The sequence below is a fragment of the Gigantopelta aegis genome, chromosome 6, assembly GCF_016097555.1.
Source record: "Gigantopelta aegis isolate Gae_Host chromosome 6, Gae_host_genome, whole genome shotgun sequence".
In the NCBI taxonomy this organism is placed as follows: domain Eukaryota; kingdom Metazoa; phylum Mollusca; class Gastropoda; order Neomphalida; family Peltospiridae; genus Gigantopelta; species Gigantopelta aegis.
This window is the reverse complement of record NC_054704.1, coordinates 44,915,397-44,987,485: the sequence shown is the minus strand read 5'-3', so window position 1 is coordinate 44,987,485 and position 72,089 is coordinate 44,915,397. Positions and strand designations below refer to the sequence as shown.

Genomic DNA, 72,089 nt, shown 5'->3' with positions numbered 1-72,089 from the left:
ACATTTGATCATTCTTACATAGTCTTATGAAACCTTTTAAATTTTATCATTAGTAGCAAAGCATTTTTTTTTATGTGTACTATCAGATGGGACAGCACATAAAAATTACCTATGATATACCAGTTGCAGACACTGGTTTGGATGGGAAAAAAGCAACGATCAGAGAATAGGTCTACTGAGAGGATTTGATCCTATGACCCAAGCGCTGTACTGATTCAACAACATCTTGTCCCTGTGTAGGATTAAACCCACAGCACTAAATGACAAATGTGTGTTGTCTTACAACACTGAAGGATATTTCTGGCTAAAACATATATAGTTCTTGCTTGAAACATAATTCAGCACATCTGGTAACATGAAACATGTATTTCTGAATTCACTTTCCCAAACTCCAAATTTTTAGAGTTTATCAGGGAAATAAATGAAGGCTTATGTTCATGATTCACTGAACAGTCGTGACTGGCCAAAGATCTTGCCGTGTTAATAGGGTATATTTCATAAACGTATCTTCAAAAACCTTCAGTATTGTGAAAATTTACAAAAATGCCAAATGATCAAACTGAAATGCTGTCATGAGCTTTCCTTATAACCACCAGACAACCAAGATGTACACAAAATTAAGCAAGAAATGTGTGTCTTATTCAGAAGTATAGTACAGGGTTGTAACAGGAATTGGTACCTTTAACATGTCATATCACAGCCGTTACGTAATAAATTTTAATACCAGAATTCCTCTCAAAAAGAAATACAATTTGACAATTCAGTAAAAGTAACAGTAGCAAGTAGTTTTTAATAAAATTCCACCAATTAAAATCAATTCGCATAAACCAATTTAAAAATAAAAAGTTGTCTAAAACATCACTTTGCATAATCCTCGAAATCCATGGAGTATCAATTTTTATGTATGGCATGATTAAAAACACTTGAGAAATGTACAAAACAGTCTTATTTTTCACCAAGACAAGTCCCATTTTAAACAGCCACAACCAAAAAAAAAGCTGTTTGCGAAAAGCTACAAAAATCGATACCCACACAACACATCGAATGACAGTGTGCAAACAACGAAACGCACCACTTACTTTGTTGTGTTGATGACTACTAAAACAAGGTCCACTCATACAAAGATTCAACCACCAAACACACACAGGCACACAACTTGAGTGTAAATGAATTAAAATGCAAGGGAAAGCCCCTTTCTCCTTAAACACAAATGATGAAATGTCAACCATTGTCAACAACACAGGGTATCTCCTACAACTCTCTTTAAAAAAACTTGAGATATTTTGTTTACATTTATGTTTTGCTTTAGTTAAATGCAGCCAAATATGTTTAGTTTATAAAATTGACAAGTTCTTTTTAACTGTCTGGAAAGGCTTGCTTAATATGGGTGATTATATAATCCAATAAATGGCTGCACAATAAAACAAATGTCATTATGGGTCCACTGTATTGAAATGATAAATATATCTTTAAACATTAAGATTTGTTCCCCCCGCTGTTGTTTGCATTCTGCATTACAAATATTAACTGTCAATGTTCTAAATACAGAAACTAGTGCAAAATGTCAAAATCCTGCGTCTTATCTGTAATGACTGATTGTCCCAAAAGTTATCACAAACAACCAATTAATTTATATTTTAGTATTTATCTTTTACAATAACCTACCAAGTTATTTTCAATGTTAACACATTTATTAGTATTAGATACCACTTACTCAACAAAGACCACACATGTTTAAAGAGATCTCTTTTTTTTTTAAATATACAATTATATGAATTGGACCCTGAAATCTCAATAAATATTTTATGTATCACGATGCCATTAATAATATCTTAATATATATCAGTCACAGAAATTTCAGTCTTCATCTGTTGTAATAATGTTAAATCATTTTTCAATGGCTAAAAGTATATAAGAAAAGGGTGAAAGTGTTAAACTAAAATAATTAAGCGACCCTTTTTTAAAATCTCTTGGGATGATTTATGATCGAACTTCGTGTGATAAACATTCCAAAAACAATGAAAGGCTGCCTTGTTAAATTCAGTGATATCCTGAGAGTAAGTTAATGGTAGTACATAGTCAGGATCTCCTGGGCTGTAAAATATAATGTCGGGATACTGATATCCTGGCCAGTCCTTCCTCACTGGCTACTTTCTGCCGGAATCACTGAGCTACAAACCACGTGCTGCATTCACTGCCATGGACAAAAGGCTTCAATACATGTGTAATTTAAAAAACACCCAATAAGTTCCCCAAATCAATATCGATTAATTATGTTGGCTTTATAAGCATGATACAGAACTGTTAACTGTTATTATACAGTGACGGTTCAAGTTTAAATTCACAAAAACTCTATACAAACTGAGTCTACTGTGTAAAAAAAAAAAATCAATCGTACATTTCTTGGTTTGGAGATCAAAATGACAAGAATAACAAAGTGGTTGCCAAGTGCAATGTTAGCTTGTTAAACTGAACCAATGTAACAAAACATTAGTCACCTAAATAACAAATCACCAGACTTCTGAATATTTACAAATGTGATTTTCTTTTCATATTGTTACAAATCATAGTCTGAAACACACTTTAGTAAAAACCGAATTATGTATTACAGTATTAGTATTTACTTGGCACAACAGAAGACAAACGAATCATTAAAAAAGTTAGTTAACAAAATTAGAAAATGATAACCAAATATAACATTTGCTTTAAATATGTGATTCCCAAACCTAATGACAAATTAAAAAATTTAATTACATTTCTTGTCCGATCCATTTTAAATTAATGATAATTGTCAATAACATTAACTCCCATATAATGAAGCCTATGGCCAAGGCAGCCACCCCTTCAAGAGGACATCCGTAAAATATTTACAATATGTGGTCGCTGCTTGATGTTTGGTATATACAACACCACACACATACAGATGGACCGTGACACAAACGAGGAAAAATTATATTTTCCCCCCCACCAAAGTGAAAGGTCAGACAACATCACGCAACGTTGTCAGATTAAGACTGGTATTGCAATAATCCAAAAAATTTCACAAAGCAAGTTTTTATATTATTCCTACTGTAGTGCAAAACATGTTTTCGGGTATGTCTCAAGATTTATTTGTTTTACTTTCACTCTATAAATATACAGATAAATTTGGATACATTTTTTAATCATTTTAAATAACGGATTTATCAATAAAGCACTAATATTGATTAGTTTCATTTTAATACATGATGCAACCATGTCTTGATGGACATAATCCAATTCAGGTTTTGCCACACTATTTAACATACTATACAGTAAAATGCATTTGAAAATTTATTTGCACAGGCATGGATCCAGGAAAAAGGAATGGGGGTTCGAGGCGGTCTGGGACCCACTGTTCACAATGAAAAAACCCATTCCATTAATTTTAAGTTGTTGCATGCAGATCCCAACCCACCTGCAAAAAAAAATCCTTCATTCATGTCTGTAGCAGCAGTTTTCATTATAATGCAGTATTACTGTGAAGTATGGCTTATAACACAAACTTGTTACAATTTTTTTTAATTTTTTTTATGAACCCTAATAATTTTGCTTTTCTAAGTTTTCTTTAATTAAATATTTTACCTTCAAACGTTTTCTTTATTTGTATTTGAGAAAAAGGGAGGATCTTGCAATTAATGAGTCTTAATTTGACAACTAACAGTCAAATTATCCGTCTAAAAACAGAAGACATATTCTGGGACATGCCTAATTACAATGAAACTATGATAACCATATGATAATCACATGACCTTCAACTTAGGTCACATGATTAGCAAACAACAACCCATCAGTGACAGGCCAAATTCAGAAATCTACATCAGTAAAACCGTAATAAAACCCTACTAGCCCATGTTTTTCATTAAGCTAATAAAACAAATTACTTACATAGTTCTTTGAAATGCTTTAAAAATTCATTTCTAAACTCAAAATCTATACCTATATTTACTTTAGAGCATTTCAAAAGCAATCACAATCCAAAGTTTGAAACCATATGCAACATTATCTACATACAATAAACTCTCAGTGTCTATTATTGTATTATTTTAGTTTTTAACACACTTATCTTACTATTATTGGTCTATTCACTGCTTAACATAGTCCTATCACTGAGGATCTGAAAATCTTGAAAGACGTTTTTACTTCATTGAAGAAATGATTGCAAAGAGCTAAATCTGCTGCTAAAAAGTCTGCCACTGATGACCGTATTCCATGATGAACAAGAAGAGATGGACGAGATATGTTTCCGTCTTCACGTCGGCGGTGTAGATGATGTTCCAGTTTCGTCAGTATTCGCTGAATTCGAAGTGGTAGAATGAGAGTTCTGCGAGAAACACGTGTTCTCGTAGTTTGAAGATGATCCATTCTGGGCGTACGACATCCCAACTCCGTATAGATGACCGCAGTATTTCGCATCATCGATGTTGTCTTCAAAAAACATCTGAAATAAAGAGAAAAACCCAGAAAGTTACATAGGTTGTATGAATAACATTTATAAGTAAAAATCATTAAGTAACCAGGTTACATTACAGAGTTATTTTAGTAATTTGGGGATTACTATAATGTTGTATCAGACTTCTTCAGATGTTAATGCTTGTTTTACTGAGATTTATTGGTAATGCGTAGCGTAGACAATAGCATGGATATCTGTGATTGTAAAAGCAGCATTTAATTAACGTGCAAATGGTGAAATATAACATAGTTATAGCCATTCTAATTCAATAGACACTTTTATTTAAAAAATTGTGGACGTATTAATTTTTATCATATTTTAAATCATCTACTTATAAAATAATTATCCTGCAAGCAAACAAAAAAATGTTTTATCATGCGTGTATTACTTCTAATTTTAGTTTTGTATTTTATAGGTTTAATAACATCAACCACAATGAGATGATTAATAATTCAGCTTAGTACCCATTATTTATTTTGGAAATTCTGTCAGTGTCACCAAAACCAAATGTAATAACAGCATTTAGGTCATAACTTTGAGAGGAACAAGCATTTTGCTTCTTAAAATTTTGAAAATTAACATTTTAAAAAGTATATCAAACTAAACAGCGAGAAGTAGCACATAAATATATAAAGAAGCTCTTGGGGAATTCCCTTAATGTCCAATATGTTAATGCTGGTCTTAGTGTAGCAAACAAATTTATTTTGCTAATCATATTTTGCACTATATACAAACCAAATTAGACATGTTATTACTTTTACAATAAAATCAAAAGTATCATATAATTTCTTTTTACCTCTCTCATCTTGAAAAATGCTGCACCTGTCAGTAAGCTATCACTACCAGCCTGATGCTGTGGTCCAACTCGCACAATCTGCACAAGAAAACAGAATGATATAGTTGAGTGGCAAACATCACCTAATGTATCGACTTAACTACATTCTCTAGACCCAAGTGAGCGGCAAACATCGAGCAGCAAACACCACCTAATGTATCGACTTAACAACACTCTCTAGCCCAGGTGAGCGGTAAACACCACCTAATGTATCGACTTAACAACATTCTCTAGACCCAGGTGAGCAGCAAAAATCGAGCGGCAAACATCACCTAATGTATCGACTTAACAACATGCTCTAGTGACTAGTCCAGGTGAGTGGCAAACACCACCTAATGTATCGACTTAACAACATTCTCTAGCCCAGGTGAGTGGCAAATACCACCTGATGTATCATATTAACAACATTCTCTAGCCCAGGTGAGTGGCAAATACCACCTAATGTATCGACTTAACAACATGCTCTAGTGACTAGTCCAGGTGAGCGGCAAATACCACCTAATGTATCGACTTAACACTCTCTAGCCCAGGTGAGCAGCAAATACCACATAATGTATCGACTTAACAACATGCTCTAGTGACTAGTCCAGGTGAGCGGCAAATACCACCTAATGTATCGACTTAACACTCTCTAGCCCAGGTGAGCGGCAAACACCACCTAATGTATCGACTTAACAACATTCTCTAGCCTATGATGCATGGTCAGTCAAAGACATATTTCCGTCGGTGGACCCATTGTGCAATTTCTCATTCCAACCTCTGCACAAAACAAACTTTAATGACACTCTCCATATGCTACACCACATATCATTTGAATGCATAATGGTGTCTTAAGCACCAACATTAGGCATGGCACAGAGATGATATAACAATTGGGTGGAGGTGGGGGTGGTCAAAGGTCAATGAGTGAAAATAATTTCCTTCAACAGGTGTGGAGTTTCCAGGAGACAGTTAATGCTACAGGTTCCATATTTTGCATGATTATTACACTACATACACATGTATGTCGACCTTGATCTAAGTCCAGGACATAAATTTATAGGTCAAACTAAAATATTAATGTCCAACTGTGCATATAACAAATCACTAAATCTCTTTGTCTAACAACCAAATTTGTAACATTTAAGTACACATTCACTTACATAATTCTTATTTTTTAATAGAAAGCATATACTTCATTTGTTATTAGAATGAAATTATATTCCATTATATTCCTCTTTGTAAATTTCCTAATATTACCTGTACTTGTTGAGAATAGAGGTCACTCATTTAACTTTGGTTACAATTATCAGAACTGGTAATAAGATTTTTTATTTTTTTACTAAACACTCAAAAGTCGAATGCTGTTAGTTTATTACAATCATCAAATACAGTGAAGCCCTCAAAACTGGACCCTCAGTAATCCTGAATTTGCTCAAAACCTGTCCCATGATTTACACATCTTTTAATATTAAAATTTACTTTCTAACTCGGAAACCCCTGTAAATTGAACACAGCATGAATTTTATCTAGTCTCGATACATTGGAACATATATATTCTTCGTTGTTCATATTCTCCCAATGTTGGCACACCAACAGGAACCATGTCTACATCAGACCTGTCAACCTTTAGTCAAGAGAAAGCAGGAGGTGTGTGTTGAAAAAGCAGGAGATTTTGTCAAAAAGTAGGAGATTTTTTAAATTCACACAATTTAACCCAAAATCGCAAGATTTAAAAAAAACATTATTACAATAAGTTATATGAATACTTTATAATGTCATATATACTTCTTAACCTTAGATCTTGGCATTAAAAAAAAAAAAAAAATATTAAATTTGTTTTTGTTTTTTTGTACATTTTTTTTTAAAGTTTAAATATTATTATGATTTAATACATATTTAAAAAAAATTAAAATATTTTATCCAAAAATGTTAAGAACATGAACAAGAAATAAAAAAATTAATTAGTACATTTACGGTATTACACTTACAGCCTTACAGGTTGCGTTACATTATCATTTGTGGTTAGTGTACCTAAGTACCAAAGACAAATTTATATAAATCTTATAAATTAAAAGTCAGTTTTTACTATAATGAGGAACGGTGGCGTGGTACTTATTTAAAATCATTATAATGATGCAATAAACATTGTATTTTCATTAATCATAAGTAAAACCTCATTACGGACATCGTGTGAAATATACCGGAATTATACCCATTTCCGTGAGTAACTTTATGTCAATGTCAAACACATTTTTTAATTGTACAAAAATTATTTCTTGAAGTGTACCCTTATAACCAACATTTTACTGCACAAACATACAAAATTAACTGACACAAGTATGTTTATACAGCTAATTGGTCTTTTCGTTGTCTTGCTGTGACATGTGATTTTAACATGCATCGTGTGTATAGCTGTCAACTCGGAGTCTGGCAGTTCAGATTCGTCATAGTTGCATTGTAATCCAGTGGGAAGACAATTTACAATTCAGAGGTGTTATTAGAACTAAATTGGATAGTTTTTTTTTTTTATATGGCAACACTGAATGTCAATACACAGCCTGTTGAATTAGCGGCAACACGCTTCGTAGCCATTACGATGACAACAAACATTATAATAACAGTGTTAACACGTCATTTTATAAAGTCCATGTACTTTTTTAACAATATAAATAGGCTATCCCACAATTCTCACTTCGGCAAAGGTTAAACAGTCGGGACAATGCGGCCTGTTACATTCTCAGAAACCGAAAGTAGTCGACATTTTCCGAATGAGAAAAAAACGAGTTACTTCCCTTCTGTTATTTTGACAAAAGAGGATGATTTTTTTTATGCTTACAAAAATGTCATTTAACAGGAGAAACTGTCTCCCGCACAGGTGAAAGGAGATTTGATCAAATACCGGGAGACTCCCGCGGAATCCGGGAGGGTTGACAGGTCTGGTCTACATACACTTTATGGGAGGCAGGACAGAACATAAAACTATTTCTGGAAGATAGAATGTTTTGTTCAATGAGCATCGTTCCAAATGTACTGAGCCGCATAATCATTACGAGGTCGATACGATCCGAGATCAGATTGCTACATCATAAAAATTGTGTCATTTTTTTTTTTTAATTTCCCAACCCCCCACCCCACATTGTAAGTTTTTTTTATAACATTTTAATGCTAAAAATGCAACTTATAGGTCTATATATGGTATGCCATGCCCTTTGATATATTAGACATGAGGCACTGGTTGAAGAGGACCAAAAAAACCCACCAAAACATCTATGGGCAAACAATCTGGCAAAATGCTATACACCAGGCTCCATATTCATAAACGTACTTAAATGAATGTATGATACTTATCTATGTACTTTAAGTATGTATTTAGGTATCATACATTGACTTAAGTACGTTTATGAATACGGAGCCAGGGGCCTAATTCACAAAGGTCTCTTAGGCTCTGTTAGACAACAAAGCATCCTCTTTGTAAGTCTTTTAGCATTGCACTGCGACATCGCAAAGTTGTGAGAGTTTGGTGAATTAGGCCCCAGGACAATCACTCAGCTGTATCTCCCCCTCAACCCCACTCAAGTCTCAAGAGCCATGGCTATAAATAAAGCAGACTAACCTCAAGCTGTTCCGACACCTCTTGCAGACCACCCTTCAGGTTCTTACAGCTCTTCATGAGATACTTCACATCGTAGATGTTACAGAAAAACAGCCGCAACAAATCAAAGAACTCAGACTCTTCCTTCGGGAGGTCGTTACACGTCAGGAACTTCAACATGTAACCAAAGTCAAATCCACTAAAAACGAGCAAACAATATAATATATGTAATATAATGTAATTAATACATTTAAAAAAAAAAATACTTAGTAACACAGTTTCTTATTTGGTAACAGCAGTTTGGATGGTGTAGTTGGTTTACCATTACATGATATATGCAGGGATGTGATAGGCATTTAAAAATAAAAGCTGAACTGATTTTAAAAAGCTGAAACCTCTGTACCATACCTATATAAAGGTCATTTGTTAGCATTTCAGAACAAATCCAGTGAAAATAATTTTACACAAAAAAGCTAAAATCGGATAAGCTGAACAATCACATCCTTGTATATGAAGTTAAATATATTCCACAAATGGATGTAAACAATTGTAAAAGAAAGAAATGTTTTATTTAATGATGCACTCAACACATTTTATTTACGGTTATATGGCTTCAGACATATGGTTACGGACCACACAGATTTTGAGAGGAAACCCGCTGTCGCCACTACATGGGCTACTCTTTCCGATTAGCAGCAAGGGATCTTTTATTTGCGCTTCCCACAGGCAGAATAGCACAAACCATGGCCTTTGTTGAACCAGTTATGGATCACTGGTCGGTTCAAGTGGTTTACACCTACCCATTGCGCCTTGCGGAGCACTCACTCAGGGTTTGGAGTCGGTATCTGGATTAAAAATCCCATGCCTCGACTGGGATCCGAACCCAGTACCTACCATACTGTAGACCGATGACCTAACCACTACGCCACCAAGGCCGGTGTAAACAATTGTAATGCATAATTATAGATAAATTTAAAGCAGATAAATTTAACACACCACTATTCTAAAGCTAATAAAATCTCCAGGCTCACAATGGAACAAATTTTGTTTTATCCAATTTTGAGATACGAAGATTTCCTTGAAAAAGTTAATTAAAATAATAATCTTAATTTGGCAATGATTTTTTATCTTTTAGCATCATTCTGCTGCCATAAAGCAATATTTCGACAAATACATGGGGTGAGATGTAGCCCAGTGGTAAAACGCTCGCTTGGTGCATGATCGGTTTGGGATCGATCCCCGTCAGTGGGCCCATTGGGCTATTTCTCGGTCCAGCCAGTGCACCACGACTGGTACATCAAAGGCTGTGGTATGTGCTATCCTGTCTAAGAGATGGTGCATATAAAAGATCCCTTGCTGCCAATCGAAAAGAGTAGTTCATGAAGTGGCGACAGTGGGTTTCCTCCTTCAATATCTGTGTGGTCCTTAACCATATGTCTGATGCCATATAACCATAAATAAAATGTGTTGAGTGCGTCATTAAATAAAACATTTCCTTCCTTCCACAAATACATATGCAACAATCTTAAAACAATGTTACATTTCTTGCCCAAATGTCTGTTTAATGCCAATGCATGGAAGCAATTATTAAACAGGAGCAAAAAAACCCAACCACAACAACTATCCATGTATTCTAATTACCTATTTTCTGGAAAGAATACTTAAAAACCCCAAAACAAAGTTTAAATTACCTGTGAAATGACAGCCATTTGACATTATCATTTAGCACTATTCCGGAGGTCATCATAAGTTCAGCAAAGTCATTAACCTCAATTCCATCTTTTTCATGCTTGTCAAACTGGATTCCCGACTTGCGCAGCAGGTCTATTGACTCTTGCGCATACATGTCCTCCCTGGATTCACATAAATAACACACGGCCAAATTAGACAAGAGGAGCAAAATCACTGTAACTGCTTTGTGACAAAAAGACATACAACTACCCATCAACATGGTTTGGTCCTAAATACCTCTTGACCTCACTTCCAAAACATTATTAAAACAAAACAAGCATTCTGAGAGTACTACTAAAGCAATACATGTCCCCAAGCAGGCTCAACATATTTTCTTATCATTCAAAAGCCAAAACTGAAAAAATATGTAAATTGCCATTAAAATCAAATTTGATCTGTAACAGAACATGATAACGCTATACATATCATTCCAACTCAATATCTAGAGGCATTGCAAAAACAAAAGCCAAGAAAACTAAATTTTATCTCCTAAGTTCAAGGGCCATAACTCTGTCAAAAATTGGTAAATTGCCCTAAAAGTCACACTTGATTTGTAACGGTACATGATGAACATAATGTTTCAGCTACACATCACAAGGAGTTGTGAAAAACCCCAAAAAACATCTGGAAAACTATATGTGGGACAGACGGATAGACAGATGGACAGAGATAAAATCTGTAGTCCCCTCCAGTTAGACCGATAGGGAACTAATAATTTAAGAGGGGTTTGGAGTGGTTGATGGAATTGACTTTTTCCGTATAAAACTTACGTAAGATTAAACTTGAAGTTGAACTGCCACGTGGTAACAGGAGATGGGCTGTTTCCATTTTCGTCCATGAATGTGAAACCAATCTGAATGATCTTCAGAAGATTGACGTTGCATGTCAGCATCTGATACTGATACTCAGTGGTACTGCGGAATTCTCCAATAGGCCGCGCCACTACACCTGGAAACTCGGTATCCTAAAAACAAAACAAATCTCCTTATTAAAAGTGAACACATTTCTAAAACACAAATAAGATTGAAATTTTAGAAAGACAAATATTACTTTTTACCAGTTTAAATTAGGAATAATTAGAAATTTTGAAATTCAATGCTAAATACACAGCAAAATGAAGATAAATTACACCAATAATACCAACAATTTCAACCTTAAGTAATAAGGAGGATAATAAAGTTTAATCCATTCACATGCGAGTGTAATAATTTCTTTATTACCACAGTATTATTTTTATGAATAACAAGGACCATGTCAAAATGTTTCAAACATAACTAGAAGTGACGTCAATTTGTTAAGCCATCACACAGAGCTAAGACTGGGGAAGCTACATTATATTATGATGCTGCTTTCCAAAATTACGTCATTTGTTGTACTCTGGTTATATTTCCCTGTATCTCTTGAACTATGTGGATAATATATAATATATATACCATGGCAATGTAGCTGTACTTCTGTACAATTTGTCTGACATTCCGGAATTCTTCTTCCAGGTTGTGTGCCCAAACATCTCGAATGCTAGCAATATTTGTTTGTGCCACAGACGGCATTCTTCCAACATAACGTGCAGTCTCACCAATAAGCACACCTCTTTGATATCAATATGATACCATACAATACAGATTTCTCCAAGTTGATCTGACAAAAACAAAAGAAGAGTAAAACTGTGAAAATGTTCAATTAATTAATAAAATGTATGTAGCAAATCTACCTAATGTTCAGAAATCCAGGGTGTATACTACCAAATCAAATCCCATAGACGACAATAGTAACATATTTTTGCTAAAACTCCTACCTGCAGTGTATGAATATATATACTACCACCCCTCACCCTTAAAGTGAATCAGAAAAATTGGGGGTTAAGCTGCTCATTTCTGAGATAACGGGTAGTGTCTATGACTACCCTAGTTCCACACAAAATTTGAGTACTTTTTTTTACAGGTACCCCATACATGTTCCAAGTACTTGACACAGTGGTACTAGATGAAATAAAATTTCATACATTTTTAGCCCAGGTGAAACCTTTTTTTTTCACAACCAACACACTCACATTTATCAGCAATCACAGGATTTGTGGTGTTCAATTCTCTATCAAAAGTTGGATGCACCTCGAACTTTGACCCAGCTGGAAGTTATTTGGATTAGTACTACCTCCATACATTATTACACTATAAACATTTCATTATTGATTTTCTGTACGACATCAGTACTTATCATTCAGCAGCCATCTATGTTAATCAAATGCATTAGGCAATGCATCAAGTGGTAACAGAGGGACATTTGAGCCATTTTTATATATAAAACAGCTCATATTAAATGTAGTTTTTGTCTATGTAGCAATTTACTTTTGGATTGGCTTTGTACCGATAAGTTATAGGTTCCTTTACACTGCTACATAAAAATAATTAATGCAACTATGTTTTAAGTATCATAAATGTTTGTTTTTTAATTTGTTAACAGTGGGACATAAAATTAAAAGGTAAATGGCATAAAATGACTTGCCATTTTTTAATTTATATTTGCTGTACTAGGTATCCAATAATGGAAATAGTACAACAGAAATCAAGCTAAGATAAGTATAAAACAATAATATAAACATATTTTTAATAAAAATAAATTCAGGGTTATGGAGGGAAGGAAGAAGGGTCTTATTTAATGACTCACTCAACACATAGGATGATAGAGGAACACATTTAAAAAGTAACAGACCGCACATTTAGTGACATTACATATTCATTCTTAAAAAGTCCATTTCATAGTCCAAATGGAATTTATATGTCAATAAACAGATAGTAAAATTAAAATTTAACATTGATCAGTGGTTTGTTGATATATTGATTTGGATCAACTGAACACTGTATATCCAAGTATATATACATATATATATATATATATATATATATATATATATATATATATATATATATATATATATATATACACACACACAATGACAATTACTTACAAGATCATGCGGTAATGGAGAGACATGTTAGCCACTTTTATACAATTGTTTATATTGAATTAAGTTTTTATCATATATATCAACTTACTTTTGGTTGGGTATTGTAGCTGATGGGTTCCTTTACACTGTTGCATAAAAATATTTAATGTAACTCCATATCAATTGTCTAATATATGCTTTTAAAATGACTCCATTTAAAAAAAAAAAAAATTGTGCTAGGTATCCAATATTGGAACTAGTGTTACTGAATCAAGCTAAGATACATATAAATAAATAAATAACATAAATATCAAATGCATCATTCAGAAATTATGTTTTTAATAAAAAATAAATTCACAGGTCATTGTTATATATTTTTTTTATCTTGATATTCAAACTTGTACATATTTTGCCTGTATTGAAGCATTAACAGCTTTACAAGTGCTGTATGAATGTTTATAAATATATAATCAAGGTGAAATTATCCAAACAATTTTTGAACACCTATAATATATATTACTTTAAATGTTCTGGTTTAGTATTCACTGTATCTCATACATCAACACCAATAACAGTGTGCCAAATTTTATTTTTATCTAGTGTGAAAAAATCTCTAAATTTCTCTGATCCAACTGGATTATGTTTAGAATGTAATCCAAACTTTCAAGTTTCATGTATTTGTATGTGCATGTTGAGGACACTGGAGTTGGATGATGAACATGAATCAACACATCAGTTTCATTGATATGTTCAGTATCATGAACTACCAATACTATGTACATTTGGAGATAACTGGTGGATGAATGAAAACATCCATATTGTGTTCTTTTTTTTAACATGATGACCATATCTATTTTTCTTTTGGTGTTCTCTGTAGCATCTTTTAGTTTTCTGAACAAACAAGAGGCATTTTGACTGTAGAACAGTTTAATATAAATGATATTGAACAGGCAATGAATTGGGCTTATAAAAAGGAATAAGGAATATGTGTATTAAGCAAATACAAAGTTAAAAAATATATTTCTTGTTGCTATTTAAAATTTCACAGTTATTACAACTGCCCCCACTGCCCCTGGGTTTTAAGTAACACTAACATGTGAAGTAAATTAATTACTCTTAGTCTGCCATTTGATAAGACAATTACAAAGTGATCAGGCTATAACACCTCTCATTCTCCTATAGACATTTTATTGGTCCAATTAGTAGCTGTAATTCCTTTGATTTGCAGATGTTCATGTTACATAAACGATTTTAGCTTATTTAATTAAAATATACATATGCATATGACATTTTTCAAGTGGGTTTTATCACACAAACTATTTGGATGTACAATGGCACAAATTTATGTTCCTCTGAACATTACTAGATTTATACAATAATAATTTAAAAAAAATGAAAAACATTTATAAGCTATTAATACTTCCAAACTTTTAGTTGATCATATGGATTGAAAAAAAGAAAACACTTGCTTCGGCATAAAAAAATTGAAAAATAATATTTTCGGTAACAGCGGGAATTACAAGTTCATTTTTTATTTAGTTACTACTAATTACTTTTAATATTTAAAAGTGAAAAATTTAGCAAAATATATTAAGTACGTTTTGCTATTTAAAGTTGTTTAATATATCTTCTAAATACTTTTTTTTTACGGTCTAGTAAGTTACAAGGTGTATGAAGGTATCTATGTCTATAGTAAAGATTTTTTTCATTGTGGATTTTTAATAAAGATATTGAAAAAAACCCTAAATGTCACATCTTGTCACAATTTTTTTTTTATGTTTTGGCAAAAAATCCTTACAGTCTCCCTGGTGTAGTGTACCTGCCTAAATTTTACATATATTCAAGACCCTTATGACGTTTACTTTCATATGATGTAAAGTTTCCATGTAATGTCATACTTTTTATTTTCATAGTTATGGACCAAATACCATGAAATGCCCCATCTTTCTAAAAAGGTATTTATTTTTGACAAAAAAGTTACTCAAGATTGTTGAAGTAAAAATAACTAACTAAAATAGGCATAACTTTTGAATGGCTAAGAACTGTAAACAGTTTTGGAAACTAGACATAAGTAGCTTTCTCATCATACCACCAGTTACTGAATTCACAAATAATTTATTTTCTCCAAAGTCCAATGTTGCATTTTGTTCGATCTTGCCATTTAGAAAGTAACTACTACCACCCACAAAATAAAATATTATTTAAACTAAATGTGCACTTAAACAACACTGCAGCAGACTCGCTGAGCATTAAATATTAATGACAGTGCCTCCTGCATCTTCTAAGTGATAAAGTTTAGCACAACGTTAACAAACTGAACTCTTAAAATATTTAAGATGTTGATATTTAAGTGATTTAACCTAGCCAAGTAGGTCTAGCATTGTCTGTTCTTGAGGTGGCAAAATAATATAAAAAGTATGGAATCTTCAACATCATGGCCTCAGGAACAACATTGATTTTTCACAATAAAACAGATGAATTTGTGGCCATTCAGGTCACAGGTTCCTAAATGAAGTCTGCAAATGTAGAATTTGTTGCTTTCTTTCACAAATCATAAAAATAAGCTGCTGAGGATTTTTTTTTTTATATATTCCTAAACGTAGTTTGATGTTTAAAAAAAAGAAGGAGAGACTGAATGATAGTTTAAACTCAAATGGTAGAGTAAACTCAAACAAGAGATTTATGTTTTGGAAAGATGCATACCCAGACCACCAACACATACTGACACTTTAACAAATGAAAAACGCGTAATTTTAGAGTTAATAAAAAAACATGATTATTCCTGCTAACTGGGGGCAGCCATTTTGTTTCGTTTTTGTAACGTCCAGTGGTATAGCTTGGGGCGAAGTGACGTCAGCTCAGTCCGTCTGCTCTATGCAGTGTAAACAAATGCTCTAATTTATAACAAGGCGCTTCGCTTTCATCAACCTGACTTGTAAAACAACATAAATGACTTGATAGTATAATAAACTATTTAACTAAATATATTTCAATTTGTATCAATAGAACGAAATGGAGTTATAATATTTTTCTTTTTTAAAAAATCCAAAGAAAAAAATGCATATTATTAAGCCTATTGGTATGCTACGTTCGAGCAAAAACGACCACTCACGATACCCAAGTGATAATTTTCTTTTCTTTGGGACTACGTAATTGGTCAGTTTTGTGATTTTAGATGGGAAAGTCTACTTAATCAAGGGTTTTACAGAATTACTTACAATAATGAAGCAAGACGGCTGATCGATTACTACGATTAGAGGGGGTGTCCGTGCGGTTAACACATAATACCCTGTGATCTTAATAAAAGCAACACGTCTTTTTAGTATGTCTAGACACAGTGTCTGGGGACCGTCTAAATATACATCTGCAATCAGGAACTACAGGTACAGGCCACGGAAAGAAATGACCAATTAACTAAGAAAACACTCTGATTATTATTTCAGTACATGGGTTAATTTATGTACAAACCATAATACAGTTATTTCAACACTTTGACAATGGTGGTTTATTTTGTATTAAATATAATATATAATTGTTGCTGGCTTACTGGGATGACTATTATTACAGAATATTGCGATGCATCCGCAAAAATCAGGTATGTTTTGTTTCTTCAGTTCGAAGGCCAATTCCTGACGTGACATGTTAGGCATTATGTAACCACCAGCTTGCCAGAGGGCGTATTCACTGGGATGGTACAAAATGGCTGTGCCCGTTATATACAATAGCCGTCACATTTAACCGTTTTATTAACTATACGATTATATTTGTTGATATTAAGCAATAATGTGCATTATATATCGTTGAATACGCATACCAGGTCAAATGTCTTGATTGTCCCCTCCTTTAAATGAATGACATGATATGATTAAAGGGACACACCCTAGTTATGGCTATTTGTTAACCATTACGGCGTTGTTTTTCGCTATTAAACCCCATTTTTCACAAATAAAATTGCACTTTACTTACATTTTATTATTTAGAATACACATTTCCATTCACCTGAAGTGCTTTTTGGTAATCCTGATGTTTGTAAAACCACGAAATGCATTTTTTCATAAGACGTGTTGTCGAGAAAAAACCGTTAAGCAAGCGAGGTCCAATCTATTTTTAGAGGGGCTATTTCCATTTCAATGTCACAGACGTTGGTATATCACGTGACCGTTATCATTTTCGTTCGGTTTGTTTTCTCGTGCACGGTTCGCACAATCAACATCCGATTTGTTGTTGTTCATTTGTGAGATTTTTCTTCACAGTTCGTGAACATTTTCAGTAACAATAAAGTTCAGACAAGTAAGTGTCTCAATACAAAACGTTACAAACCCTTAAAACCAATAATTTTGCTAAGTCTTACGATATCTGGAGAGGGGATACAACCAGGACAGAACAGTTGGAACATGTCCAGGAGAGGTAAACGAACGCACCTCCAAGTCTGTGAAATTTGTCATGACGTAGGCATTGTTGTGCTTCGAGCGACATCTACCGGTGACATCAGAATACTAACTTTCAAAATTATTTCAAGCAATTGGGACATGGGGATTCCCATGGTATTTATCGATATAAAATGTGCTTTTTCACTCCATTTGATAAAAACGTGATCCAAGTGTGTTACAGGTTTGTAGATTAACCAAATTATAATTTATTTTCGCTGGATGGAACTAGGGTGTGCAGATTTAAAATTGTTCTGCAATGCAATTTTGCAATGAAAGTTTCTTTGGCTAAAAGTTGCAGGTAATTGGATTGATAAATATATAGGGAAAAGACTGTTACACCCTCTGTACATTATCTCAGGTGTAGAAATCCTGTTTCACTGTACAGCAATAGGTGACATATTCTTTGAAGGATTATTTCAGCATCTACATAGTAACATAACTTGAATAAAGTTAAAAGACATTTGTTGTGTTTAATGACACCACTAGAACCCATTGATCCATTAAATATTTAGTTGTTATGACACAATGGAAACCCACTATGTTTCAATTAGCAGAAAGGGATCTTTTAAATTCACTTTCACAGAGAGGGTAGCACTAGTTCATCAAGATAAACGTCTCCGGCACTATATTTATTATTGTGATGTTTATTGCTGTGCCGTAACGTTTATCCATTGGATCGAATTTTCCATTTGCAATCACGATTTAATAAAATCAGCCATATGTGCTTTATTTAAGAGCCTCAACACGTACAACAACATATTTTAATAAATTTCAGACAAAAATATTAAGTACAATACCTTTGGTAACCTTTCCAGGATTAGATGTTTGAAGATGACACATTTAAACATTTGAAAGCTATTTTTATCCTGGCACATCGAAAATGCGGAATGAAAATATTGCGGAACGAGAATTATTCGTATCAAGCAATAAAAAGAAATATTGTTGAACTGAATGGAATTGATTATTTATTTTGTTATTTATGTTTCTATATATGTGCTTTGTGTGGGTTGCATTATATGCATTATTAATAATAATATCACATTCAAGTTTTGGGGTGTATTATTCTTTTTTATTATTATTAGAAAAATAATGATTGTCAGTACAGGTCATTACTTATTTTAAGGCCTTCATTTATTTACTTTTTTAAAAATTATTAGTATTTTTGTTAAATATTATTATTACAGGCCATTGCTTACATGTGTTTCAAAGGTTTTTCTCTTCTTTTTTTTCTTTAAAAAAAATCTTAGTTTAATTATCATTGTAGGTCATTAGTTATTTTAAGGGTTTTATTTATTTATTTATTTATTCATTATTAATTTTTACTCTTCTTTTTGTTTTAATTTTTTTTTTTTTTTTAGCTATAATTACTGGTTATTAGTTATTTTAGGACTTTTATTTAATTAAAAAAAAAAAAAAATATAATATAAATGTCTTGTAATTAACATGCCCAACCCCACAACCTAAAAAATCATTGATTATAATAGTTTCATTAATCTTTCATAATATTTATATTAATCTTTTATAGCAAGTTCTGGGGAAAGGTGAATAGACACACAAAGAAATGGGGAAAAACAATTTGAAAGTTAAACCGGCTGTTGAAAATATTTTATACATGTAAATCTAAAATGTTATAATGATTGTCAGCTCCATCTAATTTATTCCTTGAAACATTAATTTAACTACTTTCAAAAATTGTACTATAAGTCATATGTAGTTACATAACAAATCTGCACAGCATTGTAATTACAAAACATGTTCATATGGTTGTGAGGCAATTGTCAACAACACAGTTAATGTTCAAACGGTTAAGTAGGAATCAAAGTACACATCGGTTTAGGCAATGTGCAGACAGGTACAAGGCAGTTATCACAAGCAGTAATTGTCATCAAGTCACACTTATGCATTAATTACAAAACATTGTCATATGGTTGCGAGGTTATCCTCAACAACAGTTGTATTGCACTGATGTGTTTCATTCATACTGTTGATGACAACTGCTGTTCGTGATAATTTATTCCTACTTGACTAATTTAACATGAACTGTGTTGTTGAGGATTGCCTAGTAACCAGATGAACATTTATTGTAATAATTAATGTATAACTGTGACTGCTTGTGATAACTGCCTTGTGCCTGTCTGCACATTGGCTAAACTGATGTGTATTTTGATTCCTACGTAACCATTTGAATATTAACTGTGTTGTTGAATGTAATTAATTCATAAGTGTGACTTGGTGACAATTGCTGCTTGAGACAACTGCCTCATACCAGTGTGTGTTAAACATGGGTAAGCACACTAAATTACGAATAAAGCACATTAATTACGAATAATGCACATTAACAAGAAAACAACAAGAAACAAGCAAATGTGTGATCTCTTGCTACCCCGTTTCATCTCTCTATGTCTGTCTCCCCCAACCCCCCTCTGTCTTGTGTGTGTATAAGTGTGTGTGCGTGTGTGTAATGGAAACATTTATAAATGAAAAAAACACGTTTTCATTTAGTTAATAATTAAATTAATTAATTTATTATTATTAAATCAATAATTAATTTATTATTATTAAATCAATAATTTATTTGTTATGTTATTTATTATAATTACTAACATTATTCAGTAATTTACTATTATATTATTATTTATTAAGTATTAATTAATTATTTATTATATTATTTAGTTGTTATTATTAATTAATTTATTATTTATTAACTGATTTAAAAAAAATATTATTCATTAATTAGTTTATTTATTATTATTATTATTATTATTATTATCGTGGAAGAAACTCGTGAACCAGAGACGAATAATAAAAATAATCCGATTCCGCCAACAGTTTTCAATCACATTTTAAATATGCTCATAATGGCCGGCGGGAATATTCGAGATTTTGTTCGTAACTGACAATTGGATTAATGCAGGATTACTATTTGGACAAACTGTCTATTTATACGTAAAACGTAAGTCGGGAGGTTTTCTTTATACAGTAAGTGTTTATATTTGTTAGTACATCTCATATTTCGCCAAGAAATAATTAATTCCATGGTTGTATCGATTCCGCCTGAAATCTGGGCGGAAATCGCACGCTTGTTTTTGCTATTAACATTGTAAACATCGGGTCCAATAAATGTCAAAATGTTAAAAAACGGACCGTAGATGTTTACCTTGGTGAACTAGGGTAGCACATACCGTAGCCTTTGATATATAAGTTGTACCAGTAGGACATTTATTGGGGCAGGAATAAACAGTTTAGGTTAGCTCTAAAGATAAAGAAACTAATCCTAAATACTGGAATGGTCGGATGTCTTCCCACCAAAAAAATCAAATCAATAAATAAAAGTAAAATAAATTTTAACACAAAATCAAATAAATAAATAACCCTAACCCAGTCTCAGTTTAGACAAACATTTGGTTACAATTTCATTAAAAACCAGTCATTTAATTAAACAACCACATATCATGGGATGTATAGAAACAATACACGTATAGGCATACTTTTCTACGAGTGTGAAATAGACTTTACTGCAAAAACAGCTGGGGTTTTTTCTTCTTTTATCACCACAAAAAGTTGCATCTCTTCTTTTCTTCTGGTGTTATTTCCTGTTTGTTAATGCGCAGTCGCAAAATATAGTACTAGATTAATACCCTAATAAGCTACGCTTTAGTTTAATAAGACAGAAAGGTACCAGTATAAAATAAAGGTGAACAGTAAAACTACTTTCTAAAAGCCGCTATGTAAATTTGTTTTGTTCAACGACACCACTAGAGAACATTGATTTATTATTCTTCGGCTATTGGATGTCAAACATTTAATAATTTGACATATAGTATTAGAGAGAAAATTCCCTACATTTCTCTATTAGTAGCAAGGAATCCATCCATCCATCCATCCATCCATCACGACCTATCGTAGTACACTGGCTAGATCGACAAGTAGCTCTTGAAATGGCCCGCCGACGGGGATCGATCCCAGGCTGACAGCGCATACGTGCCGATCCACAAAATATCCCTTGCTAGTAATAATAAAAAAATGTAGTGGCTTTCAAAAATTACCAAAGGTTTGACATCCAGTAGCCAGTGATTAATAAATCAATGTACTCTAGTAGTGTCGTTAAACAAAAACAAAACTTTCATTTTGAGCCGTTGTTGCCAATTTGTAAACCGTCATTAATTAGTGGGTTTTTTTTCTTGTTTTTCTTCTTTCTTTCTTCTGTGCGTGCGTGACACTGTGCGTGTGCGTGCGCGCGTGCGTGTGCCAGTGTCTCAGTAACTACGACTTGTAATATAGCATATAGTAGTATTTATTTTAATGTCACATAGACCGGAAACAACATATTTTGATGACGTAGTTAGACTTCCCGTAGAAGTGAAAGTGCACTTCTCTGAAATGTGAAATTTCATTTATGTATTCGTAATAGTTAATTATCAGGATCACGATGCACCGATTACTTTTTGGCGGAGGCAAGACGAAAAACCCAACTGCTACAAATTTACAAACTCAAAAAACAAAACAAATTGAAAGCTTGCGGAAGACAAATTTTGGGTAATCTACTGAATCTCAATGAATCTGATCTTAAAGTTAAAAGAATCGAGACAACAGATTTGATATGACTATGAGTCATTACGATATTTCTAAATCACTATTTCTTAGTTCTAGTTTATTGTGATTGTTAAAAAAGACAATCAAGCGATAAGTGCTTGGTTATCTGCTGTGTCTTGACATAGTATATTCGGGTTATAGCTAAAACGGAACCGTGCCAAAACGACACCAAGCGAAAACGGAACCAAATTGGACAAAACGGAACCTGCGTTGGCTAAAACGGCACCGAAATTTATGGCTAAAAGGGAACCTACGATGGCTAAAACGGCACCATAATTGAATTTTATTTGAAGAATAGTAAATAAGACCAAAAAACCCAACAAAACGACTTAACTCAAATGAAAAGTTATTTATTAAAAGAAAAAAATAAATGTTTTTGTGTCACTTCTGATAGTAACCATAGTTGCACAAACAATCTTCAGGTCAGGTAAATTTATTTACGTGCTTCCATCAGATAACTGTTCAAGCACGCTCCCATTGGGAGCCGCCTCTGACAAGAGCTAGGCGCCAATCTTGCTGAGGAGAGCTCTTGTGAACTTTTATTTTTCTCAATAAAATAAGTCAAAACAAAGAGACCACCGGAAGTTGGAAGAAAACGTGAGCTGTGTATGCATTTCTTAATTTTTACACATTCAATAAAGACAACACTTTTCCTTGTTGTATTGTTCCTGTATTGTTGTTATAATTAACCCCACCATACAGATCCGTCTTAATGCTTACTACTACAAAAACTAATCTGTTTGACCAGTGTGGCCAGTCTACATCATCAAAATGGAAAGACTTCCGAATTCACACCCCCCCCCCCCCCAACCCCTATTCATCGCTCTGAACCCTAACCCTAATCCTGAAATTAAAAATAAGATAAGTTATATATATTTATATATGGTGCCGTTTTAGCCATGATAGGTTCCGTTTTCGCCAAAGAAAATGGTTCCGTTTTGGCACGGTTCCGTTTTAGCCTGTACCCGTATATTAAGTTCATAGAACGTCAGCATATGTTGTATTTGGTCTCAGTATCTGTTTCCCAGTTTCGGTTAGGGACCTGTCTCAGTGGTTGCATTGATTGTGTGCAGCAGTATGAACATTTGAAGATTTTTGACATCTTTGACTTTTGCGTGGGCAAAGTAAAAAAAAAATTGTCATGTTCACAGATGTGTTCGTAACAATAAGGTTAAAACAAGCAAAGAAAGACGATTAAACTTAACCCACTAAGTCTTGTAAACATGGCACATTTCTTAATACCTTTTTTCTATGATTTTCAAAGACTAATTTAAAAGAAAACTTAATTTTAAAAACTATTTTACATAGATGGATGGTACATGCCAACAATATGTGGTCCTTTTATTTTTTAACACATTTTTTTTGGATATCTGTTTATATATTTATTAAAACTCAGAATGCATCTTTATTTTTTAACCAAACAACTTTTTCATTATAACCATTCATTTGTTCAACTTATAACACGATCGCAAGATATCAGAGTTGTTAGATTCTTTTTTGAAAAATGTTGCCTTTTAACATTGTTTCTCAAGGACTTCATTTTGTAATTTGCTGTAAACTATTTAAACAATTTTTTATAGATTATTATAAGTACATGTTTTGTGAACAACATTACATATTTTGTGAACAACATTACATGTTTTGTGAACAACATTACATGTTTTGTGAACAACATTACATATTTTGTGAACAACATTACATATTTTGATAAAATACTGAACAATTTTGCAGGGCTTCTAGAATTTAATAAAAATCCACTAGCCATGGGATCACTAATTTTAAAAATGTACTAGCCATGATTAAAAATTCACTAGCCCTACTTTAAAAAAAAATACTTTTACTAATAATAATCAGATATGTCACCTAAAGAGGGAGATTGAGCTTAAAAATGCTTAGATTGGGGTGGAAAGAGGGAGCAGGATATTCATATTTACAAAATATGTAAATGCAGCATTTGACAATGGGGTTTTTCACTAGCTGTCGGGCTAGTTATAGTAATTGTTTACTAGCCCAACACTGAATATCACTAGCCATGGGAGTGGGGCTACCATAATCTAGAAGCCCTGATTTTGTTTGGGAAAGTTATGGCTGAAAAAGTGTAAGCAATACAGGGGTGCAGAAAGTACTTGCCCAATCACGAAATGTGAGTACCAATTGTGACAGAAGAGTTTTAAAAAATGCAATTACCAGTCCAATGGGCAATCTCTGTTTTTCTGACTGACTAATAGACAACAGAAACAGCCCGTCAAAGGTCAATACGTCCTAGAAATTGCTTGTTTACGTTGAAAGTATGTTGCCAGTGTGTTTTGAATAGATTGTTCTATTAGATACTTGTAAGATTTCATTTGAATTTTATAAATCTATATGAAAAACATAAGAAAACATATATTAGAATAATGATTTGTCAGTCACGGTATGGGGCTTGACTTTTTTCGTTTGCCATGTGAGGTTGATTATGTACCAAGGGTCCTTAATAATATATCAATTGAAGTGGAGACAATGTATATTATAATATTGTTAAACAGTAATAATGTAGTTAACAATATCTACGGCTGATGCATGTAGCAGTTCTTGAGGCACATGCTGGAAACTTTGCTACATAGCAGCCAGTTTAGTGCTCATTTGAAGCATAGAAAATTATTACTAATAAAAAGGTAGCTATTTGGATAATAAGTTGTCTGTTTATAAATATTGACATGCTGCAGAACTGAATGCTTATGCTCATTGAGACTGGTCTTCCTATGGTATAACAATAAAGAACATTTTGCTAAAGTGCCACATTTTCAACGATTTTGGAACAGATTCACAATAAATGCATGTTCACTACAGTTCACTTTGTCAGAGTGCTTTGATCATGGTCCACTATAATTCCTAACATGTGTATTCCATTCTAGTAATACAGCCCTGTTATAACAAATGAAGAAAAACCCATAGATGTCTACATGTATACGTGTACTTCATGTACCATGCAGTCATTTGTATTTATTTATTTGTTTCACAGGACTGTTGAAGTGGTACGAGATGAAGAATACAGGGTTACAGTTCCAAGTGGTTCTACAAACATCACACTTATTATGTAAGTTAAAACATCTGTTCATGTGTACACTTTATTGAATGCAGCATATGAGTATATATATAAAGTTTGAAATTCAATTTGTGGAGTGGGAAGCAATGCTGATTTCATGATGGAAGCAAATTCTAGAAAATGAGAAGTGTTTCTAGAAATTAATCTCAAACTTAAGACATATAGTTTTAACTTTTTGACAAAGCTGAAAAAACTGGATAAGATTCTAAAAATGGAGAATCTCGATATATCTGAAGTACAGACATACATGTATTGTCAAAAAGCCAGGACTAGCTCTGGCACTTGACAAATTTGCCAATTGTGAATTTGAAAAACAACTGGCAAATTTTATTTTAATTTTTGCAAAAGAATTTCATTTATTAATTAATATTTTGTTACCAAATAACTGAGTATCTACAAAATGTGGATGTTTAATTGATAATCTGGCGAAGTTTTCTGCTGGCCCACAGCTAGCCCTGAAAAGCTGCATGTAAAACTGGTTATTAGGAAGCATATTGCTGCCTGCCTCCTATCCATTCTGAGCCTTAATATACATGTTTATTATCCATATGGTTCAACATAACCAAGTTAATAATAATCATATGAAGCACACGTGTAATAACAAGTGTAATGACGTAATTTTGGGAAGCAACATGACTTTGCTTCCCCCAGTCCTAGCTCAGACTGCATGTGAAATATGACGTCATTTTGTCGTCTTCTTCTAGTTGTGGCTCAAACCTTTTTGAGTTGAGTTTTGTTATTATAAAGAAAACAACAATAATAATATGGATAATAAAGAAATTATTACACTCGCGTGTGAGTCGTACTAATTTTATGAAACTTGTGTCAGGATTCATATATTGCTCTCGATGGGCAATACAAAAATCATGACACTCGTTTCATAAAATCAGTACGACACACAAGCTCGTTTAATAATCTCTATATAACGATGTAACATTTTCTGTGATCAGTGTGCATGCACAACCCTGTATGCAAGTGTAATGTTGTGCATTGATTTTTATCAATTTCACAATTATGTTTGACACTTAATACAGTAATAGTCACCAATTAACCCTAGATGTTTTCAGTTCACTATTTATTCTATTAAGATTGTCTATTCCAAAGTAGTTAATCATGTCGTTAAATGTCATCAGCAAACATTCCTTTTGTGTTTCTCACTGATTTTCTCGTTCCAGCCAGTGCACCATGGCTGGTATATCAAAAGCTGTGGCATGTGCTATCCTGTTTGTGGGATGGTGCATGTAAAATATCCCTTGCTACTAATGGAAAAAGGTTGCAATTTTACTCTTGAAGCTGTATGTCAAAATTACTATCCAATAGCCGATGATTAATAAATCTAAATGTATGTGTTCTAGTAGTGTCGTTAAACAAAACAAATTTTAATTTGTTTTCCGTCTCACTGATTTCTGTTGTTGTATTTCAGCACCCTGCCAGTGTCATTCCCTCAGGAAAAACCTACCGTTACAGTTCAACCGCACCTTACACATCCATGGGTTGATGTGCAGATGAAAGTCGTGGGCTGCTCCAATATTAACACTGTAATTATTTCTCAGATTGTCATAATGACCAGGGCCCGCATTGGAACATATTTTGTTTTAGCCAATTTTCAGATATATAGAATATGTCTGTGAAAATGATTAAAATATGGTTAATTTAAGGAATATTTTATTAGCCAAAAAAATAAATGTTGTAGCCACTTTGCCAAATTAGCAATTTGTTCATTTCTATACAGTGTACAGGGTGAGCCCTGAATGACAGATTAATCCATCTTTAGCAACCAAGGTGGCATCAGTGAAAATAGACAGAATGTCTTCTTATGTTATCGGTGTTGTGATATACTGAATTCTATTGGCTTTTTTGGAAATGATATGAATTAGTACTTCCTTTGCATCCAATATACATGTAGTATTCATTTCAGCAATTAAAATATAGCAGATATATAACTAAGCACAAGGGCCCATTATAGGTTTTGAGTAATGTTAAGTTCCAAAATGCATGTATTGAAATTGCAATTTTCTGTTTTCTGTCTCTTTTGCTTTCATATATCTGTATCAGCAACATTGGGTCTGTTTTATCACTGCTTACAGCTTTAAATATCATTGTAATTATTTTTGTTTTAATAAAGAATGTTAAGATATATGACTTATCATAAGATCCCTTTCTTCTACTTTACAGTTTTCCATGCATTCAGATTTAGGTCAAGCCATACAAGCCATTGTTGAGGAATTTAGAAGAAACCCACCAAGAATTCTACCCCATATGTAATTATTTCCATATTTCATAATAATAATAATAATAATGTTTATGGTGTTATTGGCTGCTTTAATATGTTTGGAACATTTGATTGCTTAAACATTTTTGGTCAGAATTGGTCATTTGAGAGCTTAGTCATTGTTACTTCTAAAGGAATGGTTGGACACCACTTGACCACATGGTATTGGTATTTTAGTATATAAATGAATTATGGTTATAGCCATATATAGGTGGTGGGTCTGGGATTGTTTTGTTTTTTAAGCTATTGTTAACTATTTGAAATGTTTAGAAAATAGTTTATGATGTTGACCATTAGCTGCACTTACCAGAGGTGTTTGGATTGTAGGATCAAATCTTGGTGGACCCTTTGGACTTTTTCACATCCCAACCAGTACCCATGACTGGTATATCAAAGATCGTGTTATTTGCTATTCTATCTGTGGGACAGTGTATATGAAAAATTCCTTGTAGCTAATGGAAAAATGTAGCAGGTTTTCTGTAAAGACTGTGTGTCAGAATTATGAAATGTTTGACATCCAATAACTTTTTGACCAGTGTATATAAATGTCAAGTCAAGTAATCTGTACAACTCTGCCTTCAGTTTGTCATCTGTAATGTAACTCGGCCACTAAATTTGCTATCTCAAATTTAGTTAAAGGCGGCTTCCCACCAAAATTATTTATTTATTTTTGCTTTAAAATGTAAACATACCTTCAATTATATTACCGTAATAAATTTTTAAAGCCAAATAATTTAAGTAGAACACAAATGTACAAGACGACCAGTGGAAATGGGCACATTCATTTGAGGTGAAAATGTCCATAACATTCCAAGCAGATGTTGTCAACAAGTTTGCTGTCTTTGTGACAGCCCCATCTAGCTGCCAACAATCCATGTGCCAGATTTGGTGGATTGTCTGATTTCATAAGATTTTAAAAAACCCCAGGAAATCTGTTGGACTGAGTGCGACTGTTTACATAACATGCAACCACGTTACAATTTCAATATTCCCAAGTTATTTATGCAGAGATTATGTGTGAGATTGATTAATGTAGTAATTATTTAATCAGAAAGGAATGTAAAAATAATGAAATATGCACTGTGTCTTTGAGACATTACCTTTAAGTCATTCAAAATCAAGTATGGCCTCACATATCAGAAATGTTTTTAATGTTCAGACAACAAGATTGATTATTCAGTCCTGTTTTGTAGCATTGTATTCATCTTCAATTACTGGTGAACCAAGGATAAAATATTTAAATTATATGCAAATGAACTCTTTTTAGTACTGACCTTTCTTTGAGTGTTCACTGTTCTCAGAACCTGTGATTTTTATTGTCATGCAGGCTAGACCAGACTCCCTCTGCAATGTATCCTGGAATTCCACCATCTTCTGCCATGATGCCACAGGGCTATCCTAACTACACACCGAGAAGTAACTTTGGCATTGTCTCCAGTTCAAATCCCCCCACCATTCCCCCCAGAGTGCCTTATAATGGCATGGCAGCTGGGTTGGATTCAGCGCCTTCAATACCAGTACGTGTATATTTAGACATTTGAACAAATGAGTCTTGTACAGCCAGAAAAGTTTTAATTTTAGGGTATGTAGGTATTCTGTGCATTTGTTTTCTCTGTCCTGTCTGTCTATCTGTCCATCCATCTGTCTGTCCCACATATAGTTTTCAGGATGGTTTTCTTTACACGTCCTTGAGACACTGAGCAGAAATTTTGTGTATAGTTTTATCATGTACTGTTACAGATCAAGATTGACTTTCATGGTGATTTATCCATTTTTGACAGAGTTATGCCTTATGGCCTTTGCATTTAGTTCTCCCAGACTTTTTTTTGCAGTGTCTGAAGATATTGAGATGAAATTTTGTATAACTTTATCATATACTGTTACAAATCCAAGTTTAACGTTCATGGCGATTTACCCATTATTCACAGAGTCATGGCACTTGAATTTATGAGATACGGAAATATGTTGGTGGTCGGTAAGGGACATATATTGCTTTAACACTATTGTACTCTATTAATTAACAACTAATTATTACATGTGTGAATATTGTTATGTTTGATTATATAAAACTTTCTTAAAGATTTAAAAATATATAATTTCAGAATTGTAATTTGAGTAATACTAACAGAGACCACGAACTGCCTGATGTATTACAAGCATTTCCATCTCTAAAAGATAAAAAGTAAGTATTTTCTTCAGTCGTTTAATTTAATTTTAACTTATTTTCGTGCATGTATCCAATTACGGTGCAAGCACGCTGTCCTGGGCAAACACACAAACTATCTGGGCTGTCTGTGCAGGACAGAGGGTTAGTTGTTATTGGTTAGTGAGAGAGAAGAGGGTGTAATGGTTTTACACCTACCCACTGAGTCGTTAAAACTCGCTTTGGTTTGGAGCCAGTACTGGGCTGCGAACCCAATACCTACCAGCCTTATGTCCGATGGCTTAATCACGACACTACCAAGGCCGGTCAGTCATTTAAGAATAATTTGCAGATATGTAACCAGTCCATATACACTTTACCTAAATTATGAATTAATAGAACCATGTTGTAATTTTTACCTTGATTGATCCTACATATTGCTAATTTTAACTTTAATACCTAATATTCACTATCTGTTTTCTTTATGTTTCATGAAAACAAATGAAAACCCCGGCATATTTGTTTATTAATTGCATCATATAAACAATTACAGCACACAGTTTCAGGTTGTTTGAGCTGATTATAATCACTGACTGAAACATCACTGCTATCTGGACAGTGTATCTTTGGTTATGGATGATTGTGATTTAAAATTTTGACACTGTTCTCTATTACAGGTTTACCGGCCTCGGTGGCATTGTGGTTAGGCCATCGGTCTACAGGCTGGTAGGTACTGGGTTCGGATCCCAGTCGAGGCATGGGATTTTTAATCCAGGTACCGACTCCAAACCCTGAGTGAGTGCTCCGCAAGGCTCAATGGGTAGGTGTAAACCACTTGCACCGACCAGTGATCCATAACTGGTTCAACAAAGGCCATGGTTTGTGCTATCCTGCCTGTGGGAAGCGCAAATAAAAGATCCCTTGCTGCTAATCGGAAAGAGTAGCCCATGAAGTGGCAACAGCGGGTTTCCTCTCCAGATCTGTGTGGTCCTTAACCATATGTCTGACGCCATATAACCATAACTAAAATGTGTTGAGTGCGTCGTTAAATAAAATATTTCTTTCTTTCTTTCTATTACAGGCTGTTTGAACTGCAGGAGCTCGTGGATAATGAAGAAAAAATATTAGAACTAATACGAGAGCTTCCCCAGTTATCACAGATTGCCCAAGAAAGAGAAGATTTGTCGGCCCAGTGTGTGGAACTTGCAAGTGAGTGCTACACACCACTTCTCAGTCATGTGTTAACATTAATAATATATAAGATGTGAAACAGAGTCTTCTTAACTGAAGTGATATAAGATGCTTCTGTAACATAAGCATACAAGATGGGGGGTGGGGAGGAGCAGTGGGGACAATTACCTCTGCACCCCAGTGTTGGAGCAAATCCTTAAATTTGGGCACAAATTATAGACTGAGATATTTGATCAAAATGAGCTGAGCTGAATGTAATAGGTCATCAATAGCTTCTTCCACTCATATATAATAAAAAATTTAATAATTTTGGGGTATCTATGATTAAACATACCTTGCTTGTGGACCCATTGGGCTGTTTCTCATTCCAGTCAGTGCACCATATCTGGTATATCAAGACCATGGTATGTGCTATCTTGTCTGTGGGATGGTGCATACAAAAGATCTCTTGCTTCTAATGGAAAAATGTAGCAGGTTTCCTCTCTTAAAACTGGGTGTCAAAATTTCAAATGTTTGGCATCCGATGATTAATAATCAATGTGCTCTAGTGGTGTCATTAAACAAAACAAACTTTAAATGATGTTGTGTTTTTCATTGATTATTCTTAGTATATTATAGGCCAGTAACATCAATTATAAAATCAGGGCCCATGAAAGTTTTATAAGCACCAGGCCAGGTAACTGTTATTCACATTTTGCCCCGCTGTTGCTTGTAGGGGAGAACTTACAGCAGCGACCGAACCTCGAGGAACTGAAGAATGCCATTCTCCAGAAAGTAAGATTAGAAATATAGTGAAACCTGTCTAAAGTATAATTTACTTTTTCAACAGCTCAGTGTTTAAAATTTCACATTTAGCTCAAATTCTCACACACTATAAGTCATACATCAATGAAATTTATGTAACAGTTGCACCTATGGATGCTTGTCACAATGCATGTGAAAAAAACGTTTTGAAATTAATTGGTAGAGAAGACACTTAGTTCTGCAGAATTCTTGTTTAACTTAGGTTTTTTTCCAATGGGGATTACATGGATATAATTATAATTTGAGTAAATACATAAATAAAATTGCATTATTCTTGGATTTTTCAGATTTTGTTTTTAAATGTTAAAATTTCATTTCATAAGAACATGACATTGGACACAACTTGTTCTGGTTGTCAGGCCTGTTTATTCCTAATATGTGTTGATTAACCCCAGGGCTAGCTCTGCTACTCACCAGATTTGCCTATTACGAATTTTAGGAACAAATGGCGAATTTTATTTTGATTTGACAAACAAATTTCATGTACTAATTGATGGGTTTTTTGGGTGGAAATAACAGTGATTTAGCATTTTTTAAGATGATTTGGCGAAATGTTTTACTCATCCAGAGCTATCCCTGAATCCACATTATCATGATATAACGAGAACATGTAGCTTTAAAGATTCCTGTTAATGTGCTCTAGTGGTGTCATTAAAGAAAAACAAACTTTTAACTTTAACTTGGGCAGTGTCAGGAGCTGGATGAGGTGAAGGAATCTCTGGAGATGAACTGTGAACGTCACATGACGCTGGCAGACGAGTTCGATCCAACCCACATCCAGACAAACCTCAAAGTGGCCGTTCTCGAAGCAGAGGAAGAAACAGAACAAATAGCAGAAGATTTGTTGAATAGTAGGTTTTTAGTATGTGGGCGGTATGGAAGTTGATCTGTCTGTGTGTAAATATGCCGTTAATATTTTGTCAATGAGTGAATGGTTCAGGTGCATTTAGATTCAATTGCTGGAACACACTGCGTTATGTTTATCCATCGATATATACATCCATCTGTCTTTCTTTTGTCCATCTGGCTATCCATCCATCCTTCTATTCATCCATCCATCCATCCACATCCATCCATCCATCCATCCATCCATAGGATTTAGCTCAGTTGGTAGAGTGCTTGCCTGAAGCACTTGTGTCGCAGTATCGGACCATTTCGGTGCATCCATTCAACTGTTTGGGTCCAACTGGTCAAAGGCTGTGGTATGTGCTTTCCTGTCCCTTACTACTAATGAAAAGGTAGCAGGTTTACTTTCTAAGACTATATGTCAGAATTGCCAGATGTTTGACATCAAATAGCCGATGATTAATTAATTAATGTGCTCTAGTAGTGTCATTAAACAAAACAAACCTTTCCATCCATCCATCCATCCATCCATCCATCCATAAAACCATCCAAAACCATCCACCTACCATGCGATCCACTTACCCATTTATCTCATGACACAAGACTTTCCATGTTGTTTAACATATCTTTACACATTTATATTGTTCTCAACCTAATGGCCCTTTGTTTTATTTCTATTTTCATGTTTTATTACTTTTATCCTCCACAAAGAAATGCTTTAAAATTTTAGAATTTAATAAACTCCAATATTATTCATACTGTAATTCAATATATGTTGCATTTTCAGAAAAAATTGACATTGAAACGTTTATCCAGTCATTCCTTCAAAAAAGAACAGTAAGTATAATTATTACTAATAACTATTATTAGAAGTGGGGAAAGAAAAGTGATATTTTCCTATGGAAAGAAAACCCCCATTTCTTCCCCTAGATACATTTTGACTCCATAATCAGAGCTTAATGATAGGATTTGACATCACAACTGTTGGGCAACAACAAACAACTGTAACTATTTTGTATCCATGTCAACAACTAACTTACGTCATCAGCGATACGTACATCACAGCTATGACGCAATGCAAACTTGCTTTCAATAACAGTATCGTTTGAAAATCTTTCATAAAATGATCAAGATTGATAATGGGTAATAAATAGAATACCCAACTCGCTACTTGGCAATACTGTTTATCTTGCACTCGTGAATTGATGTTGTCATCAAATCACTCGTGCAAGATAAGCGGTATTGCCTCGGACACGTAGCTCGTTGAGTATTCTCTAATTTCAACCTGCAGGTACATATTATTGTGACTCTTAACAATATCTAGTACTGAGTGGATAGTGTGCTCTCGTTAAAATAAAAATCAAAGCTTACGAGATATTAAATATTTATGTTTTTCTAAATTTATTCTGCTTTAGTATCCACGTTTTTACAAACTATATTTTTATAAGACATATTTTCAGTAGGAGATATTCAGTCTTATTTAATCAGTGTCTTTATTTAATATCAATAAACAATGTTTAAATAAATATTCATGTATAACAAAGCCTGCATTAAACAGTTTTTCATGAGCAGTGCAGATGGTACGACCGATGGCCATACCACTTTTCAAAGAGGTACAGCATGGCCGTACCACTTTTTCTTTTATGGGTTATATTTGTTGTATCTGTCTTCATAGGTGAATTTGAAAGGAGAGTCTGGCAACCTCAAGCCGTACCACTATTTTTACCACTGTGCTGCCCCTGGGTTTTACTCTAGCTTGATATAAATTTGCAAATGTGTACAGCTTTCTTATTTTTGTTTCTTTTAATTTTAGTTATGCCACAAACGGAAAGCAAAAGAAGAAAAATTGAACCAGATTGTAATGGCTCAGGATCTATATTTTAATTGATTAGAGGGTGATATTGTGGGACAGATGCTGAGATAATGAACCCGGGCATTTTGGATGAAATAGAAATGAAAACGAATAGAAGAATGACACAGTATAAAGTGATGTTTGGCTAGGGGGACAAGTCTCCAGTTTCATTTACTGAATGCTTTTCTGTTGAGATGAACGAATGCTATTTTATTGTTTGTGATTTTGTATATTGATGCAATCATATTGCTTTGTTATGATGTAGAATACAGCATATTGGCAAATAATATTGTTATAATTATTAATATTTTTGCATCAACATTATGTGCTTTTAAACATCTAAACTGGAATTTTCTAATGAAAAAAACCCTGACAGTTTATTTGTCTGTTTGAAGAAATAACAGAGAAATAAACTGAGTAACATGTTTATGTGTAGTGTACATTAAGCGTTCCAATAATATGAAACTATTTTCATGTCCGTGTAGTATTAATAAGAACCAGGGTCCAATTTCACTAAACATCGTAAACCTGGTTTTGTACCTAAATGTAAATCTACGACTAAACCACAATTCCTATTACTGTTATAGCACAACAAATATAGTTAGAAATACACATATTTCATTTACTTTTTTCCTTAAAATGCACCATTTTCCTTAATGCTGTAATTTTCTTAGTGCAATAGATGTCAAACACTTGTAAATGTATGCCTGGTATAACTGCTAGTCGCAGACATAAACTTACAAAGCTTTGTGAAATTGTCCGAAGGCGCCTCTCTATCAGACACGAGCAGTCGCTCACCCTTGTCTCATACTCGCCCAAAGATGGAAAGTGGGAGGTGTTTCTACACTCGCCTTCCATCATATAACTTTATTATTTGGTATTTTATGTTGCTTGTTGTTGAGACATGTTGAATAACCATCCTTATTTGAAGTCTCACCTGGAATTATTATCAGGAGAGCAAAAGATTGCTTTGCTATGTTTTGTAGATGGAGAGACGTAAAAAAACCTACTACGCATTGTGGTGCAATATAAAACAGGCATTGAAATAAACAACCTGTGGTAACCCCTGTAATGGTTACCATAAATAACAGGGCTGGTAACGTCTAGGTTACTCTTTAGGTTACATTTAGGTTACTTTTTAGGTTACCTATAGGTTATTCTTTGGGTTACCTATAGGCTATTCTTTGGGTTACCTATAGGGTACTCTTTAGGTTACCTATAGGTTATTCTTCAGGTTACCTATAGGTTATTCTTTGGGTTACCTATAGGGTACTCTTTAGGTTACCTATAGGTTATTCTTTGGGTTACCTATAGGGTACTCTTTAGGTTACCTATAGGTTATTCTTCAGGTTACCTATAGGTTATTCTTTGAGTTACCTATAGGTTATTCTTTGAGTTACCTATAGGGTACTCTTTAGGTTACCTATAGGTTATTCTTTGGGTTACCTATAGGTTATTCTTTAGGTTACCTATAGGTTATTCTTTAGGTTACCTATAGGTTACTCTTTAGGTTACCTATAGGTTACTGTTTAGGTTACCTGTAGGTTATTATTCTTTAGGATAGGCCTATCTATAGATTATTCTTTAGGTTACCTCTAGGTTATTTCACAGGTTACCTATAGATTACCATACATTTATGAAGTTTACAGTTCCTAATAGAATCTTTTCACAAATACGCTAGTACTTTCTTATTCATATCACTGGTCTCGTTGCAATGATATCTCTGTGTGTAATTTATAATTAAACAGCACACAATTGATCAGAATTTAGATTGTGGTGCTTTTGGTTTGATAAAAAACAAATTTGTTAAGAATAAAGTAAGGTTCCTTGACGTTTAGTTACTTGGTCTAAAAACAAGGGGTGCGGTTTATACACCAGTGTATAATAGGCCGGAAAATATGGTACCTCTTGGTAACCTGATCAACCATTCTTGACTTATTTCGATGCTTGTAAAACATACATTTTAATGACAATAGAAATCAAGTAATAACTTTGTTTTCATTTACATGTGTGTGGATAAATAAAGATGGATTTTTCTCTTTGTACTGATGTGATACAGATGTTTAGCAAAGCCTTTCAATAAGTTAAATGAGTTTTTCTTGCTTTTGTTTGTTATTAAAGGGACATACCCTAGTTTTTAAATCACTAAGGCATATTTTTTCTATTATAGAGCCGTTTTTGATAACTAAAATCATACTTTACTTAGATATTATTGTTTAGATTATCCATTTAATTACATTTGAAGTGTTTTTGGTCATCACAAAATGCATTTCTCATATTTTTAAAAATGCACATGCGTCTGACAGGTAACAGTTATGGAGTTGAGTTTTAGACTAATTGTAGAGGGTATTTCACCATTTCAAAGTCACAGACTCTTGTTTCACTCAATTGTAACTTTATCCAAATGTGTTACAGGTTTGTAGATTAACAAAACTTAGTGTTAATTTTCATGGACTGAAACTAGGGTCTGTTCCTTTAAAAGTAATTACATGTGTATATTGTTTACAAGCTGTGTGTGACTTTAGACTTTCAAAAGAAACAAACATTGATTCTGTATATCGTTTGTATGAACTATGGCCGTTAAATAGGATTTGTAAAGAGTATTGACATGGACTTAACATTTCTGGCTGATGTTTCAATATTCTTTTATTTTAATTTACATTTGGTTTTAGTCTAAACTGTTGTTAGCAGTATCCTGGTTTTAACTCGGTGATTCATTTACATGTGCCAAAAATGCAAACAACAAAATCACTTTTTTAAATATAGCCTGTTGTACAATTTAAGGAATCTAAAAATTGTGATGTACTGTGGAAATGGCAGTATTGAAGAATGGAAGAATAATGATGTATTGTTTCTAAGTAACTGAAAATATTTTTCATAATTATGGTTACCTAGTAACATATATGCCATAAAAACATTTGTGTTCTTTAAATTGTTTTGTGTAGTAAGCGAAAAATTGTACGATTACTAACAGGTATAGTATTGATTAATCATAATAAATTTAAAAATCTAGGACTGAGTTTACAAAATATATAATATCGCTTTGTCTCAGTTTCAAGAATGATAAAACAAATATTTGTGAAAAACATTGTTTTGTGTAGAAAATATTTTATGTTTTGGAATATAATAGCACATTTTATAATTTTATAAATGATTGTTATTAATGTGTGGTTTTTAAAAATATTTATTTTGCTGACCAGGTGCTTGCATAATATTTTTAATCCAAACTTATTCCTCATGAATGATAATCACTAATAGTGAAATTGTCTCCCTGTATTCTGTTTGACACCCAATAGCCGATGTATTTTTTGTGCTATGGTGTCATTAAACATTCATTCATTCATTCCCTGTATTCTGCATCCTGATACAGATGTACTGAAATATATTATGATTATTTCAACACGTTAATGAAATGCAATTGTTTAAAAATAACTTAGTTTCAGTCTCAAGTATAGTGTATTATACTGATGTCGGAAAGTAACTTTACAAGGCTTGAAATTGTATTATAGAAAACCAATAAATGGTACAGTGGAATATGAAAGTATATTTTAATTTAATTGGTACATATTTGAAATTTATCAAATCTACGCTCTTTGTAATACATGTACATGCAAAGTGTTTGTAAGGTTTTTTCTAAATTGGTTCTTTTCAATTAGCAACAATATTTATAAAATTATTATGCATTTGTAATATTTCAACAGCTTTTTTTTCTTCCTACAATATGTCGTTTTATTTCCTTTAAATATTATTTACAATCTAGGTCACATCTTGACACAGTTTTAGTAAAATTGACACTTCACTTCCCATGTAAGAAAAAAGTGAGAAAAAATAGTCTTAGGCTTTAGTATCATCTTGTTTAGGTCACATAATATTTATAGCACATGGTAATAGCCATCTATAATTTCATTGTCACGTGAAACCCCTCAAGACTGGACCCTCTCTAAACAGGAATTCTCTCAAAACCAGACATTTTCCATGGTCCCGTGATTTTCGCATCTTTTAACACTAAAGTTTACCTCTCTAAACCGGAAACCTCTTTAAACTGAACACCGGACAGATAATTCAGTCCCAAACTCTTTATTTAGTGCAGTTTGTACCTCTGAAAACCAGACAATCGGATTACCTGACTGCGAACATAGCCGGTGCAATATACTCATGCCCAGGGTAGCTACTAGATGTTACGTTACATATAACTGGCTATAGTTGGTAAATAACAATTAAGCAATTAATGATCAAGTGACAGCTTTGATATCCATAACAAACATATTTGTAGTTTGCTTCAAGGATAGATAAAAGAACAATGAATTTAATCCACTGTCTTTCTATATTAGAATTTGAATTTGATTTTGTTTTAAAACCGTTATTTAGCAAAATAAAGTGTAAGTAAAAGTAATGTGGGTTTTTTGGTATCAAACAGATGTTAGCATTTCGTTGCCATATCGATTTACAAATATGGAATGTCCAGATATACTTCACCGTATTGAACTATCATTCGGTGATAAGGTTAAAATCATAAAACGGTTCTTTATTGGATTTTTAACAGTTGGATTCATCTTCAATACATACAAATGTATATAAAGCCGAATGTGAATAGGACAGCAGCGGAAACATACGAAAGAGTTTTGCATCAATGCAAACCCCTATAAACCTGACAACGTATTGGTCCCTTGGATGTCTGGTTTAGAGAAGTTTCACTGTATATTATTTGTATGTTTAATTGCATCATTTCTCTATTATCATATTTGCATGGCTGCTGTGTATTATTTTTATTTTGATACCAATCCTCATCCTTTTTTTCACATTGATGACATATTGAAATACTGATTTTTTGGGGATTTTTTTTTCAAATTATACCATGTATTGTAATACAGTGAGATCTCAATCATTTGGACTCCAATAGTCTGAAAGCCCCACCTTATGGACAGCCGAAATACAAAATGAACTCTACATTCTGTAAATGTGTTCGTTTATCTGGATATTCAGTTTCCGGTACCGGATGGTCACTATTCAAAACACCGGTCTCGGTGGCGTCGTGGTTAGGCCATCGGTCTACAGGCTGGTAGGTACTGGGTTCGGATTCCAGTTGAGGCATGGGATTTTTAATCCAGATACCGACTCCATACTCTGAGTGAGTGCTCCGCAAGGCTCAATAGGTAGGTGTAAACCACTTGCACCGATCAGTGATCCATAACTGGTTCAACAAGGGCCACGGTTTGTGCTATTCTGCCTGTGGGAAGCGCAAATAAAATATCCCTTGCTGCCTGTCGTAAAAGAGTAGCCTATGTGGTGACAGCAGGTTTCATCTAAAAAAAAACCAGTGTCAGAATGACCATATGTTTGACATCCAATAGCCGATAAGATAAAAAATCAATGTGCTCTAGTGGCATCGTTAAATAAAACAAACTTTACTTTACTTTTTACTATTCAAAACAAAGTGTAAAAAATAAAGACAGTTTGCTTCATTTGACCAGATGTAATTTCTTTTAACAGATTATTTAATTTGAAAAAAACAGTACAACTTGCTCCAAGTTCATTCAACCATAGCCAGTAGGCTAAACACCAGTAAACAACTAACACAGACTTTAAATTGAAAGAAAAATGTTGGTAAAAATAAATTTAAAAATTCAAGAAATAACTTCAAAAATTTAATTGCTGTCTTGAAATCTAAATAGAAAGAAAGAAAGAAATGTTTTATTTAACGACGCACTCAACACATTTTATTTACGGTTATATGGCGTCAGACATATGGTTAAGGACCACACAGATTTGGAGAGGGAACCCGCTGTCGCCACTACATGGGCTACTCTTCCGATTAGCAGCAAGGGATCTTTTATTTGCGCTTCCCACAGGCAGGATAGCACAAACCATGGCCTTTGTTGAACCAGTTATGGATCACTGGTCGGTGCAAGTGGTTTACACCTACCCATTGAGCCTTGCGGAGCATAAAATCTAAATAGAGAATTATTTTTCTTTAACAGATCTGATCAATATTTGCTTCATTATTTTTATTGATTTGCCAAATAAGTATTCAGGTATGATTCAGTACCATGGAAATTCGTTACTCTGGACACTTGTAGGAAAAAGACATACTGTCCAAATTAATGTGGTTCCACTGTATATGATGTCATTTTAAAAATCAAAATATGGTTAGGGAGGTACATGTACCTAGCCTAACCTAAATAAATATATATTTTAAAATTAAAACATTCAGGTTACAGTGGATACAGATTACAGATGAAATTCTGTAAAGTAACTGAAAATGTGAATAGAAAATTCATGTTTTGAATATGATCTTGAAGGTTGTGATTTTTGTTTTCCATAACAACATGTATATATTATAAAGCCAATGATGTGGAAAACAATTGAATATAAAACTCATGTTCGTAATACCCAGCTGTATTGTTATGCACTGTCAAAACATGTACAAGTACTGTAAATAGAAAGGTAGCTCAATGAATCCACAGAACTTATTCTTGTGCTAGTTAAGCTTGTCCATGTTTGCCAGTATTTTTCACTGTTTGAATTCAGGCAGTTGTATTTATATTTTATAATAGAATGTCTTTATCTATGTCTCTCTGTCTCTGTCGCTCTCTATCTGTCTGTCTGTCTCTTTCTCTGTCTCTCTCTATTTCTATGTATGCCTCTCTGTCTGGCTTTTTATGTTATCATATCTATCTATGTATAAATCTATGTAAATGTCTGTCTATCAAAGACAATTAATTAGTCAGTTCATGTAAATCAAAGTATATAAAATACAAAGAAATCATTGAAGTATTGAGTAATACATTGCTGGATTCCATGCACTTCCCCATTTTTTTGGTCATGTTTATATTTGTAATGATCCAGGCCTGTTTCCATCTAAGAATCTCATGTGTCGTGAAATGACCTACCAAAAACATGCGGTGTTGAAGGCACCAGTCAGCTATTTCTATTGTAGCCATAAATGCAGGATGGCTAATGCAATCATGATGGCCTGATCCAAATCCAGGAATCCCATTGGCCAAATAAAAGAGTGTGCATCATGAAACTTACCAGAAAGTTGGGTTTTTTCACATTCAAAACATTTTATGTTGTGTTGCAGTATGTATATTTTTAACACTTTGCTCTAGTGGAAACTTTATCATTATAACTACAGTGCCATAGCTAGCGGGGAAAGTGGGGAGGGCAGGGGGGGGGTAAAATTATAGAAACTTAAATAAAATTATTTTCTTAACCATTCAAGGAGATTTGGACTATTAACTACTAAGTTGCCCCCCCCCCTCCCCCCAACAAAAAATCCTAGCTACGGCCCTGAACTATTATAACAAATGTAATGTTTTTTGTTAGCAAGTTTTATGTGTGTAAAAATGAAACATTTAAGTGGAAACAGGCCATGATATTATTTATCATCTTTTTAATACAATTTTGCTGAAAAGTAATTAGTTATTTCCCCCCATACATCTCTAGATGTAGTCCTGTGGCCTAATTAACAAAGGTCTCTTAGGCTCTGCTAGACAACAAAGTATCCTCTTTGTAAGTCTTTTAGCATTACACTGCGAGATCGCAAAGTTGCGAGAGTTTAGTGAATTAGGCCCCTGGATCTGTTTATAACATACATTGTAGTCATAGTCAAATTCTTTGACTTGCTAAAAAATTTTTTTAAATGTTTTAATTGTTGTTAGATTCATAGGCATATTGACTGCCATTTTTGTAAAGAGGGCGGGGTTGGGGTGGGGGGGGGGGGAGAGTGGCTGATTTTTGCCCCAATGAAACGAAAATGCATGAATCTGAATAATAACATTTATTCATATTAGCATTACTGCCAAACAGCTATATAAGGTTGCAACCAAGACACGACACATTTTGTACATGGATTACAACTAATACTGTGCATAGAATGATAGAAATCTATTGAACAAGTATCTTCAGTGGAAGTATGTATAAAGTACATTAATAATTTAATATACAATATTTTATGTTAATGTGTAATGTGATGGGTATCTATATATAATTTTTAAAAAGACAGCTGTGTTATTAGGCCTTAAAAAAATATACGTATGTTTCAGGTTTCATCCTTGAAAAAAATAGGGTAGGTACATGTAGGTACTTTTTTCTTTTTTTTAATCAAATCAAAGCGAGAAACTAATCAGTGGAGGTGTTCTGAATCTAGTTTGCTCATTGCAAAAAATCAAGGATCATGATTTAAAAAAAGAAAAAAAAAAAGAAGTTTTTTGTTATTTTTGCTTCAAAACATTTCAAGGTCGCTACATAAAATTAGTGTACATGTAGGTCTGGAAACCAGAAATGGACATATTTTTTTTTTTAGGCCTTGTTATATTTAATTGAGACATGACGTTGTGTATAATACATTATAGTTTGAAAGTAAATATGGGTTGTCTTTCAGAGATCTAAAATTTAGTTATTATTATTATTTAAATATGAGTATTGTGTGTGTATATATGTGCAAGCCTAGTCACATTTCCAGTATGTCTTAACTGCTTACCAGTAAAATATAAACCAATAAATTAAACATGCATTGAAAATACTTTGCTTTTGTTTTTATGTTAAAACCAGTTTGACACAATTTATTAATATTAGAACACTGATGGGGAAAAAAAAGGGAACACATGACACTGCTGTCAGAGGTGTTGTGATTAAGCCATCAGACTTCAGGCTGGTAGGTATCAGGTTCGCAGCCCTGTACCGGCTCCCAGGTAGAGCGAGTTTTAACGACTCAATGGGTAGGTGTAAGACCACTACACCCAGAGGTGAATCTAGGGGGGCCTGGGCCCTCTCCTCTAAATTTTGCGATGGTTATAATTTTATTATATATTAATTTACATTTTTTTTACAATCCCCTTCCAAATCTCCCCCAAAGTTCCTTTGGCATTTCACCTCATGTCACTGGCCCCCCCCCCCCCCCCCCCCCCCCAAATGGATTTTCTGGATCTGCCACTGACACCCTCTTCTCTCACTAACCACTAACAATTAACAACTAGCTCACTGTCCTGGACAGATAGCTGTGTGTGTGCCCAGGACAGCGTGCTTGAACCTTAATTGGATATAAGCATGAAAATAAATGAAATGAATGAAGGAACACATACCATTTTAGATCTACCGATAATTTAATTCACATCTAACAGTTCTGTATAAAATACAAAAATATTGTGTGGGATTAAAAGTCACTAATAAAGGGTTGAATGTTGGTATCATTGTTAGCTTCCTGACATTATGGATGGGGGGAGGGGGCAAGACGTAGCCCAGTGGTAAAGGGCTTGCTTGATGTGCAGTCGGTTTGGGATCAATCCCCGTCAGTGGACCCATTGGACCATTTCTCACTCCAGCCACGACTGGTGCATCAAAGGCTGTGGTATGTGCTATCCTGTCTATGGGATGGTGCGTATAAAAGATCCCTTGCTACTAATAGAACAATGTAGCGGGCTTTTTCTCTAAGAATATATGTTAAAATTAGCAAATATTTGACATCTAATAGCTAATGATTAATAAATCAATGTGCTCTAGTGGTGTCGTTAAACAAAAATAAATTAAATTTAGCACAATACTCGCATTTTTAGTAGTATGCAACCCATCACTTCGAAATGGAATATAGAGTATCGTCCCCTTTTGTTTTGTTTATTACGCGAGTGGAGTTTGGACTGTCACGAGGTTTCCTGCTCAACGTAAAATGGCCAAGAAATCTCTTATCTGTTCGATAGTCTGCGGAGTCCTAGGCGTCATTCTTGTTGTAATTGGCTGTGTGCTGATTCATGTCTTCAAGCAAATGATCCATACGCAGATAAAAGAGGTTATTGGGCTTTATCAGTCAACCGAGAAAGAATAAAACGTCAAAAGCCGAGCTCAAGTCGATAACGATGTAGCGTAAGAATAGGCCAAGCTGCGAGAAACATTCTGCGCAGAAACGCCAGTGGCTTCCTGTTGGAAGTCTCCTCTCACGCGTATGACAGTATTATAATGCAGTTAGAGTCAAACATTTGGACCCACTATAGTTATTTAAAAATCAGTGCTGATTATTAAACATGCTTTTTCTTTCTTTCTTTTTTTAAAGCACACTAGATCGAGACACCTATAGCCCTCCCCTTATTGCTATTGATATGTTTATTAGTTTATTATTTTGATTTCGTTATGACTAACAGGTTTAGATAAAAAAAAAATATTAGGACAGTAAATAAATAAATTAGATGTTAAGTTTAGTATTTCCAGGGCGGGACGTAGCTCAGTGGTACAGCGTCGCTTGATGCACGGTCGGTCTGGGATCGATCCCTGTCGGTGGGCCCATTGGGCTATTTCTCATCACAGCCAGTGCACCACGACTGGTATATCAAAGGCTGTGGTATGTGCTATCCTGTCTGTGGGATGATGCATATAAAAGATCCCTTGCTGCTAATCGGAAAGCGTAGTCCATGAAGTGGCGACAGCAGGTTTCCTTTATCAATATATGTGTGGTCCTTAACCATATGTCTGACGCCATATAACTGTAAATAAAATGTGTTGAGTGTGTCGTTAAATAAAACATTTCTTTCTAGTACTTCCAGTTTAGATGATAATTTATTTTGAAAGATACATAATTTGATAAATTATAGGACCTATTAAGTTTTATGGATTTTGAGGAGATTTTTATTTAATTTAATGTTAGTGTAAACATTACCACACTATACAAGTAGATTCCATTCCTGACAAGTATAGACCTTTAGATGTATTTTCCTAAGCAGTAAACACATTGGGGTAATTTTTTAGTGCAAAAATGTAAATACATATAACTAGTGGGCATGTTGGTTTCAGAATTGCAAAATTGGAGGTCTTCATAAATGCATTTTGAATTATTTTAGTAGTTTATATTTTATCATTAATTTGGGTATACTTTCGTTTTTAATGTTTTTCAACATTATGACTGATGTGATTCTAAAGCCCTGTAGAAACATTAATTTTCTTCAAGTTACAATTGTTATTCAGTGGTGATTAAAGTTTTTGTCTCCTTTAGCATATACCACTGAAAAATGGATCTGATACTTACGAAGACTGGGTTGTTCCCCCTGCACCAATTTACTTCCAAGTGTGGGTGTTCAATGTTGTCAACCCTGATGAGATTATAAAAAATGGTGCCATACCTGTGCTGGAAGAAAGAGGACCTTACACATACAGGTTAATAAATGAAGAGTCCATTTCCAAAACGTGATATATCCATTTACATTATTTTGAGAAAAGCATGATATTGCTGCAATGTGAAATAGCGTATATATAACATGAAACACAGCTTTTAGATCCTCATCAATGGGCTCGGATAATGGTTTGATAGAACTTTTATTGTTGTATTGCTGAGCTGTTCTAACATCAATATACATGTACAGGGATTATTTTGTTTCCAAAATTTTGATTAGCGATATTTCTAGTCAATTGAAAATTGATTAGCAAGTATTGTTTAGTTTTTTGACATTGTGTAGTAAATCGCGACGTGATATTGAACAAAATGTTTCCTGATGTACCTTCACTGCTAATTACTAGATTTGAAAATTGGTGTATACTGAGCTTTGGAAATTAACTCTTCAAATGTACATGGACTTCAGTTTCTATCAATGCTTTTATTCTTTGTTCATTCTTGATGACATGACTAGACTATTTTATGTTTAATATGGAATTTAAAAGATAAATTTTATTACTGCATAGTTCATGTTTTGAAGCCCAATGCAAGTGATAAGGATACAGTGATTCAACTTTAAACAAAAAAAATTGTTTTCATAATACATAAAAGTATCAATTAAAGTATTTAAAACGTATCCCTTTTTTTTCCAGAGAATATCGAACAAAAAAGAAGATTGATTTCATAGAGAAAAATGCCACTGTAACATACATGGAAGACAGGGCATATGTGTTTGATCGCAATATGTCGTGTGGTCCAGAAACAGACAGATTTACTACTTTGAACATTCTGCTAGTCGTAAGTTGATGATGATAGTATTCTGGATCATTTTTACCCAGAAAAAAGTTAGGACCAACACTTTATAAAATAACCCCAATATTAACTGGTAGTATGATAGTTTCCACTTCAACCATTTTTAAAGCAATTTAGGACCATCTCAGTTGCTCCTTAAGTGGGTGTGGGTAATTTTTGGCATGCTTCTATCAGAGAACTCTTCAAGCACGCCTGTGGTGGGCACAACCCCTGACTGCCAGAGTTCTGTCCACGACAGGTATTCCGTAACAGCTAATTGTTCTATTATAGTCCAGAAATAGAATTTAAGTCAGTGGTAGACTGCTTGCCTGTAATGCAGTGGGTCGTAGGATGGATAATTCTCAGTGAACTTTGTTTTCTTTTTCCATATCAACCAGTGCTGGTATATTAAAAATCATGGTATGTATTGTCCTGTCTATGTGAAAATAAATATGAAAGATCGTTTACTGATTATTTGGTAGGAGGACCCTATGTGGCGACTACCAGTTTATTGCTGTCTCATTCAGGTGTTAAAATAACCCTACGCATGTATGTTAGACACCAAATAGTGCTAGTTTAAAATGTCCTGATTTCATGTTGATGATTATTCAGCACAACATTGAAATTATGTGGACGATCAATCAAAATTTCATGTGCAATGTTACATTGTTGGTTCTCAAATTGTACCAATTTTTCAAAATTTCATGCAAATCACTTAAGTTGGGTGAAAAAGGATCAATTAAGGCATTTGGCCTGGTAGGCATATGCAACTATATTTAATGCTTAATATCAACAAGTATAATTGTATAGTTAATTAATAAAATGGTTAAATGTGATGACTTGTATATACAGCCATTTTGTACCATCTCAGTGAATACGCCCTCTGGCGAGCCAGTGGTTATGTAATATTTAACGTGTCACATCAGGAATTAATCTTAGAACTGAAGAAACAAAAACATACCTGATTTTTGCAGATGCATCGCAATGTTCTGTAATAATATCCATGTCAGTAAGCCAGCAATAAGTATATATTATTTTTCAATACAAAATAAACCACCATTGTCAAAGCGTCGAAGTAACTGTATTTTGTTTTGTCCATACATGAACCCACGTACTGAAATGATAATCGGAGTGTTTTTTTAGTTAATTGGTCTTTTCTTTCTGTGGCTTGCACCTGTGTTTTACGATTGGCAGGTGTATATTTAGACGGTCACCGGTCAAGGTGTCTTAGACACAAAACAAAATACATGCCTATTTTATTAAGATCACAGAGTATTGTGGAATAGCCACGCGGCCACCCCTATAATGGTAATGGACATTATCAGCTGTCCTGCTTTATTACTGTAAATAATTCTGTAAAACTCATGATTAAAGCGACATACCCTAGTTTCAACCAGTGAAAATTAACAATAAGTTTTGTTAATCTACAAACCTGTATCACATTTGGATAAAGTTACAAGTGAGTGAAACATGAGTCTGTGACTTTGGAATGGTGAAATACCCTCTAAAAACAGACTAAAACTTGACTTCATAACTATTACTTCTCAGATGCACGTGCATTTTTAAAAATATGAGAAATGCATTTTGTGATATTAAAAACATCAGGATGACCAAAAACACTTCGAATCTACGGAAATTGATAATCTAAACAATAAAATCTAAGTAAAGTATGACTCGAATTATCAAAGACGGTTATAATAGTCAATAATATGTGTTAGTGATTAAAAACTAGGGCCTGTCCTTGACTTTCCTATCTAAAATCACAAACTGACCAATTATGTAGTCCCAAAGAAAAGAAAATTATCACTTATTGTGAGTGGTCATTTTTGCTCCAACGTACCCTACCAATAGGCCTAATAAAATGCATTTTTTCTTTGGATTTTTTAAGAGTGAAAAATACTATAACCCCATTTCATTCTATTAGAAAGAAAGAAAGAAAGAAATGTTTTATTTAACGACGCACTCAACACATTTTATTTACAGTTATATGTCGTCAGACATACATGTGTATGGTTAAGGACCACACAAATTTTGAGAGGAAACCCGCTGTCGCCACTACATGGGCTACTCTTTCCGATTGGCAGCAAGGGATCTTTTATTTGCGCTTCCCACAGGCAGGATAGCACAAACCATGGCCTTTGATGAACCAGTTATGGATCACTGGTCGGTGCAAGTGGTTTACACCTACCCATTGAGCCTTGCGGAGCATTCACTCAGGGTTTGGAGTCGGTATCTGGATTAAAGATCCTATGCCTCAACTGGGATCCGAACCCAGTACCTACCAGCCTGTAGACCGATGACCTAACCACGACGCCACCGAGGCCAGTCATTCTATTAATGCAAATTAAAATATATTTAGTTAAATAGTTTATTATATTATCAAGTCATTTATGTTGTTTTACAAGTCAGGTGGATTAAAGCGAAGCGCCTTGTTGTAAATGACTGCCTTTGTTTACACTGTGCATACCGGAGTTGGTCAGAGCTCACATCACTTCGTCCCAAACTAGAATTCCGGAAGCACCGAAAACAAAAGAAAATGGCTGCCTCCAGTTTTTTTATTAACTCTAAAATTACGTGTTTTTCATTTCTTACAGTGTCAGTATGTATTGGTGGTCTTGATATGCATCTTTTTAACACATACGGCTCATATTTGAGATTACTCTCCCTTTAACTAAAATTCTGGTTACAGTGATTTAAACAAATTTCTTCCAGGTATGTATAATTCAGTAAGTATGGTTAAAGCATACTGCTCTGGGCATGTAAGTGTTTAGTTTGGAGATTAATAGTTTAGAAAGAGAGAAAACCTTCTGGTATATAATTACAATAACTGATAACAGAGTATCTTGTGATGTACTTATTCAACAAGAAGGACAGCACATACCAGTGCCTTTGATATACCACTCACAGACCACTAATCGAGATGGGAGTGACTTGGTGAAAGTGTGTGTACAGGACTTTCAGTATTTGCTGGGGTAGTCTAGATTGTGAATAATGTGTAACACAACATGTGCCCTAAAGGTACTTGATACAGTAAACACATTAAGAAAGTAAACATTGCTTTGACCCCAGAGAGCCTTCCCTGCAGTGACTCCACTGGAAGTTTTGTGTATTCTAAGACTTGTTGATCAAACATATTGTGTGCATTAATTGATTATTTCTGTGTTACATTACATAATTGTTAAACCCATTTCTTACTGTTTTACATGAATATAAAATGCAGGATAAATAAAATAACTGGTTACTGTCTTAAGATATTGACTTTATACTGCTCAGGTTGAAGGGCAAAGGCTGCAGTGCAAAACCTCACATCCTCGCAGGAAAAAGCTGATATCTTAAGACAGTAACCAATTATTCTCTGTCTACACATAGTTATAGAATACATGCTGGGGTTCTTGTCGTAAGCATAAAGTAGATGATCATGCAGGTATGGCAGAAAAAACATGTTACAATGAGAATAATCATCTGTTAAAAAGACGGTCTGCGATCGATCCCCCATCGGTGGGCCCATTGGGCTATTTCTCGTTCCAGCCGGTGCACATGTACTACCCTGTCTGTGGGATGGTGCATATAAACGATACCTTGCTGCTAATTGAAAAGAGTAGCCCATGAAGTGGCGACAGCGGGTTTCCTCTCTTAATATGTGTGGTCCTTAACCATATGTCTGATGCCATATAACCATAAATGAAATCTGTTGAGTGCGTCGTTATATAAAACATTTTCTCCCTAGTATATATTGTATTTTTTCACATGTATGTATGACATTATTGTGAGACTAAATCTAGTTTGGATTACTACAAACATTAAAACTACCAGAAACACACTGAATATATCCTAAACTCAGGATAGTTTTTTTATTGCCAAAATCAGGTGGATATAGAATTGAACTAGCAGATGGCAATCAGGGATTTATCCAGGCATTCTGTAGGCACGGAAAATTCCAAAATTCACAATTTCTGTGCTAATATATATATATTTAAATAATTATGTCTGTTTTAATAAATCAATTTATTGCATCATTCAGTGGCCTTAAAACCCCCAACAAGTTTGATTACTGTGCTAATTTTTTTAATCACATCAGACAAAACATTATGGATAAAACTCTGGCAATACTTTCTGGTAACCTGTTAAAAACCAAAAACACTGTACACTGTATGTGTTATTTCCTTCTTTTTCCAGACTGTATTGAACATGATTCGCTTCGAATATGGCGCAGTCAAAGAGGCGTTTCAAATCTTTCTGGATCTGTTTCCCAATGTTCATATGTTTCTGTCGCTTTCTGTACATGATGTACTGTGGGGTTATGAAGATCCCTTGATCAAAGACCTTGAAGATTTCATTTTTAATTGGACACACAAGACAATACCTTTCGATGACCATGTTGGTCTCTTTTATAAGGTAAGTACATGTGTCTTGTATCTTAATCTATTTTGTGATTACTGTTTGATCATGTATTTATTATTGCAGAAATTTTATCAAATGTTTTTTAGAGGTCCTTCTCAAACAGTTTCTATGTATATGTAAAAAAAATTATAACTTGTTAACACACTACATGTATAGATAAATACATTTTTAAAATGTATTTTATTTACCATTTCTATTAAAGAAGCATAATTGTGGTTTTCCACTAGAAGTATTAATTTTTGTTTTAAAAAACCCACTGCTGCCTAGTAATTTCTCATTTACTACTAGAATAAATTCAGTTTTAAATAATGGAAAAGGTTTAAAGGTTAAACATATGATGTCACAGTTTTGTATGTAAAAATTTTGCATATAATGTCCATCCATAATTCTTTGTGGTAATTGCAATAAAACATAATGATGGCAAAGTGCGTAGAAGAAGGCTGGAAACCACTATAGATTGAACCAGAAAATATGATGAACTTTCTGTTCTTAGTCAAGGGTTCTTGGGAACATCACGTTTTAAGCCTTGTGGCAGCATATTACATATCTGATATATATCTAGATTAAATTTTGAAATGAATATGTGTGGTATTGATTAATTAAGCTATTTGTTACAAATAACTGTACAATTAGTGAACTGCAGTATTTGAAACTAAAATAATGCAATGATTGTTAGTTTCACAAATTAAAGGAATATTGTATAAGGATATGATGTCACAGAACAGTAATTTATTATTTTTAAAACCCATTTATTTAAAACTATATTTATAAATTATTGAGTATTTTATTTGATATTTTCAGTAGTCTCCCTTGGCTTGCCATATTTCATTTTTTGCATGTTTTATTTTGCTTCATGCAATTTTTTTATTTTGTCTAATGAATGTTTCTAAAGGTATTTCAGGAAATATGTTTTACTGAATTTTTTTTTTTATATTATATAAATGTGGAAGTGAATTTGTCTTATTTATTAAATTTTTTGACTATGTTCTTATTCTTTCCCCATCTTTTGCATGTGTGTGTAGGCATAATTATACATGTAGTTAGGTCAGGTCAGGTCAGGTCAGGTCAGGTCATTGGGTTTTACGTGCACATTCAGAACAAGCTGTTGTATTGCACGCCTGTCATGGGTGCAGGTGCCGGCCTTGGCCGGCTCCTCCATCCAGGACAGAAAAACGGTAGGGCGGGTGGGAGAAGGAACCGCCCATGCTGGCAAGTGCAAGGGAACACTAGCAGTCCGACTGAGGTTGGTAGTGGGCGGGGGCAATTCTGGTGCTACTGAAATTTGAATATCCCATAGGATTAAATCAAAAGAGAAAAATGTTGTGCAATTTCTTAAGGAATTTTGGCGCATTTTTGAATGGTTCACCGAAAGATAAAAAGGGAAGCTACATTATTATTACCCTTATGATATAAAAATCCAGATTTAAAAAAAAAAATCAGAAATATTTAAGTTAGCTAATGTATTATAGCATAATTATAATTAATTAGCTAATACATTATAGCATAAGTACTTAAAAATACAATAAAACCTAAATGATTATTTATATGCTTTCAAAATTACATTTTACATTAAACTATGTTAAATTTACATGGTTCCAGGGTTGGCTTTGACTTGGAATATTAATTTATAATTCAATGATAATACTAATATTGCACTTAACAGTTGTGCTTAAACCTTACCTGCAATGCAAAAAAAATATTACTCTATTTTATTAATTTGTTTTTTGCTAGAAAAATGGGACAGATGATGGAATATATAACATTTACACAGGATCCGATGATGTTGACAAGTTTGGAGTAATTGCCACTTGGAATTATAACAGGTAAGTTATACCATGTTCATTTTATTGGTTGAGTCATATATTGTCTCACCAGCCACCTAGCCTGGTATAAACTCTGATCAAATATGTTTTGTTTTGCTTTCAGGTAATTGTAATGGTTCAATTAGATTAAAAAGAGAATTTGGGTTCTTTAACACTTTAAAAACTAAGTTTTACATAACTCCTAGGTAAATAGAGTTTATTTACAGTATATAAATTTGTGACTGAATTTTGTTACAGCCTCAAGATTCAACAAACAGTAAACAATGTAGATATTTTAATTTATACCAGTTCTTTATGCTTGGCACACACCTACCGATTAATGCCGACTCCACAGTTGTGTTGCTGTTAATCAGTAGGTGTGTGCAGGGCAAAGATGCAACAGTTTTGCCCTGATTAGACTGTCGTCTCAGATGGTGTGTGCACATTTTTAGACTACTGCCGGCTTGACAGTCAAGTTGGCATTAATCAGCAGGTGTACGCCAAGCATTACTCGTAAGAAAATAGTTGCCTTGTAATCCCAACTGCAAAATTACATCCATAGAGAAAGCTGATTCAATTTTTTTTTTAAATGAAAATCCATTTCATAGACTTTACTGTTTCTTGCCATTTGTATATAACGTTTGTTTTTCCCTTTGCAGGAATCATTTCATGTTTAATAGCACATAGCCGAATTAAAGCCGCACACCCTAGTTCCATCTAGCGAAAATAAATTATAATTTGGTTAATCTACAAACCTGTAACACACTTAGATCACGTTTTTATCAAATGGAGTGAAAAAGCAGGTTTTATATAGATAAATACCATGGGAATCCCCATGTCCCAATTGCTTGAAATAATTTTGAAAGTTAGTATTCTGATGTCACCGGTAAATGTCACTCGAAGCACAACAATGCCTACGTCACAACAAATTTCACAGAGTGCGCACAGACTTGGGGTGCGTTCTTTTCACCTCTCCTGGACATGTTCCAACTGTTCTGTCCTGGTTGTATCCCCTCTCCAGATATCGTAAGACTTAGCGAAATTATTGGTTTTAAGGGTTTGTAACATTTTGTATTGAGACACTTACTTGTCTGAACTTTATTGTTACTGAAAATGTTCACGAACTGTGAAGAAAAATCTCACAAATGAACAACAACAAATCGGATGTTGATTGTGCGAACCGTGCATGAGAAAACAAACCAAACCAAAATGATAACGGTCACGTGGTATACCAACATCAGTGACGTTTACACAGGAAGATTCCCTCTTAAAATAGATTGGACCTCGCTTGCTTAACGTTTTTTTCTCGATAGCACGTCTTGTGAAAAAATGCAAAAAATACATTTCGTGGTTTTACAAACATCAGGATTACCAAAAAGCACTTCAGGTGAATGGAAATGTGTATTCTAAATAATAAAATGTAAGTAAAGTGCAATTTTATTTGTTAAAAATGGGTTTAATAGCGAAAAACAACGCCGTAATGGTTAACAAATAACTGTAACTAGGGTGTGTCCCTTTAAGTGATTTTATTAAAATCATATACATTGATAAATTAAAAAATGAATAAAAAAACCCAATTACAAACATTTGTTTTCAAAGATATCATCCAGTCAGAATCCAGTAAATCAAATAACAATAGAAAGTTTGTAGTTGTGTAAAGATGTTCAGTCAGAGGTTATGATTTGTGGATTGACAGGCAGATTTGCAGCTTCCATTCCTTTGGAAGACAAGTTTAACTTGAGGCTGAAGGTGGCAACTCAAGTGTTATTTTATATTTAAACACAGCTGGACTGGATTACACATCATAATGCGTTTATTTCTGTGAAAGACAAGCACAGCGATTATGCCATTATTTAGGGAATTACTATGTCAGATTTAACCATTTGCAGACATTAATTATGCTTTTAATAAGTGTACATCAAAGGCTGTGGTATGTGCTATCCTGTCTATGGGATGGTGCATATAAAAGATCCCTTGCCGCTAATCGAAAAAAGTAGCCCATGAAGTGGCGACAGCGGGTTTCCTCCCTCAATATCTGTGTGGTCCTAAACCATATGTCCGATGCCATATAACCGTAAATAAAAATGTGCTGTGTGCATCGTTAAAAAAACATTTCCTTCCTTCCTTTTAATAATTATGTATAAGTCTTTTTTTTAATTTATTATTTCAGTTCCTTAAACTGGTGGTCAACTCCATATGCTAATATGTTAAATGGTTCAGGTAAGTGATTTAAAAAAAAAATGTTTTCAACTGTAAGCCAGTGAAACATTTTTTTTACAATGCATGTGAAAAAAGAGCAAGAAAAAGGTTTGCATTTGCATTTAGTTCAATGATGAAATGTTGTGTTTAGCTCCAATTCTCACAAAATATATGTGCTACATCAATGAAACTTGTTTTATAGTAACTGTTGCACTGACAGATGTTCATCACAGTTCACTGACAGATGTCATGGTAGGCGGGACATCTAATTCCTTGGTATTCCTGTTATTAAATGTATCGTGTTAATTTGCATGTTTTTAAAAATTATTGTTGATATACAAACCAAACATGCAAACACTAATTAATATTGCATATTTTCAGTGCAAGACGTTTTATTTAGTCTTAATAGATGTCATAAATCAAAATGAGGTGCCTATTTAACATGATTTTTATAACGATTGTTCCGGTAAAGAGAGGAATAATATCTCAAAGGAGTTGAACAGTGATAAATAAATCAGCTATGTTTGCATTCATTATTTGACCGTGGTATGTGCTATCCTGTCTGTGGGATGGTGCATATAAAAGATCCCTCATGGAAAAATGTAGCAGGTTTCCTTTCTAAGACTATGTCAAAATTACCATATGTTTGACATCCACCAGCCAATGAATAATAAATCAATGTGCTCTAGTGGTGTTGATAAACAAAACAACGTCATTATTTGAGGGGCGGGACATATCTCAGTGGTACAGTGCTCGCTTAATGCATGGTTGGTCTGGGATCGATGCCCATTGGGCTAGTTCTCGTTTAGCCAGTGCACCACGACTGGTATATCAAAGGCTGTGGTATGTGCTATCCTGTCTATGGGATGGTGCATTTAAAAGATCCCTTGCTGCTAATCGAAAAGAGTAGCCTATGAAGTGGCGACAGCGGGCTTCGTCTCAATATCTGTGTGGTCCTTAACCATATGTCCGATGCCATGTAACGGTAAATAAAATGTGTTGAGTGTGTTGTTAAATAAAATCTTTCCTTTCATTATTTGAAGATTAGTGATAATTGTAGTAAGTGTAAACACAACTCATCTTAAGCTACATTGTACTTGTATTTCTCAAGAAGTAAAATGTTTATTTTCGTTAATTAATCATATTAGTGGAAATTGAGGAAAACAAACATTTGATTGAATTAGTCACCATCATGGTTCCTGACATTCATTTCATTTCAACTTATTTTCGTGCTTATATCCAATTAAGGTTCAAGTACTCTGTCCTGGGCACACACCTCAGCTATCTGGGCTGTCTGTCCAGGACAGTGGATTAGTTGTTAGTTGGTTAGTGGTTAGTGAGAAAGAAGAGGGTGTAGTGGCCTTAGACCTACCCACTGAGCCCTTAAGAATTCTCTCTGGGTTGGAGCCGGTACCAGGCTGCGAACCCTGTACCTACCAACCTGTAGTTCGATGGCTTAACCATGATGCCATCGAGGCCAGTTGGTTCTTGACTCTTATCTGCCTTATTTATAGTTCTTTCAATGAAACAAAAACTACCATCTTGACAAAAGTTAAATATTATAGTTCAGTTATGCACTTTTTGTCACAGACATTGGTATACAATGTATAACTTGCATTTTACTAAATATCAAATTAAAACTTTTATGTAATGCAAAATTGAATTTGTTTTTTCTACAGATGGAACTCTGTTCCCACCCTTTGTGGATTCATCACGTCCTTTGTATCTGTATGCATCTGATGTTTGCAGGTTTGTACAATTTGTTTTTGGCTTGCCTTTACGAAGTTAAATGCCTTAAAATGGGGACATACATGTATAGAGGATACTCCCCTCGTGTCTTGTGATATCATAATTTATCAGCACGAGTTGATAAAAGTATGAAATTCAAGGCTTGCCGAGGATTTTTATACTTTTATCAAAGAGTGCTGATAAATTATGATATCACAAGACACGAGGGGGGTATTCTTTTTATCATCCATTATCATTCTTTTCGTTTGCAACAATTGTAAACAATGTCAGTAATGTGGGTTGAATGTCACTATATTTGGCAGCGGTAGACTCGTTAACTACCAGAACAACAGTGGCGTGATGTCACTAATGATAGGTTTAGCACTGTAACATACACAGTGACGTAACAAAAAGAAGTGATATCTCCTGGGAGAATATCACAGGAGATATCGCAAATTATAGTGCCAGCGATATCTCCTACAAAAGCCTTTAATGGATGATAATTACATATACTTGTAGGTACATGTATTACTTTTCTATTGGCATCAACTTTTGTGTTAAAGTTTTGCATTTAGTTCAGTTTCTCACAGACTATAAGTCCTAGGTCGATAAAACTTGTTTTATAGTTGCACCTATGGATGTTCATCACAGTGCACCAAAAACGTTTATAATATTAGGTGAAACATTTAATTCTGCTTAAATTGTGTTAATGAACTAGCAGTAATATATTGCAAATGGCCCAGATTATAAACATTATAGCAGACCAGTATGACAATATCCCCCACTAGCCAATGGACGTAAACACAAAGTTTATTTGCTGAAATATTTTTTTATATTAGGCCATTTCAGAAAAACTTTGTTCTGAGTTTTCATTAAAGAACCAGTGTTCTTGCTGTTCCATTTAAGCAGGACAGCCCACCCCGCTATTGCATTTTGCTGCCTCCTTTATTTTTCTAGAACCCTCTTTATTTTCCCGCACCCTACTATATTTTACAGCACCTATCTCCGCTATTTCCAAATGCACACTTTTTTCCCACACAAAAATAATCATCATTCTACACACTGGACATCAAAGGAAACAAGCCACGTTGTGTGTATGAAAAAGCAACTGACAAAAAACTTCAATAGCTTACGACAGTTACCATAACGTAATTTAACAGTATTTTTAACAACCTCTATTTTGTCCCATACCTGTATCCATTTGTATGTTTGATACATGCAACAAAAGTTATATTTTATTTGAACAATGAAAACATTTTATTTGTTATCGACAGGATAATCTCCGACTGAAAAAACACTTATTTGGCACCAAATGTGTCACGTGATCAAACCGGTCATTCTGTCTTTTATTTCCACTAACTATCATCTGATATTTTGTCCTTGATTGCAGATTTAATTGGTTGTAACTAATGAATTTTACTTTCTGTCATGTCTGTCATTCTGTTTATTCAGCAATACTGTATAACATATAAACTTTTCATTTTTGGGGGGGATATCACCCCTTATAAAAACAACGGCAGTGGTAGTGTTTATAATTAAAATAATTTATCTTGGGTTCCAAATAATATACACCTTTCCAAAAACAAAACCACTTTTTATCAGTTAAATTGGCGATATCAAAGTGATCGATTCATTTGATGAAAATGGAAATAAAATGAACACAAATATTTTTTAATCCCACATTAGGGGATCACTTTACAAACATCTGTATTGTTTTACATATATCTTGAAATCTTTATTAAAATAATAATATTAAAACTTTGATCGGTTTAGCAAAACCGGAATTGCCCATGAATGTCACACCAAAAACTGTCACAACATGAGTCAGCTTGTATTTCATATCAACTTTTTTGTATCAGATAATGAGAGGCAAAATAATGAGTATGTCTTTCCACAAAGTCGACCAACCAACACACAACGATATATGGTAACCAAGCTTTTCGGATGGGTTTTGGTTGTTTGTTTGTTTTGTTTTGAAGGGCGTGATGCCGCATGGCCACCCTCCTTTAATTTGCACCCAGAAAGAACACTGAGAACTAAGTTTACTTGCTTCTGTTAACTCTTTTAATGAAATTATTCTATTTTGAATCATTTCCAATAGAGTAACACTATAAATTTACGATTTTTAGAAACTAAATTTTACCTTAATTTAGTGCCATTACAAAATGTTAGGATTACATCTATCACCATTAACCAGTTGTCAAATCAAAGCAACATTTTTTGTTTTGGGCACAAAGTTCGTATCATTTTAATAATGTCTTTTGTTTGCAGATCGCTGGAAATTGTCTACAAATATGGCTACAAACTGAAGGATATTGATCTGCTACGATATGTTGTCCCGCCCAGTTCGTTCCGCAATGTAACGAGTAACCCTGACAACATTGGCTTCTGTACGCCATTCGCCAACCTGTCTGACACATCTGACTGTAACCCCGGTGGTGTTCTCAATGCAAGCGTGTGCAAACAAGGTAGGTGTCACCACTGGGTGGGGCGAGATGTAGCCCAGTGGTACAACGCTTGCTCGATGTACGGTCGGTGTGAGATCGATTCCCGTCGGTGGCCCCATTGCGCTATGTCTAGTTCCAGCCAGTGCACCCCAACTGGTATATCAAAGGCCATGGTGTGTACTACCCTGTCTGTGGGATGGTGCATATAAAAGATCCCTTGCTGCTAATCGAAAAGAGTAGCCCATGAAGTGGCGACAGTGGGGTTCCTCTCTCAATATCTGTATGATCCTTAACCATATGTCTGATGCCATATAACCGTAAATAGAATGTGTTGAGTGCGTCGTTAAATAAAACATTTCTTTCTTTACCACTGTGTGGACAGTGGTTCATGAGTGTGTGTCTTCATAACTGTTTAATTTCCAGTGAGATCCGTCTTGTGTAAGTTTAAATTGTCTACGATTAAGGCTTGCTTATTATTAATGCAGTTTCTCATTCATTTCCATATCTGCATTATTTAAGAACACCATACTAAGCATTATTATATCACTTACTTACAGCCAAGGCCTCCACCCCTCCAGGAATCTTTGTCAGGAAATGTATTTCCATGTGTTGTTATGTGATACCTACAACACCCATTATAAATTAGATCATTCTCTTTTAGAAAGTTGATCAAAGTCTTGTTCTTCCCGACTCTTTCTTATATTGTTATCCATGATCCCAAACAATTAATACAACCGATTTGGACAATTGTTTTCTTAATTAAGCTGCCAGCAAACATGACATCACTGAGTGAAAAAGGTGTGCATGGGAAAATACCTCATTGATTGATTTTTATCAATATGCATCAATATATGTATATGCATTTTATTAATAAACACACATGCAAAATCATGTTTAATGGAAATTGGGCCTAACCAATCTTTGGGAGTGGCAATCCTCTTAAGAGTGATAATGTCTCTTGGGAGCATTTATGATATTATTAAAACTTCCTTTTGTCTCTGCCTTATGCAAAGATACAATTTTAAAAATGTTAAATAATGTAATTTTTACATACAGATATATGAATACATTTTGACTTGTGTTAAAAACACAAATCTTTCTTCTTTTTTTTTATTTTCAGTTTTGGAAAAGACCCAGATTAACCTTTGTTAATGCTGGCACCCACTCCTTTATAATTAAGCTGAAGTGCTTGAATACATAGATTAGAGACTATAATATAGAATTGTTGAATGTTTGTCCAAATTAGAACTGCTCCACTGGACCCAGTATATACCCACATAAAAACAAATGTGCAGACTGGTGCATTCCAACATGTGGCAGAATTTAGTCTGTTTATATTTGCAGATGCCCCATTTCTGTTTTCCTCGCCTCACTTCCTCTTTGCTGATGACTCTGTCCTGTATGGGGTCAAGGGAATGCATCCAAGTCTTGAAAAACACCAGACATTTCTTGATGTTGAGCCAGTAAGTATGTCTACACTTTGAAAATAAAACTCTATTGGTGGTGACAGAAATTTTTAAAAACCCAAAAAATTCTGCAAAGCATTCCATCGTTTTAATAGTTTGCTCAATCAATAGTTCTTGATATATTCTTAACAGGGCGTGATTTTGAGGAGAGTCCGGGAGCCCAAGGCTCAGAAAAATCATATAGGTCTCTCTAGCCACGCATGGCTCGTAAAAATAATTTGTAAAATTACATTGGTTCTTTAAAATGACATAGTCAACATATATCTAAAAATCCTGGGAAACCACAGTCATGAATAGCGATCTTTTCCGTAATTTCATGCCAAACATTTAGTGTATCTTCTGTTCTACTGGAGACACATGGCATGGCTCGCTGAGTTGGTGGTGGGCTCTAAAGATTTGCAAATAGGGAGTCCTTAAGACACTTAAATTGTGTTAACCAAAATCGCACACTGCTTAATATATGTACCTTATATGTATACCAAAATGTTCGATCTGGTTTGTGTACAGTGTGGTGCAGGGTCAAATTGAGCTATCAGGGATTTAGTCAGGGTCTGAAGGGATAGAGCATTTCTGGGGCCAAGTCCATGTATAAAACATAATTAAATAATAGGGCCCAGGCTCCGTATTCATAAACGTACTTAAGTCAATGTATGATACTTATCGACATACTTAAAGTATGTATGTAAGTATCATACTTTGACTTAAGTACATTTATGAATACGGAGCCTGAATTCCATTTAGAGCCCAAATATACTGCTAAACCACAAGTAATTTTGTATGTGACATTTGGTGAATCGGTGTCCTTGCAGATGACAGGAGTTGTAATGAATGCTGCAAAGAAATTACAGTTGAACTTTAATATACAGAAGATTGACAATATCACGTGAGTACGGTACCTGCAGTATAACATGTTGCCTTCGTATCTTTGGAGTCAGAATTTAATTTAGTTATTTAATTTATTACATACCCATTAAATCTTACTACACAGTGTTTTCGCTGCTTCATTTAAGCGGGGCGGTCCGCCCTGCTATTGCATTTTGCCGCCCTCCTTTCATGTTCTCCGCCCTCCTTTATTTTTCTGCGCCCCTCTTTATTTTCCAGCACCTACTATATTTTCCAGCACTTATCTCCGCTATTTCCAAATGCACACTTTTTTTTCCACACATAAAAAACACAACGATCAGTCTGCACACTGGACATCAAAGGAAACAAGCTGTGTTGAGTACGAAACATTTACGACAGTTACTGTAACATAATTTAACAGTGTTTTTAACAGCTTTATTTCGTCCCATACCTATATCCATTTGTATCTTTAATACACACAATAAAAGTTACATTTTATTTGAGCAATGAAAACATTAAATTTTTTATGGGTTCTGCAAACTCCGATTGAAAACCCCCACTTATTTGGCGCCAAATTTGTCACATGATCAGAACGGTCATTCTGGCTTTTGTTTCCACTAACTATCGTCTGATATTTTGTCCTCAATTGCAGATATAATTGGTTGTAACTGATGATTTTTACTTTCTGTCATTCTGTTTATTCAGCAGTTCTTTATAAAATATTGTAAACTTTTCAGTTCTGGGGGATACCACCGCTTATAAAAACAATGGAAGTGGTAGTGTTTATCATTAAAATCATTTATCTTGGATACCAAATAATATAAACACCGCCTTTTCAAAAACGAAACTACTTTTTATCAGCTGGCAGTAATATTTTATCACAGCGATCGATTCATTCGATGAAGATGGAAATTTTAAAAAATGTATTCGACATTAGGGATCACTTTACAAACATCTTTATTGCTTTTCGTATATCTTGAAATCTTTCTTAAAATAATAATATTAAAAGTTTGATCGGTTCAGCAAAACTGGAACTGCTCGTGAACGTCAGACCGAAAAAACTAGTGCGCTTGTATTTCGTAAACTATTTTTGTGGGCAAAATAAGGAGTATGTCTTTCCACAAAGTCATTTTTTTTTTTGCTTTTTGCTTATTTTTTTTTAAGGGTTTGGTGCTGCGCGGCTGCCCTCCTTTAATTTTCACTCAGCGAGAACACTGCTGACATTTCTGACCGTGCAATAAAAAATGTTTTAGTAAACATGTGGGTTCAAAATCTCACATGCGTAGTACATGTACCTGTTTACCTGAATGACGTCATGTCCCTAGCCAAGAATGTCATAATAAAATGAACCAACTTTCCAAATGAAGTAAGTTGTGTTATTTATTTAAACTTTTGTTAACCATAATATAGAAAGGTGGTATGTAATAAATACAGAACCATACACCAGTTGTTCTGCCATGTTATTTATTGCACTCATTTATAGTGCATGGTGTCATAGTATAATATTATTGCGCACTATAAACTTGTGCAATAAATAACATGGCTAAACAACTGATATGTGATTCTGTCTATGTATTACATTCAGTATGCCCTGTTTCTTGTGCATAAATGGAATGTGGTTATTGGTTGGTTTGTTTATTTGGTAGGTATTAACATACTTATAGCCTGAGTGTTGAAACATGCTTACTGTGGGCACAACCATTGATTAAAGTCAGGAATTGTTCCCATAGTAGAAGGCTATTGGTTTTAACTTTACATACTAACATAATCATAAATTTGTAAACGATAGCCCTTATTGTACTTATGGGGCGGGACGTAGCTGAGTGGTACAGCGCGATCAATCTAGGATCTAGGCTTGATCCCCGTTGGTGGGTCCATTGGGCTATTTCTCACCACAACTGGTATATCAAAGGCCGTGGTATGTACTACCCTATCTGTGGGATGGTGCATATAAAAGATCCCTTACTGCTAATCAAAAAGAGTAGCCCATGAAGTGGCGACAGCGGGTTTTCTCTCTCAGTATGTGTGTGGTCCTTAATGATATGTCTGGCGCCATATAACCGTAAATAAAATGGTGAGTGCATCGTTAAAATTTCTATCCATATTGTACTTGCAGGCATCCAAGAACAATCATGGTGTTTGCCACTGTGCACATCCGGTAGCTAGGGTGAAATAATTTTTGTCTAAAAAATTTGATAGAAAATAAGTTGCCTTCATGCCCCTCTTTTGAAGGAAACGTTTGCCTAATTTTTTTATTAAACTAAAGGCAACACATGTGCTCCCCCAAACCCACCACACCCCACACCCAACTAAAATTCAACCTGGAAAATGTTAATGTTTATTTTATTTTTCATTTCAGGGAAACTCTACAAATTAAAAAACCCATCATATTTCCAATGATGTGGTTGAATGAGGTGAGAAGATTTGTGTTTTACTAGTGTGTGTATTGTGACCATGGGCCTAATTAACTAAACTCTCGCAACTTTGCGATCTCGCTGTGCAATGCTAAAAGACTTGCAAAGAGGATGCTTTGTTGGCTAGCAGAGTCTAAGAGAGCTTTGTGAATTAGGCCCCATCTCTTTAGAGAGGCTGTTCAACAATAATGTAATAATGATCTATGGGAGAGAATGTCATGGGATGCATTATAAATATTTTTGGTGATGGTTAGACAAAGAGTTCCCTGACATTTTCAAAACAAGATCTAATTTTTATTCATAAAGGTAAATATATCCAACTATGAACAGTTTGTTCCATTACAGATAAATGTTTATCTAGTATACGTTACCAAAGAAAATTAGAACAAAAATACAGACAGAAAATTCAGTAATGTTTGTCAAATTATATGTTCTTGTTCAAATAATCTTTAAAGAATTCATTTCTGTTTGTATCAACAACCAAAAAAATTAATATTTCTCAAAAGCTCTATAAATGAGTTAGGCAGTTAGCCAAGAGGCTGAAGATATTTATGTAGATGCTAGTTCTCTGACATAAGCGTACGGGCTCCCATTTGTGTAGGCTGGCTTTTGCCCAAATTAAACGAAAATGCCAGAATCTGGATAACAACATTTATTCATATTAACATTACTACCAACAGCTATATAGAGTTGAAAATGAACTACTACACATTTTTACATCATGGATTACAACTAATTTTGATAGTAGAATAATGGAAGTACATGGTACAAAGGTCTCAGGTTAGCACATTTTGCCTAAATTTGAGGTTTTGCTCCAGCATGAGGTGGGCAGTCGTCTCGTACGCGTATGGTCTCTGAGGGTAGTGGGATTGTTTTGCATTTACTTTGCATGTTTATATTATTACGTTTTTGTAATTTTCTGAGAAATAGTAATGCTAGGTCAACCAAATGTGGTTCAGACATATTTATTCAATCACTAAAATTTTCCAGAATGCTGAAATAGATGAGAAAAATGCCAACAAAACATATGCATATATAGAGGATTCGTCACAATGTTTTTTAATATAGAAAATATCAGTGTTAATCAGTATTTGTCAAGGCTCTACCGAGACTAATATCAATTAACTAAACAAAGTTGATATTTTACATATTAAAAAATATGAGTAGCGAATTCTATTTATTCTATAATACTTTTAAAATAGCATTTTAATTCAGTATTTAGTCAATCAAAGATTAGGAATAAAAATTGTATTTTGTGAGCATAATACATTATTTTTATTCCTAATATATGATATTGACGATACTGAAACACACAACGGTAATAATCTCTTTATCATATAATATCTCAAGTTTAATACAACATGTGTTTGTATACTGTGTACACAACTTTAATTCCAGTCAGCCATTATTCGATATTCAAATGATGTAAGAATATATCATGCGATGTCTTTTTGAATAGAAATGACATCAAACTTTAACGACGTCATTTTGGATAATCTTATATAAAAATAAACTTGTTTATAGTTTTCTTAAAGGAATGCTAATGCAAGGCTTTTGAACTGGTATGCCTATTCAGTGATATATAATGCACATTATTTCTTAATATCAACAAGTATAATCTTATAGTTAATTAATAAAACAGTTAAATGCGACGGCTATTATATATTACGGGCACAGCCATTTTGTACCATCCCAGTGAATACGCCCTCTGGTGAGCCGGTGGTTATGTAATAATTAACATGTCACATCAGGAATTAGTCTTAGAACTGAAGAAACAAAACGTATCTGATTTTTGCGGATGCATTGCAATGTTCTGTAATAATATCCATCCCAGTAAACCAGCAATAAGTATATATTATTTTTCAATACAAAATAAACCACCACTGTCAAAGTGTCGAAATAATTGTATTATATTTCGTCCATACATTAACCCACATACTAACATGATAATTGGAGTTATTGGTCCTTTCTTTCTGTAACCTGCACATGTGATTCCTGATTGGCAGGTGTATATTGCATGGTATCCAGTCAATCACGTTTTTTTATTAACTCTAAAATTACGCGTTTTTCATTTCTTAAAGTGTCAGTATGTGTTGGTGGTCCAGGGTTGCATCTTTCCAACACACAAGGCTCATGTTGGAGTTTAGTCTCCCTTTAAAGTGTCAGTATGTGTTGGTGGTCCAGGGTTGCATCTTTCCAACACACAAGGCTCATGTTGGAGTTTAGTCTCCCTTTAAAGTGTCAGTATGTGTTGGTGGTCCGGGTTTGCATCTTTCCAACACACAAGGCTCATGTTGGAGTTTAGTCTCCCTTTAAAGTGTCAGTATGTGTTGGTGGTCCGGGTTTGCATCTTTCCAACACACAAGGCTCATGTTGGAGTTTAGTCTCCCTTTAAAGTGTCAGTATGTGTTGGTGGTCCAGGTTTGCATCTTTCCAACACACAAGGCTCATGTTGGAGTTTAGACTCCCTTTAAAGTGTCAGTATGTGTTGGTCGTCCGGGTTTGCATCTTTCCAACACACAAGGCTCATGTTGGAGTTTAGACTCCCTTTAAAGTGTCAGTATGTGTTGGTCGTCCGGGTTTGCATCTTTCCAACACACAAGGCTCATATTGGAGTTTAGTCTCCCTTTAACACTGGACAGCTTTCAGTGTAAAGTTGCTATTGAAATGTTTTTGTTTGATGACTATGAATGCATATGTCAGCTATGGAGTGTCACCATAGTAAGTTTGCTTAAATGTCAATAAACATAATGCAGTGACCTCGATTAATTTACATATAATTTGCAAAGTTATCAAATTCTGAAAGTATGTTATGAGAAATGCTAAAATAGATAACAAAAGTGCCATTTTTATCCAATGACAACTATTTTCCAGAATGCCAAAATTGACGACAAAAGTGCCAACAAGTTCAAGTCTGAGGTGATGGGGCCAATAAAGATCACGGAAGCTGTTCAGTACGGTCTGATCACTCTTGGAGTGTTCATCATTGTGTGTGTGCTGGCCATCGGTCTCAAACGACTGCTGTGTAAACGGGTAATTCATTTAACTAGTATTCCTGCTTCGTTTTATCCGCTTGACCATATCTGATGTAGTGTGGTCTCTCTTAATGGGGCCCCATCAGTAGGCCCATTGGGATATTTTTCGCTCCAGCTAGTGCTCCACAACTGGTGTAACAAAGGCCGTGGCATGTACTATTCTGTCTGTGGGATTGTGCATATAAAAGATCCTTTGCTGCTAATCGGAAAGAGTAGCCCATGAAGTGGTGACAGTGGGTTTCCTCTCTCAATACATGTGTAGTCCTTAACCATACATGTATGTCTGATGCCATATAAACGTGAATAAAATGTGTTGAGTGCATCGTTAAATAAAACATTTCCTTCCTTCCTTTTTCTAATGCAACAAGAGATCTTTTTTATGCACTTTCACACAGACAGGAAAGCACATCCCACGGTCTTTGACCAGTTGTGGTGCACTAGTTAAAAACGAGAGAATACCCAATCAATTGAATGGATCCACCGAGATGGTTCGATCCTGGGACACGAACACCTCAGGCGAGCACTCAACCGACTGAGCTAAATCCCACCCCTAAAAGGAAAAAAAGGACAAGAATGAACTTTCTTCAATTGTAATTTAGTTTGTATGATTTTTCTCTTCAATAATGATGTCATTTTTATATTGTCTCTATAGTGTGTGTAGTCATAATATTAGAATGATGTCAAATATACGGTGTCCTTGTTTTCGGGTAAAGTTTGGAACATTTAGCTTAATAGGTATTTCGTAATACTCTTTGCAGCACTTGTGTGAAAGCGAAAGTAGGAACAGCACATTTTACTCATTATTGAGAATACAAAGTATACAGTAAAATAGATTTAAATATAGGTAGTACTAAACCAAATAACTTCCAGCTGGGTCAAAGTTCGAGGTGCACCCAACTTTTGATAGAGAAGTGAACACCACAGGTCCTGTGATTGGTGATAAATGTGTGTGTTGGTTGTAAACAAAAATAGTTTCATCTGGGCAAAAAATTTATCCAATTTTATTTCATCTAGTACCAGTGTCAAGTAGCGTTGTGCTTGAAACATGTATGGGGTACCTGTAAAAAAAAAGTACTCTAATTTTGTGCGGAACTAGGCTAGTCATAGATGCTACCCATTATTTCAGAAATGAGCAGCTTGACCCCCAATTTTTTCTGATTCACTTTAAGGGTGAGGGGTGGTAGTATTTATATCCGTGGCGTTTATGTTGATTGATACATTGCAGGTAGGAGTTTTAGCCACATATGTTACTATTGTTGTCTATGGGATTTGATTTGGTAGTATTCACCCTATACAGCACAGCTCATAAATAAATATTTTATTATAAAGTTGACTTTTAAAGGGTTTTTTTTTTAATGACACCACTAGAGCACATTGAGTGATTAATCATTAGCTATTGAATAACAAATTTTTGGTGATTTTAACACGTCTTCAGGGGAAACCTGCTACATTTTTCCAATAGTAGCAGGTGATCTTTTATATGTACTTTACCAATGACAGGACGGCATATAACACAATCTTTGATATTGGTTCTTTAAAGACTAATATATTGGTACATGTTCTATGCTGTCACGACCACTTGTAAAATGCGCTTTGTTGCTAGCTCAAAAGTGGGGCATATGTGGTGGGTTTTTTTTCTAAAAGTTCTACATGTAGCTAAGTGCTGTAGTTTCATGGTGATTTATCCATTTTTTCACAGAGTTATGGCTCTTGAATTTAGGAGATATGGAAGTTTGTTGGGCCTGGTAGGGGACATATTATATGCATTGCTTTAGCAGTACTCTCAGAATGCTTCTTTGTTTTAACAGTCTGACTCTCACTCGCCTCTGGAATCTCTACAAGAAGAAAAACAACCACTACTTCAATGAATCCCAGTCAAGAGATAACTTCTGATTTTCTCAAACAGTGGTAAAAGGGTGGTCATTTTTGGCCAATCTAATAGGATGGTTATTTTGTATTTTACCATCTTAAAAGAATGGCTGTTTTCGTATTTCCATCCTAAAAGGATGGCTGTTTTCGTATTTCCATCCTAAAAGAAAGGCTGTTTTCGTATTTCCATCCTAAAAGAATGGTTAGTTTCATTTTACCATCCTAAAAGGATGGTTATTTTTATTTGGCCATTGTAAAAGAATGATTGTTTTTATTGGAGCAAACTGGAAAAAAAAATGTGTTGGAGGTTTCTTTTCTTTTCTTTTAACCACAACGAAAAGAATGGTTATTTTCTGATTACCAGAAAAATGGAATGTTTGTTTTAATTTTACCAGACTATATAAGTCTTAGATTGGTTATTTTCAAGATGTCAGAATAAAAGAAGAGATTTTTGTTTTGACAAGACTTAATGATTTATTTTCATTTTACCGTAATGTTTTATTAAAGATGTTTATATTTGCATTTTAAATAATGATATATAAAAGTTTTTGAAAGCAGTTTTACAGATAAATGTAGTAAATTATGCATGTATTGTATTAAATGCTTTTTAGATAGATAGATAGATAGATAGATAGATAGATAGATAGATAAATAACTAGTTTAATGTGCTCATATACCACTAGGAACACGCCCATCCAGAGTCCGACCTCCGATAAGATCGGTGGCCTAACTCTGGATGGGGGAATGCTTTTTAAAAATGTTTACTAAATATTTCAGTTCTTTCCCCTACTCTTTTTTGTTTTCTGCTTTCTTCATATTCAACACTCTGCATTCCACTATCATTTCGAGATGTTCAATTTCTTAATGTTGATGTATGTATAATGTATGTGTACCTTATGCAATAATTACTGTGATTAGAAGAAACGAAAATGTGGCCTTTAACGCCAGTGCCTGACCACTCTTCAGTCGAGATGATTGCTGTAGATGATAGGGAGACACCTTGTAAACCAAGTCTCTGAGTAGGTTTAACTGTGATGAAGGGTATGATGACTGAAATAAAGTATACAGTTTACGGTTTGATGTTTTATATACCATGTTACGTTGTTGGTAGGGTTTTGATCCAGTTACACTCATCTCAGATTATGTGTACCAGAAAATGAGTTAAGCATCACCTAGGTTTGACCATGTGACTTACAATTTGCAAGAAATTGTGACCATTTCATGAAAGGAAGGAAATGTTTTATTTAACGACACACTCAGCACATTTTATTTATGGTTATATGGTTAAGGACATATGGTTACGGACCACACGGATATTGAGAGAAAGAACCCGCTGTTGCCACTTCATTGGCTACTCCTTTTTTTTTAATTAGCAGCAAGGGATATTTTATATGCACAATCCCACCGACAGGATAGTACATACCACAGCCTTTGTTAAACCAGTTGAGGAGCACTGGCTGGAACGAGAATAGCCCAATGGAAACTGATGGAAACTGATCCTAGATCGATCACACATCAGGTGAAAGCTGTGTCACTGAGCTATGTCCAGCCTCCCCCCCCCCCCCCCCCCCATTTCATGGATACAAAACATTGAAATTAATGTTCTGTGTATACAGCACAGGTATCCCCAAACATTAACATCAGATATGTTATAATAATGTTATATATGTAACTATAGTATTTGTATTAGGGGTTTTTGTTTGGGGATACCTGTGGTATACATAGGATATATTGAAAGATATTGATAGCAAGTACGTAAGACTGTCGTTTCACCAGAATTTAATATTACATGGCAGAAACCATAAATATCCATGAAAATATGTTGTAAATTACTATAGAGCTGAAATCACACTTATGTACTTCTCATAAGTAAGTTATTCATGCCGTGTCAAAAAACTAAAAACTCTCAGTATCTGGTTTAAACCTAGTCTGCAGAAACAAAACACGTTTTTGCCTGCAGTACAATTCTGGTGGTGCTTAATAAATTTCCAGGTGTGTATGTTTGTTTAATTTACTTTAATTTTTGATATTATGATTTATCGATTCAGAAGCCATTTATTTTGTGAAGTTATATTATTGGTAGGTAGTGACTGGAATTTGATTATTGTATTTGGAAGAACAGAAGTTGTGGCATTGCTATTAAACTCAAGCAAAGTAGTGAAACTACTAACATTGATTCTGTGCTTTGTAAATAAGGGACATATTGGTGGATGATTGGAGGTAATAACATTTTAATGATGTCTTTCCTATGTTGCATAGAAGATTGAAACATTTGTACTGCCATAAAATGTCAGCATTAGTTATAGCTTCCATATATTCACAGCATTTTATGATTTAAGTTTAACATGGACTAATGTGATAATTGAGGAAATCGCCTTTGTGTTGTTGTTGTTTTTGGCAAATTTTATGTTTGAAATCTCTTGCAAAGACTGCAGAAGAGAAACAAAATCATAATTGTTTAATATTGCAAAATGATGATTTATCGCTATAAAAGGCATTTTACTGTATAATATTTTCACAGCTACACTCAACAGTTATTAGGCAGAACAATTAAATTTTGTAATTAAACGAGCAAATTCGTAAACTACTAACATTAATTGAATAATTTGTGTCTGAACTGAAATCATAACCTTTTATTATCATGGTGATTCATGTATACAGTATTCCTGAAGATTTTATAATATTATTATATTTTATTTAACTGCCATAACATTTCAGCATTAGTTAAAGCTTCCCTACATTTGTATGTTAATAATTATTTTGTGATTTATTTGATGTGAAATAAAACTGACTAACATGGTAAATTTGACATACACAACTTAATGGAAGGCATATTCAGTGATTTGGACATGCTTATGATGCTAACTAATCATCAGATACACACCCCTTGATAAGAAACATTAAAATATACCATATATGGGGACTTATACTGTGTGATTTGACATCAAATAAAAATCCCATTGCATGAACAGTATAAAAATTTTGATACTTTTTTATGTTTAATATTTCAATTCAATTAGTTAATTTGGGTAATTAAAACAACAGTTTGTTAAATTGCTGTGGTTTTGTTTTTTCATCTTTGAAAATTACTAATTATTTGATCAATTTTTTGCTTAAATTGTCATATATTTGTTTAAAAACCACAATCATGATGCAGATACATGTCATTTTATGTAGATGTAATAGTA

The 72,089-nt window shown here is 34.1% G+C and overlaps 3 protein-coding genes across 4 annotated transcripts in view; 2 read left to right on the top strand and 1 right to left on the bottom strand.

Moving 5' to 3' along the window:
- The window catches only part of LOC121375123 (CCR4-NOT transcription complex subunit 7-like), a 23,005-nt gene extending 1,448 nt beyond the window's left edge, over positions 1–21,557 (bottom strand). The window contains exons 1-7 of one of the 2 annotated variants that reach the window (XM_041502369.1): positions 21,474–21,557; positions 12,045–12,249; positions 11,382–11,575; positions 10,572–10,733; positions 8,902–9,079; positions 5,268–5,345; positions 1–4,459 (exon numbers count right to left, since the gene is read on the bottom strand). The exon at positions 1–4,459 is cut by the window's left edge and continues 1,448 nt beyond it. In XM_041502369.1, the coding sequence (XP_041358303.1) occupies positions 4,271–4,459; positions 5,268–5,345; positions 8,902–9,079; positions 10,572–10,733; positions 11,382–11,575; positions 12,045–12,161 (918 nt within the window). In that variant the 5' untranslated portion in view covers positions 12,162–12,249; positions 21,474–21,557 and the 3' untranslated portion in view covers positions 1–4,270. The remainder of the gene's footprint in view (positions 4,460–5,267; positions 5,346–8,901; positions 9,080–10,571; positions 10,734–11,381; positions 11,576–12,044; positions 12,250–21,473) is intronic. The other variant, XM_041502370.1, reaches the window with a different exon arrangement.
- Positions 21,558–22,348: 791 nt separating this feature from the next.
- On the top strand, positions 22,349–36,988 carry LOC121375802 (vacuolar protein sorting-associated protein 37A-like). Its single transcript, XM_041503458.1, has 11 exons — positions 22,349–22,521; positions 25,580–25,654; positions 27,087–27,201; positions 27,839–27,924; positions 29,263–29,452; positions 30,038–30,117; positions 31,160–31,287; positions 31,985–32,043; positions 32,762–32,924; positions 33,707–33,756; positions 34,733–36,988. The coding sequence occupies exons 1-11, from the start codon at positions 22,415–22,417 to the stop codon at positions 34,805–34,807; spliced, it is 1,128 nt and encodes a 375-aa protein (XP_041359392.1). The 5' UTR covers positions 22,349–22,414; the 3' UTR covers positions 34,808–36,988.
- Positions 36,989–44,430: 7,442 nt separating this feature from the next.
- Positions 44,431–70,227, top strand: LOC121375856 (lysosome membrane protein 2-like). The gene is made up of 13 exons (XM_041503528.1): positions 44,431–44,555; positions 45,750–45,910; positions 46,559–46,703; positions 50,874–51,092; positions 52,830–52,921; positions 55,071–55,120; positions 56,779–56,848; positions 59,099–59,295; positions 60,619–60,737; positions 61,550–61,623; positions 63,943–63,997; positions 66,872–67,030; positions 68,841–70,227. Exons 1-13 carry the CDS (start codon positions 44,436–44,438, stop codon positions 68,898–68,900), a joined length of 1,521 nt encoding a protein of 506 aa, XP_041359462.1. The 5' UTR covers positions 44,431–44,435; the 3' UTR covers positions 68,901–70,227.
- The last annotated feature ends 1,862 nt before the right edge of the window (positions 70,228–72,089 follow it).

What these genes read in the sequence shown, in the direction of transcription:
- LOC121375802 (XM_041503458.1), top strand. Translation starts at nt 22,415, where the DNA reads ATGCACCGATTACTTTTTGGCGGAGGCAAGACGAAAAACCCAACTGCT. An exon ending in GCTGCTCCAATATTAACACT is followed by an intron (nt 27,202 to 27,838) that starts GTAATTATTTCT and finishes TCTACTTTACAG; the next exon opens with TTTTCCATGCATTCAGATTT. An exon ending in CATTCCTTCAAAAAAGAACA is followed by an intron (nt 33,757 to 34,732) that starts GTAAGTATAATT and finishes TTTTAATTTTAG; the next exon opens with TTATGCCACAAACGGAAAGC.
- LOC121375856 (XM_041503528.1), top strand. Translation starts at nt 44,436, where the DNA reads ATGGCCAAGAAATCTCTTATCTGTTCGATAGTCTGCGGAGTCCTAGGC. An exon ending in ATGTTGGTCTCTTTTATAAG is followed by an intron (nt 51,093 to 52,829) that starts GTAAGTACATGT and finishes GTTTTTTGCTAG; the next exon opens with AAAAATGGGACAGATGATGG. An exon ending in TGCAAGCGTGTGCAAACAAG is followed by an intron (nt 59,296 to 60,618) that starts GTAGGTGTCACC and finishes TTATATTTGCAG; the next exon opens with ATGCCCCATTTCTGTTTTCC.